At 41.4% G+C, this 72089-nt stretch overlaps 1 long non-coding RNA gene across 2 annotated transcripts; it reads right to left on the bottom strand.

The window, feature by feature from the left end:
- Positions 1 to 20099: 20099 nt before the first annotated feature.
- LOC121354895 lies at positions 20100 to 29585 on the bottom strand. 2 transcript variants are annotated; one of them, XR_005955355.1, is made up of 3 exons: positions 29464 to 29585; positions 25350 to 25592; positions 20100 to 23723 (listed from the first exon to the last, which is right to left on the bottom strand). It is a non-coding gene; the product is annotated as an uncharacterized LOC121354895 (long non-coding RNA). The 2 variants fall into 2 exon arrangements; XR_005955356.1 differs by having other exon boundaries at positions 25350 to 25589; positions 29464 to 29576.
- Between the last annotated feature and the right edge of the window lie 42504 nt (positions 29586 to 72089).

Genomic DNA, 72089 nt, shown 5'->3' with positions numbered 1-72089 from the left:
GCTGTGCTACATGAAAATAGCTGGGAGGAATAAAAGTAAGATTCTATCAAAAGCTGTCTCAATGGATACAAACTCACAGGACAAACAGCTTATTTCTTCCTTGAACTCATTGGGTTAAATACACTGGATTAAATAAAGCATATGTAATCAAGAATAACTTGAATTTTTTGTTTCAGTTTATCCTGGAGTACTACAACAAGTGATTTGAAGGATAAGCTTCCATAAACTGCATCTGTAGTGATTTGATCAGGATCTGGTTGTGAGTATGCTTTTTCCAGTGAAAGCGCAAAGCTTTGTCTTGGATGATGGCACATAGAAACTGACCAACATGCTCTGATATTCACTGTAACACTGGTTAACATGAAGAACAGCACTAAATGTAGTCATTAGACACAATTCAGACAGTTGAATGCCCAGTTTTGTTCAATAAAAGTGATGTATTGATAAAAGGAAATTGCTTTTTATGTATATATACCCTAACTAATTTTGTACCTGTGCTGGTTTGCTTCTAAGTCTTTTGGATGAGCATTAGAAGCAATAACATTGTAGTTATTGATGTCCTCGTGCCACCCATTAGTGCCACAGATATTACAGGGACAAGGTCTCTAGGAGTTTATATTGAGACAAATCAAAAGCATAAATAGGAAAGAAGGCGTGTGAAGGACAAGATAATGATTATAATAAAAACAATCTCCCACAGTTCTATAATGCATAATCATGCATAATTCATATGCATTTTTTCCAGGTCCTACAATAATGTCTTTGGTGGTTCTTTTTTCACACTAATGAAATTCCACTGATGAAGCAATGGATGCTTTATAGGAGGGACACTAATAAAGGAACCTAAGTCAAGCATATTTCTAGATAGCAAAGAATTTGGAGTCTGAACTATTTCTTTTAGAAATACAGAGCAAAGTTCAAGGCTTTCTTGCATATGAGGTGACTCATATAACTTAGTAGGGATTTTTACTTTTTTTTCATTAAGAAGCAATTTTAGTGAAAAATACTGAATATCTTCTGGAGTGCTGAGAACATGTGAAAAGGGGGACAGAGCAATATTTTAGTAAGCTTCCTTGCTCTGTCTAGTTAAGCTCTTCAAAGATTTCTGAGGAACAAAGAGAGGGACTAACTTTATATGAAGGAAACATTTGATACAGTTGCCAGAACACTGATTAATATAATTACAATTGACAGAATGTGTCAATTAAGGATTTTAATATGATCTGCTGTACTTCTGTCTCACAAAATTATCACCTCTATCCCTAAAGAGTCCACAGGATTTTACTCACTGAGGCTGATTATTTGTCATGCTGATTATTTTAGAGTGCTGCTGCACATCCATGACTCACTACTTTGGAATGAAAAATTCATTTTACACAAGAGAGCCACTGTGCAAAGTGATCTGCCAAAAAGGTAATGTGATGTTCCTGTGTAACAGATTGGTGCAAGACCTAATTAATGGAGTGCCTTTATATCTTTTATCACATGAAGTGCTGAATCATAAGGACAAGAAGATGTACAAGTGAGGCCTGAAGAACAGACAGATTCAGTGATGAGCTACAAAACACCTTCCAGTTCTTCCTACCAGAACAGAAAGATCAGTCATATCAAGGCGTAGGAGATTAAATTTAGTGAATATTATTGTGGTGTGGTGACTCGACCTTGTCTGGATGCCAGACACCTATCCCTGCACAATTTGTTTTCTCACTTCCTCTTCAGAAGTCAGGGAGAGAAAATAAGATGGGCAAGCTCATGGGTTGGCATAAAGGCAGTTTAATGAGAAAATAAAGGGCTGCAGATAGAAGCAAAGCAAAATGAGGAGATGAATTCTCTATTCCCACCAGCAGGCAATGTCCAGCCACTTCCAGCAAAGCAGGACCTCAGCACATGCAGTGGTTGCTTTGGAAGGCAAATGCTTTAACTCCCGCCACCTGCCAAGCTCAATACCCTTTCTCTCAACTTCTGTTGCCAAGCATGGCACCACATGGTATGGAATACCCCTTTGGTCATTTGGGGTCAGCTGTCCTGACTATTTCCCCTTCCAACCTTTTGCCCACCTCCAGCCTACCAGCATTTGGTGGGAAAGGCTGGAGTGACAGCCTTGATGCTCTGCAGGTGCTGCCGAGCAGCAGCCAAAACACCAGGGTGCTGTCAACACCACTCTAACCAGAGACGCAAGGCACTGCTCTGCACAAGGAAAGCTAACTCCATCCTGGCCAGATCCTGTACAATCACAAAAATAAATAAATGCACACCTATTTTACACCAGTGGGCTTATACCCAATGATGTACCATGGTTATTTGGAAATCTAGATATGAATTCAGATCAGACTGGTTTCAACAGTTACAATCTCTGTTCCCAATCACAAAAAGAAAAACCCAAACCCAAAAAAAAAACCCCAAAAAACCAAAAGAACATATATATATATATATATATATATATATATAAATATATATAAAATTGGCAGTCAAATTTCTTTGAAAACTAGTTTGCTAAATGAATTCCACCCTGGCTTTGAGGCCCTGGGGCCAATGGACAATATCATGTGCTATATTCAACTGGGTATTGTTTCAAGATGGTTTGTTAGTGTCCCCCTTGGTACAGAAAAAGTGATGAAGCAACCACTCAATACTGGGAATGTGCCTGCAAGGCCTGAAAGAGAAGGTAGGTTTTCTAAGCACTGTTTACACTTAACCTGACTTGGACAGCATGAACTCTCCACCTCCTTCAGTGTATCTGACAGCTTCTTCTAATTAATTCATTCTGCTTAGGCTTATAAACAGGTTCAACTCTGCATGTGTTCCATTAGGGATATTGCACAACACTTTCTCAAGCTTTAGAAGGGCTGCTAAGCTTTAAGCAAAATAAGCTGGTTAATTAATATTGAACTATCACGGATTACTACAGTTATGATCTGTGTTATTGCAAAGGGTTTTATAATGAGAAAACATTCTTTAACCTGATATTGGTTTAATCATGTATTCCCAAGAAATACATTTCTCAGCACTAGTTTTATATGTTGATTTAATTTAAATATTGAAAGCATACTCTTCTCTATAAGTTAATTCTGATCATGTGGGCAGCAATCTGCTGATAGGACATACTGTTAAGAATATCAATGAGAAATGTATTTGATGTTTGGCTTTTCCCACATCAAAAGAACTAAAAAGCTCATGAAAAGGATATACTTATGAAAAATAAAATGCATTTAGCAAAACAAATCATACTAGAAAATACAGAGCACCAACTGTAGAGCATGGAAAACCATGACAGAGATAAACAAAGAGCTACTTATGAGCTGTCATTAGTGCTGGAGAGTGGGAGAGAAGTGCAGCCAAATTCTCCTGGTTTTTACACTCATTTTTACTTCAGTAGCTTTATATTTTGGTGACAAATTTCCCCAACTGCATTAATTATTCTGATGTGACTCAGCTAAGGCATGCATTTTAAAGAAGATTTGATAATATAAACTCTTGTCAGCTGTGGTACAGATATACATGGGTGCAGTGTAGCTCTTGTCTTGCTGTAATTCCTCCCACAGTGGATGATCTCAGCTGCAGCTTGACTTCTGTCATGAAATGATCCATATATGCCTACAAAGGATGGCAGCTTACCCTTAGCAAGCTGCTGGTTTGATCAGATGACTGCTATGTTGTTACACATTACACACAGACAACAGCATTTTTTAAAATCCTACAACCAATCATTTAGGGAAAGGGCATTTGGGTATATCACAGTTGTGTTTAGGCCCCTTCTTTTTCCCTACAGCCCTGGTAAGACAGTTAATATGTAGATGCTTTAACTTCATAGATATGGAAAAAATCCAAACCTGGTGAATAAACGGACTAAAGGGAAGAGCAGACTGAGCCTACTCAGTGCATCAATAAGCTGCAATTGCTTTTTTGGTGGGAAATAGAGGAGCTTCTCTCTGACTTCACTGCACTCCACTATGGGCAGCAGCCTCTGAGTCACTGCTTTGAAGAGATAGTGACTTATTTTAATTACCCTTAATGAACCTTACATTTGCAGGAATGAGTCATAGCCTAATGCAATTTCATAATAATTATATAAGAAGTATTTTGAAGTGATGCCTTGTAGCTTTGCCTATTTTATTCATTCTCCAGGGTGACTGGAGAACATGATTCATTTTAGATGAGCTAGTATATATTATTTACTAGTAATAATTACTTCTGTTATTTATAGACAGAGAGTGTGCATGGCTTTATACAGATTGACATTATGATAAGGTTCATGAGCCCAAGGGCATGCAGCACACGGGTGCAGACATCAGAGTGATTAAAAATATGTTGGGTGAGATTGGTGCTAAGATAAGCAGACAGAGCAGCTCTCTGAAGAGTGTGTTGCTTACCTTTTAATGAATAATGTGGGGTCAGGTTAAGTGCTTCCAGTCCTGCACAGGGGTAATGGCCAGGGAAGTGCATGGAGCAGAAAGGGAAACAGTGCTGTTTGAAATAAAGCATGTAAGAATGGGGGGGGGTTAAGAATTTGAACCACCTTTCCTTCTCTTTTACCATTGGCAAAGACATTTTCTTACAGTTGCACCATTTTGTGGAGCACCATCAGGTTGGGCAAAGTGTATTTGCTGGAAAGGATTCCAAGAACTTGCTAATTGGAGAGCATGCTTGTTTTCCACTTGGTACTGGGAAGGACATCTTTTATTAAGCAACTGATTAGTCAGTTCTCTGGTAACAATGTGCCATTAGAAGGAGGAGGCATAACAAGGTTTATTCTTTAACATGCTCACTAGGGATTTTTGCCTTATACTTTTGAAGGAAAGTGAGGGAATTATCACACAGCACAGCAGCATAAATGCTTGGATAAGAGCATGCGATTCCTGTAAAGGACCCTGTTGCCAGGTAGAAAATTCTGGAAGGTCGGGATGGGGCTTTTTTGAAGTGCAGAGAGCTAGTTTAGGCGTGTTTGTGTGCTGCTGGGGAGGAGCTCATTTATGAAAAAGGAATTTTCTTTGTTTTCTATCCAGTTGCCCATGGCCTTGGGCTACTTTCCTTGGGTGGTGCCTATCTACTTACCATAACAAGGCTTGGTCTTGCTCAGCTGGTGTTTGCTTCCCCAACAGCCTTAGATACAGACTTTAGGGAAAGTTTGGTTAAGAAAGTTGCTGTAGATTACTCATATCTGCAACTAAACATGATTAATGTCCTTTTCATTATCAGAATGAAGTAAATACTGACATTGTCCCAGGGTGGTTCCAAAGCCCTGGTGTCATAATGGTCTCTTTAGGAGGAGGAGAATTGAGGCAAAAGCTAAGGTAAATAGTACAAGCTCACACAGAAATCATAGCTCTGCATAAAGATGAGAATCCATATGTCTTCAGTCACAGGAAAAGTATCGTAACCACAAGACCATTCTTGGTCCTGTGCAAACAAACAGCTTGTTTTCATTTCTTTCTTGTCAGTAGTTACGATGGACAGCTCATGCACAGTTGTTAGTGGCAGAGGATTTCTTGTAAGAAACGTTGGGAGCAGAGATTGAAAGATGAGCTAGTCACTGGGTTCACAGCAAAGAAAAGTTTTTCCACTTTATGAAGTCTATTATTGCCCAGTATGTCAGTTTTATTTCTGAATGGATTAGCTGGAGACAGGAAGTTTAAACTGTGAATCAAAATGCATGCAGGTATTGTGAGAAACAGGAATGAACAGACTACATTTTAAATAATTCTGTCCATCTGCATATCATTACTATCAAGTAGTTAATCTTCCTTGGATTTAATCAGGAGTATTTCTGAATCCTTTATTGCTGTGGTGCCTGTGCAATACACATGGCAGAAGAAAACACTGGCAAGTTTCCAGAAGGGTTTGGTCTAACTGTCAGCAACTGGTTATGGTTGTGGTTCCAGATTTTTCATTTTGTTGTGAATCCTTGAAGAACATGTTGATGAGGAGTGCCACTTCCTATGCTGAGATCAGTGAGCACAGTAATATTTACAGTTTTGTGGCATGATATATGCTATATCTCTGGCAGAAGGATTTCCACTGAGCATTCACTGAGTGGGATGGTGTGTCATACTGTTTAATTCACATCTGACCTGACTCGTTTGGCCATAAATTTCTTGTCTGCAAAGAGATTTCTATTCTCTCCTTGGAAGTGACATTCAAGGATATAGAGAAGTGGCAAAGACTAGATTGCCATTGACAAACACTATTGTTTTTAAATCCCATCTGAAGTTCAGGGAGGATCAATATTACAGCATGCAAAAATATTTTCTTGCTAAGTTTGCATGTGGGCCCTGAAAACTGCAGTTTCTGTCAGAGCAAGTTAGAGCTGCTGCCCAAATTGTCCTCTGCCCCTCCCCATGTCCTGGCTAGATTTGATACATGTTCTTTTCTTAGTGTTAACAGCAAACATTGCAGGAATACTTGTAATAAAGATGCTTGACACATCAAATTAAACTGCATAAACCCAGCCCTGCTTTTGAACTGCTTGCTCCCATAAGGGGGGCTGTGGCCACTGGCGCCTGTGGCCGGATGACAGCTCAGTTATACAACAGCAGAACAACAAAGCTGACTCCTGAGGAGCCTGGTGCTTTGTTCTACAAAGACTGGGGGGAAAGAAGCAGCTGCTCTGCTGCTTCCGTGCAATAGCTCCATTGTTAGATAGACAATACTTGGACACAAAGCACACATAACATTTGAAGCCTAGGGGTTCAACAGCACTCCCTTACTTTCACTGTAGGAAGCATGTGACATGCTTGTAAAAAGAGGCACACGCATGTGGCAAAAGCTAATTGTGCAGAAAAGTTGGGCTGATGTGTAAATAGTTTCTTTGACAATGTCTTTGGCTCTGTTCTTAGAACTTTCTACAGACTCTGAGTACTAAGTCTATGCATGTGAGTGTGGCTAAACCACAATGCTGAGTAGATGCAGTCATTGCTAAAAGAATTACCTTTTCTTTTTCCTTACTATACACTGGGGAAAAAACATCTGCAAAGGTGGAGATGAACTAGAAGAGTTAATGGAGGGAAGAAATGTCATTGAGTGTTCTAAGGATATTCTGGAATTATATCTAATGTTTTACTGCAATGATCCAAAAGGAAGCACCTGCCAGAAACAGAGGGTACAAATGTTTTCAGAAAAGTGAAGCACAGCTAATTTTAAGTGCAATGCATAAAGTGCTTGAAAACTGAAGCCTGAATATGTTTGTCCATTTGCTTGCCTTGGCTGAAGACAAAAGGTTGGTTGGAATACTTAGGAACAAATTATGAATGAATATTTTTGTTAGCATATGCCATTTCACCACTGCCAAAACAGCATTGCAAAGCAATATTGGCACTGTCAAAGTCAGAGAAAGATGCAAAGAGTTCGAGATGTAAAGTAACAGAAAGAAACTTTGCTTCTCCTAATCTAAAGCGACCCAAAAGTAAAGCTTTTCTTTTAATCAGAGCCAGTGTTTGTAACAAGCTTACCCACATGTTTCAAATTTCAAACTGAAAATAGGCTTTCTGAAGCAAATGTGATTGTGAAAATGGATGAAGAGGATTGTTTAAATCTGTGCTTTCATGGAATTGGAGGATTGTTTTGGATTAATGTGCTGATTTCAGTAGTATGGATATTTGAACTGGACCAGACCTCTAAAATGATGAAATTCTGATATCTCTGAGAGCATCAAACATGCTGGTGAGGCCAAAGTATAACATGTCAAGATGGGGAGAAGCTGTGAGAACAGAGAATACATCCTCCAGGGTGACTTGATCCCATGATTCCATTGCATCTTGCACTGCAGCTTGTCACATGCACTTGGACATCTCTGTCACAGCTCAGGCTCACACTTCCCCCAAAGACCCGAGCCTGGCACCACAGGTGCTGCTGCAGGGGACACTGGTGCTGTGTGGTGAGTAGGAGCAACGCCAAGCTGGATCGTCAAAATGGGATGTAAAGAAGATGCTGTTGTGTTCAGTCAGTGGGACCTGACTGGTTTGAATCTAGGGTTTGCTCCTAAACACTTAGTTTTCAAAACTTTGGAGTCTGACAGGCTGTTCTGAGTTGGTTCAGCTTTGCTCTGGCATCCCTTGTTCAAGGTTTGCAATGGCATGTCCTCCCTCGTTGTTTGCCCAGGTGGAACATTTACATTGACCTTGGGCAAGTTACAGAGTGACTTAAACACTTCCAGTTTCCCTAGTAAACTATTTCTGGCACAGAGGTTGCCCCTGAGGTTATTATAAACAGGGCTGGGCTGTGCAAGTGCCTGGACAATTAGAGTATCTTTTTATGAGAACTCAGAGTACTCCTTCAGAAGAATGTTTGTCTTGTCTGATGACTACCTCAAAAACAGGCAGGTAGAAGGAAAAGAAAAAGTCACAATGCTTCAAAACATGAGAAATTACATCACTGTAAACATCAAACATCCAAAGAGAACATAGCACTGTAATGTCATGAATCATTTGAATGAGATCAAAACCTCTCCCTGAACCCAGGGAGATGACTCCTCAACATGGTTCCTTACACAAACAGTTGCAGGAGGAAACCCTCCTGGTCAAGTCTCTCCATCTAATGACAGGTTCCTTGTGTTAATACAGGGAGCTAAGTCTCTCTAGATATTTTCAGCAGCTGTCATTTAAAAACCTACCTATTCATTAAAGGGAAAAAAAAAAAAACCCACAAACACAAAGACATTACTTTTGAGCAGTTTTTAAGGGTTTTAAATTTTTCTCTGCTTTTTTCTGCTCCCTTGCCCCCTTTAACTTCACTTAGGACATGAGCTGTGTGTTAGATTCGTGCCATACGCAAGGAGGACAGTGAAACTGTTTTGCTGTAAGGTCTGTTAAGGTGAGAATCAAGCAGCTTGGTTTCTTGTGTTTGACAGAAATGCTTAACTAGTAGGCTGTGGCAAACTTCAGTCAATTTTTTCAGATGGATCACCTGGTTTGGTCACTTCCTGCTGTTTAAGAAAAATGATGAGGCCTGTTGTCTCAGCCATTATGGTGGGTTTTGTTCACTGACTTGTTATAAGGAACATGTATATCAATAGAAAATAGAAACTCAGGCCTTATGTTGCTTCAGACAATACTCAGGATGTGAACACAAAGTTCTTGGAGTGAAAGGAAAATGCTTTATCCTGCCTCTTCAGCCATCCCTCCATGGACTGACAGGAAATCAAAGTACACAACACTCTCCTGCAAAGGGGCCCTTATGTTTGGAAGGAACAAAGAAATAGAAAATATTATCTGTAACATACACTATTGGTTAAGCACACACTAGATTTTCCAGGGGGATGTTCAGTAAAACCTTAAAACACATTGCAAAGTTGAAAGTGGATTTGCCCCATCCCAGCACTTTTCTAATGATGCTTCTCAGAAAAGAAGCCATTCAATTGCACCTTTTTTTCTGCAAAAGCATTGGAAAGTATTAACTGATTTAAAATCTTTCAGAACCAGCCCAACAAGCAGTTAATTTTGAAAGCTCACCTTCCTGACATTTCAAAACAGCTAAAAAAATTGTGCCTCAAATATGACTAATCCTGAAATACATGGAATGATTGGAATATTCCATCATAGGAGTAAATCTTGTGAGATTATCTCCTTCATGTGAGAGGCAAGTCCTAACAGCTACAAAATAAATCCCTCCTGTTCCCTGGGTTGCTCTGTTAATTTGTGTTCTAGTGGCAAGGGAAAGGATGCACAGTCTGGTTCTTGCACAATAATTTTGGTGTAGTTGCTGGGGAAACATTTTGCTGATGGTGCTTCCTCTGGGCAAAAAGACTAGTCTGAGCTGTAGTTACAATATGGCTGCTAGAAAAGAGCCTGGGACAGAAATCACACGTTTTAAAGTCAAAGTGCAACTGTGGCAAGTTTTTAAGTTTTCATGAAATTGTAAATTAAGTGGGTTGTAAGAAGATTTTTTTTTTTGTGATAGCTGCTTAACATTTTTGCAGTTGCTTGTACATCTTGTCACAGGGTCTTGCCGAACACCAGCTGTGCTCGTCCCGGGGCTGCCTGTCACCCTGCATATGATCTGTACATAGACAGCCTGGACCTCTGGGCCAAGGGCCACGTTTGCTGTGCGCCATACAGTTTGAATGGCAAGTTGAAGTTGTGTGTGGGGGACCTGAGGGAAATATATCCTCGCATGTCCTCACTACTCAAACTCACCACTCCTTTGGTCAGCACTCACTGCAGCCCTTGCTGGGTCTGCCAAGACCACAGGTGACATCTTTGAATTTCTCTGTCACCTTATTACCTTTCTGGTTGGAAACTGAAAATAGTTATAACTACCAGCTTTACACACATTGCTCATTTGGAAGTGACTGGAACACATCCAACTTTTGTCTTCCTTGATGTTCGCCAGATAACAACCTTGCTGTGGCTGTGTCTGGAATATTTTTGTCTCAGAGGCCTGGAGATGAATGGCTCTGTATGTTATTACAGTTTTACTGGGCCATTAAACATTACTCCCAGTAAAAATATCAAAATTCTGCATTGCAGCCTTCACCCCCATAATTATATTTGCATTTTGTTTAGCCCAAATTGAACAGGGATTACTTTCTGTAGTAATGTGGGGTTCTTTTCTTGGGAAAACTCAAGGGAAACCTCTCCTACATGCATGCTGTATTTACCCTGCTCTATTTGCACTCTCTTTTTTTAACCAATGTTGAGACTAATTTAATTTTATAAGTATTCTGGTCATCAAATTAATGCTGCCTGTCAGCTGATAAATTGTACCTTTTATTGAACATACTGCTAATTGGTAAAGAGTGATACTTAAACAGCATCTCTAAGCAGGTCTGACACCACAGATCCATGAATCAATGTGAGTCTCACAACCTGCAAAATATTTTATACGAGGAAGGGTTTAATTTCCATACTATTTATATTTGTGTTGAAAGTCGTTCTCCTAGTGACCTCTAAATTTAGGGGCAGACATGACAGATCAAGAATCACTTCTGTGAGAATACTTTGGACCAGATATACACTGCATCAAACCCCATTGGTTAGTGCCAGCATGCCGCATTAAATCACATAAACCCGTGGAAAATTCATGTCTGGCTTACAAAATCTGTCTCAGGGAGAGGAGTCTGTTTTGGTTTTATATAAGCAGCCATTCCCACTGGATTAGTTCTTTGCTTAATGGGTTCCAAATGGAAGCAAGGATTTAGCTCCAGAAAGTTTGTCTGAGGAACACTTTCGTACCTTAGAGGTTACAAAATTTCATTAATAGTAAATAATCTTTTTACAGATTGCCCTTAGGTGTCCTGCTTGCATTGCCAGCTGCCTGTGGAGGGGTAGCTGATTAGTGAAGAGGGACTACACTTTATTCCCTCATTCCTTGTGGTAGACCAGGATCCTGAACTGGTACTCTTGATCGATTTGTTCTGACAGTGCATGGAAATTACAGCACAGACTTTTCTAGGGCATTCTCCTGTTTCAAAAAAAAAAACCATTTTAATAGCTTGATAGGTCTCCATGAATGTGGATATGTCCTGGTAATTGGCTGCTGTGCTCCCAATATTGCATTCTAATGTTCCACTGTATGCAATTGACTGAGAAGTACTGAATAAATTGGAAGGGTAATTGGATTAACTGCAAAATGACAGTGATTAAGATCCTAACCTGGGTTCTGGAGCCTCTCTTTTAGCAACAGCTTCCTCTATGACTCAAAGGAAATCAATAATGGTTAGGTGACTGCATACCCTTGAAGACCTGGCCTTCAGTTTCTCAGTGCACCCTGCAAAGTAGGGGCCACAGCATGATTTCACTGCACCAACTCTCTAAAAACGTGTTTGGGAGGACTGTGTCCACATCCCGAAGTGACAGAGAGTATCTCCATCAATCAGTGTGTGAAATTGGGCTAAATGGAGCACAAATCCTGACTTTTCCTGTCTGTTTCATATGGTTTGGGAGAAGCAGGGAGAAGCAAGGGAGGCTGAGCTGGAACAGTTCCTGCTGGTGTGGAGTGAAGTAGTTTCTGAGGAATGTCCTCACAGGCAGAAGATTTGGTTATACAAGGGCACAGGTAGGGACAAGAGGACACAGTCCTAAGCTGTGCTAGCAGGGGTTTAGGCTAGACATTAGGAAAAGTTCTTCACAGAAAAAGTGATTGCACTGCATTGGCCTGCTCAGGTGGAGCCCCTGTCCCTGGAGGTGTCTAAGGAAAGACTGGATGTGGCACTCAGTGCCGTGGTCTAGTTGACAAGGTGGTATTAGGTCATAGGTTGGGCTCAATGATCTCAAAGGTCTTTTCCAGCCTAGTTGATTCTGTGTGATTCTGTGGCTCTGTGATTGCCCTTTGACTGCTGCAACCTCTACCAAAGCCAGCTCTAGAGCAGTCTCTGCCTGTGAGCACCCCTGTGTCTAAAAGTCTCTCTCCTCTCTGCACCTGCTCGAAGTGCTGCTTTGCAGACAGCAAAGACCTGAAGCTGTCATGGTAATAGCCAAACATACAAACTCTGAACAAGTGCTGGGGCAACTAATTCCTAATCCACCTCTTATGCAAGATGTATCTATTTTGTGTGATCTGGTACATTAAAAAAAAAAAAATGAAGTCACCACCTACCATTCAACAGAATCTGTTGTCCTAGAATTGGCTGCTTCTGACTACACAGCTGCCACCCATGGCCAAAAAGTGATTAACTATTTGTTTGTCTCCTTTCTGAGACATTTAAGACTCAATGCATTTTCTTTTGTACTGCTGTGTGTCTGCGCTGTGTCAAGTGGCTAGACAGGAAAGGGCTTACATAAGGTTATTACAGGATTGGGTAACACTAAGCTACAATTTCTCTTAGGAAGACACAGCAAGGTCCAGCAAGGGTGCTGTCTATCTTGGTGGCTTCTTCCCTAGGCCATGGCCTGGTGTGGCAAGTTAAAAGAATCAGGAATACACTGAGAAAGTGGTTTGGGGTTCTTTTTGTGTATGTGGGAGGGGCTTGTATTTGTTTGGAAGATTTTTTTCAGTTTGTTTGTTTGCTTGTTTGTGTTGGTTTTTTGTTTGTTTGCTTTTTGTTTGTTTCTACTGAATAGTGGGGGAAATCAGTGTAATTGCATGAGGAAGTATAATGATGAGAACCTAGCACTGAGTCTGTGAAATTTGCCTGGTCTGACAATGTCTCTGTGAAATGACACCAGTGCTCACAGGAATATGGCCTATGCTGTTTTTGTTTTCTTTCTGCAATCCATCCAGAAAGAGCTGCCAATCATGTCTTACAGTGTTGTGCTTTACAATGTACTGCATAGGTAATTTTTTCAAAGAAATTGCCAGTAAATTAGCTTGATTTTAGTAAATCACTATTACTTTACCATATCCTGATAATTGATACCATGTAAAGATGAACATTTGCAAATTCAAGACATTTAATTGCTGATTTGTGTTCCTGCCTTGTGTCAATGGATTTATGAGTTAACAGTCAGTGAGAGCTGAGTGCTGCTTTCATTTCCAATCAAGGAGGTTATGCTTGGCAGGCATCATATTTTTGTTATGTTCAGCCAATGAATACTTTTGTATAAACCTGTACAAAGTAGAGTAGAATATGGAAATAATGTTTTGAAGTAAAAAGTTCTGTCTAGAATTGCCTGACATATGAGGGCAGGTAAAAAAATAGTTGGTCAAATTACTTTTTCAATCACAGATGTCTGGGTACCTCAGTTTAATATGCTAGCACTTAATGACTAACACAAAGAACAAATAACTTCCCTCAATTCATCCACTCTGCTTGGATTTCTAAACTTCTATGGAAATGACCACACACACACATGGGCTCCTATAACAGCAAGCTTTGACGTTTATTAAAAAGCAGAATTCATCAGTCCTGTGCCAAACCCTTGGTAAGGACCATGAAAAAGGTTTTTTAGATACTTCAGTTAGCTTTTCCAGTAATGTATGTCTAGGGAAACTTCTGCTGTGTCTTGCTTTTCCTCATACTTTTGTTGACCTTCACTTATCTAAGAGGCTTGATTTTCTGAAAGTATATTTGAATATCTGCTTCCACTGTTTTTTATCCCATAGGGATTACAGAGATTGGATGTTCTGTGATATCAACAGAGGATTTGCAGTGTCAGGCTTTTGGAAACTAAATTATGTGATCATTCAAGGTGTTTTACTGAACAGATACCACCAGGAAGATGTATAAAGTGCAATCATGTACATGTAGGTACTATAGGGTATGTATTGCTACTTGGGTCTAAGTCATTTGAATTTTGAAATCTCTTGGTTCTCACAAGTTGATTTGTTGCTGTTGTTGTTTAAGGAGATGCATTCTCAGAATATTCTGAGTTGGGGGGGATCCATAAAGATCACCTGTTTCAAGCTGAAACCTGAAACAACTAATTTCTACTCCCTGTTGATTTCTTTTGTACTTCTTGGCATGTTTTAGCTACTCTGCATCACAATTTCTTCATTGATAAAATAAGATAAAGATGAAAGAATGTGACAGAAAGTTGACACTGTAATTGTTATTATTGCTGCTTAATTGGTCAGATCTGAGGATTTCTATGTTACTGAGATGGTTGATATGAATAATCATAATCATTTATTTTCAAACTTAACACACTGCAGAACACCTTGAAAGTTCCAGATTCACAATTTCCTTCATGCCCACAACAAGCCCCAAAAAACCAATCAAACAAAAAAACCCAACAAAACAAACAAAAAAGCCCCCTCAACTAACAATTAAATCGGATTAAATAAAAATCCAGATGAGATAAAATGTTTGGCTCACCACTGGGGAAAAGCCTGGCAGAAATCTGCCCTGGCTTTCACAGCACACCTGAGAATGAGTCACTATGTTTTAATAATCTTGTGTTTCCAAGATATTTTCTTTTTAATTGCAACAACAACAAAATCTATTTAAAAGGAAGCTACATCTGCTAGGTCTTCTTTTCCTTGGCAGAATTTAGTAACAAGTGTGCTACATAGCTGGCTCCAGATCAAATAGCTGATGCATGGGTGCTCCATTCTAGTCCCTCCAAAGCCAACAGGGTCCCAGCGTAGGACAAATCTCAGGGAAGAAAGACCAGAACTGGTCTGGCTTCTTCCTTTCCTGATGATGACCCTCACCTGGTGCTTTTTCCTCACCCAATTTGCTTCACATGGGGCAATGAGGGAGATTCCCAAGAAAGGCCACCAATTGAATGTCTGCTCTTTTCATAAGCTTGCTGTAGTCTTAACAAAGTATGCCTAAAAATAGTAAAAATAACAATAACAGTCATATTTTGTATGTGTGCCATCAGCCCTAAGGACATGAAAGCCAGGCACCCATTGTGCTGACTTAATGACTGTTATAATGATTGGCATGAGAAAGGAACATCACAGTTCCCTTTGATACTTCAGGGAACAAAGGCACACTTTTCATCCCCAAGTCTAAGGGATGAGACTGAACAGTGCAAAGAGTTGGCAGTGTCAGTGTGGGGGCAGGGTGAAAGGGAGAAACCCACAGCTTTTATTTCCACACATAAATAAGGCTTGTTTTTATTAGTTCTCCTCTATGAGTTGAACCACGTGCTTCAGCACTCTATCGCTTCAGAGTGATGTTGTTTCAACAGAAAAAAAGGTATTTTCCACCCTTAATCCACTCATAAAAATATTACCACAAAAGCTGCTTCTAATATGCATGCCTCAGGAAACAAACATTTATGATCCCTGATGGTAGAAATGTGCTACTAGTACTGACATGTTCTGCTTTCCCCTGTCTTTGTTTGAATATTTTCCATTTTTTGTTTTGTCCTCCTTGTGGTTACGGGTGTAACCTTATTCTTACACTGGTCTGCTTCACCATGCCCCTTTGGATGAACTTACAAGAGAGTTTCAAATCTCAGTATGCTTCAGCTCCTGGATTATGCCAGCATCCATTTGAATTGAGGCAGACAGGCATGGCCCCAGGGCTTTGGACAGAGTCTAGAACTGAGACACAGTGATAAACTAGGACAGGGAGGATGTCACAGGCTATGAAACTCCAAAATGGTATGAGATGTAAATGGAAATAGATGAGGAGTAGGCTGCAGGTCAGCTGTTGCAAAATATGTAACCAGATTGACTGCTCAGCTTATTTCAAAACACAGGGTTCCCCTTTTAGACTTGAAAAATAATTAAGCGCAGAAATCTGTTCTGTTTTCTAGAAATAGAAAGGAACTGGAATATCAGCAAGTTTAGTGTCCTTAACAAAAACAGAATTGCCATTATTTTGAGTGGAAAATATTAGCTATGATATTTGACTTGTTTCTCAAAAGACTAAGAAACAAAAATATCTTTTAATGGCTACAGTTATTTCCATATTTTATTGCGTTTTCTTTTTCAGTTGCCTCAACGTTTTGTTCTTTGACAGTAGTTGTAGAGCATGGGTAAATGGATTTAGTCAGCAGATTACAGATCTATTGCTGATTTAGCACCTAAGAAAAAAATATTACAGAATGAAGATGAAGTATATTGTTTAATTGCAGCAACATCAAATTGTTTCAGTTAATCACCGAGTGAATATGCTCTAAAGCTTTTAAATCAAAGGTATACAGTAATTTTCAATGACCCCAGCATGGAAAGAGCTTCCAAATCATCATGACCTTAGAGCACACAGCCTGGCTATAACAGACTAGTATCACCTGCAGATTGTGTTTACCCTCATTCAGCTGCCTATTTGGAGTCCCAGTGCATCTCACCAATGTTTAGCCATTAGGCCATGAAGGCAACAGCTCTTCAATGCGGGTATTGAGACCAAGCTTCTTTCATATAATGACTTGATAAATAGGAAGCCCTAGCCTAGTCTTCCCAACAACACCCAGGGTCAGCAGGGTGGGACAGAGACATTCCACACTGGGCACATGTCCTCTCCACCACTACAAGCAGCAGCATAAGTACACTAGCATTGAGAATTTGTTTCCAAATTAACTCACAGAACTTGAATACTAGCTTTCAAATTGCTTAGAACATTCCAAAAAAAAAAAAAATAAATAAAAGAGCCCTCACTTAGATGCTATTTATTCATAATGTTTTAATGGTGAGTTTTAGCAAGGAGAGATTAAGGTATTACCTCTGGTATTTATTGCCATTTATGGTGATTTTTAGGAGAGACCTATCTTTTGGACAGAAAATAGCATGAAAGAATGCTTTACCAAGATATTTTTCCCACCTTATCTCTTTTTCTAAAATTCCATTTGACCATTTGCTATTCCAGTCTGAATATGCTTATTGCTGATTAAAATAATTAATATTTAATATGAACATTTAAATTACAATCCCTTTAAGCACCTCAAAAGAAGGGAATGTAGAATTGCAAAAGTCTGCTCTTAGGTGTTTATGATTGTCTTCCTGTTTAGTGTCTGCATTTCACTATCTCAGAAGGAGAACACTGGAGAATAACATTACGGAATACCCAGCCTAAAGACTGAACTTCTTGCTAGGATTGCTTTAGGGCATTTTGAAAAAGAATACAATGTCATACTGTGCCAGAGAGTTTCCTGGTCCTGACCACTGAGAACTGCTGATATCACTGTGTTACTGGAATAGAAATTGTGGCAAAAGGCATTGAGGAATCTCTCTGGTAGCAGTGCCTGTTCTGCAACAGTGCTGGACATGGATTCTTCTGGCTTCATGTGCTGTATCCACCTGACCTCAACTTCCCTTTCTTTAAGGCACAAACAAGGTAAATTGCCCCATTATATACTGAATTGTATTTTTAACTTTACAGGTAGTCTTTGATTTTCATTCTGGATATGTCAGATAATTTCCACCTTCTTCTCTCCTTCCTTTCCTTGCATTTTTATTTGGAACAGAAAAGAGTCAATACTCTTTTCTATTTCATGCATCCTGGATCTCCAATATTGGAAGGACACTGACTTGTTGGATTGAGTCCAGAGAAGGGCCACTAATTTAACTGGAGGGATGGAGCAGCTCTCCTGTGAGGAAAGGCTGAGAGGATTTGGTTTGCTCAGCCTGGAAAAGAGAAATCTTTGAGATGACCAATTGTGGCCTTCCAGTACCTGAAGAGAGCCTAAAAGAAAGATGGAGAAGGGCTTTTTACAAGGGCATGTAGTGACAGGACAAAACGTAATGGTTTCAAACTGAAAGAGATAAGGTTTAGATCAGATATTAGAAAAAACTTTTTTCCTATGAGGGTGGTGAGCCACTGAAATAGTGTCCAGAGAATTTGTGGATGGGGATGTGGAACCCTGGAAGTGTCTAAGGGTGAGTTTGAGGGAGCACTGAGAAACCAGCACCTAGTGGTCTAGTAGAAGGTGGTGGTCTACTGGTCTAGTGAAAAGGGTCCCTGCCCACGGCAGAGGGCTGGAACCAGGTGATCTTTCAGGTCCCTTCCAACCCACGCCATTCCATGATCCTATCATTCTACAATAATAAATAATAACATCACAAGATTGGAATAAATAAAAACATCACAAGAATGCTTGCGCTGCAGCCTTGAAAAATCATGCGTCTACTCGTCAGCAGGAGGAGGAGCGGGTAGGTTCAGGAGCTGGAGCCCTTCCCGGCGACCAGCGCGTCCCGGCGATGCCCCAGAGCCGGGCGGATCCCGGGGCGGACCCCGGGGCGGGGCGGGCGCAGTCCCGGCAGCCGCCGGCAGGGGGCGGGAGCAAAGCGCCGCATCCCGCGGGAGCGGCGGCAGCGCCGGTGGCGGCCCGAGGCGCGGCGGCTCCCGCGGGATCCCGGCCACAAAAGCAGCCCCGAACCAGGCGTCGGGGACGATGCAGCACTGCAGAGCAGCCTGACTGAGCACCAGGAGGTGTGATTGCTAAAAGGTGTCCCTGTTTTTGCTAAACGGCCTCGTTTCTGTGACCTTCGGGAAAGCGTATTGTGAGAATAAAAACTAGAAAATGTCGGTTTTCCAATCTTCCTTGCAGAAACTGGCGTCTCCTTTTCAATCCCCACCTTCATCTTCTGCTTGTCAACCCCTTTGTGCAAAGATTTATCGTGATGGCATGATGTGATGCAAAACGGGGAGTAAGTGGAATCTCCCAAATGAGGTTTGGCTCTTTATTTTCTCAGTGTGTCATCATGTGCCCACTTCCTAAAAAGCAGCCCACAGCAGTGATGTGGATTGCTGTCACTGTGATGAGTAAGACCAGGAGAGAAAGCCAGGGCTGAAAATAATTTGCAGAACTGTAAAAATCCAGGCTTACAGTACTAACTGAGCCAAAATCATGCAGAGTAATAAAAAAACATACCAGATGCTGTAAACAGCCTCCTTTTAACATTTGCAACGAATAATATTTTAAAAAAACCCAACTGATACTCATCAAATGCTACTAAGCTTTTGCAAAGGCTGTGGAGCAGAAAGCTCGCTCCGAGTGACCTTTTGCACTTCGCATTTTGGGGGTTTGCCTTGTGCCAACACTCAGAGCAGCCAGCATCAACTATCTGTAGGGCATGGTGCCAGGCTCCCAAAGATGTCCCCGAGGGTACAGGCAGACTGCCCACTTGTGTGTGGCGCTGCCAGCAGTCCCTCCAGGGTCAGCCAGGACAGTCTCCGGGCAGCTTGGCACCCGAGCAGAGCTGTTCCAGCGGAGAATCAGCTTCACTGGCTCTGGATGTACATGGCCTGGGTGACCTCCTAAACCCACAGTGTCCAGGGGGTTGAAGGGCTGGGGGTTGCTGCAATGTCATGTTTACAGTATTGTGGTAGCCCCCAAGATTTACCCAGTCAGGCAATAATTGTGGCAGAAACACTCAGGGCAGGTCATTACTTTGCAAGGCCCTCAATTCAGCTTTTTTTGGGGAAAATAAAAATAGAGAGCTGCTGCCTTGAGTACTACTGAGCAAGACAAAAACCAGTGTCTGGCTAGAGATTGCCCATGAGCTTTATTTTTAAGAGGGTTAGCAACACTGTGATGTTGTTCCCATGCTGTGCTGATATTTAGTCCTGTCTGATACAAGAAGGGACAGTTTCAGCAGCTCGGGGTGGTGTAGCCTGACCCTCTCTGTTTATGCAACCCCACTTTCCTTGTGGAGGACTTTGCCTGTGCTTTGCTACTCTGGAATGCTTCCTCTCAACTGGTCATTGGGATTGGAAATGCCTTATTGCTTTATGTACTGAAATATAGCCTCTTATTCTCTGTCTTTTCCTCATATTCTCTTCACCGAATGGAGGTGAGAGCTACCGATCTGTTTATAGCCACTCACTTCTCAGATTCCCATATTTCCTATTTATTTACTTTAAGAAAGTCTGTGTACAGAAAATGCTGAGAAAGTGCATGGCAAGTGACAAGAGCCATAACTTGGAGTGGCATTGCCTGGGTCTGCACCAGTTTATTGGCAGGCCCCTGGCAGGTGAGATTTGAGAACACCCTTAACTTGGAGCCTGCCAGGTGGTCTCTGGGATCTCTGCATTGCCATCCGGTTGCTCCAGAGGAAATAAAGTCACAGGTCAGATCCTACCCACCTGCTGTCTACTGGAGTATGCGTTGTCCACTCGCAAAAATTCTGAGAGAAAGAAAGTCAGAGGAGCCAGGACTGAAGATTTTGCTGCTGCTGGTACGCAGAGGCATAGCGAAAAGTTTGGCTGCAGCTTTTGCAGCAGAGAGCTGAGTGGAGGAGCCTTCTGAAATGGAAACTGTCTGGTAGCCTGGGAATTGTCTTTGGCGCACCTCTCCGTAAACTACACCCAGGCGTTCCGGTGTCGCTGGGAGGAAACTGGAGATGGGTCCGTGCTCTCCGTGGCTGAGAGCAGCTGGGAAGCACGGCGGGAGGAAGCGGCCTGGGGCTGGTGCCTGCTGGCTGCTGGAGCGTGTTTGTGCTGGGGCCGGGGGTGCTGCATGGGCGGCTCTGCTCGCAAGCTGCAAAAACAACCAGCCGGCCCATCATCGTGGCTGTTGTTATTGGAGAGGTTGGGAAAATGGGATGCGGACGTTTCGGCACTTAAAAGCATCAGCAATCTCCATAATTCATCTCACTGTTCTTGCTGATATGGTTAATTTTCAAAGGTTTGGGCATGATTGTATTAGATTCTGTAAATATCGGAAATAATTTCCCAGAAATATTTTTTTTCAAGCTTGTTGGTTAAAGGTGGCATAAATTACACTTTTATTGCTTTAATGAACAGGCTATTAACAGACACTGTGATAGAAGAGCAACACTTTACACAGACATTCAACTTATGATTATGCCATACTGTTTTATAATGACCTGAAATTCTATATTGGAGAAGAACACACATTGTTTTAATTATCTTGATGATACAACAGCTTTATAGAACTTGCTACAGTTCAGATGCAGGTATGATTCATACGAGGCATAAGAAAATTACTCAGGAATATAATGTCACTGGTGATAATAATCATTGTTCATATGCTCTTTAAACAGAGTAAAAAGAGCATGTATTGTTTAAGGTTGCCAACACCAGGGGATTTCCACTTTTCCCAAGTGGATAGAACAGTTTTTTACAGTTTCCCCACGCTTGGCTCAACACCAGCAAGCCTACCTCTGCAGGTGACAGCTCAGCTGCCCAACCTGTCGGGTGTCATTGCACAACCTTCCTTGTTCGCCTGTACAGAGTTGTGGTATATGGCTAAGTCCTGGCACAGTGCAGCTAGGTTAGCTCACAGCCAAGAAAGGAAAGACTGCTGACCCTCCGTCTCTGGAAGCTCCATGAACAACTGGCACCTCAGGAGTGGTGCCGGTTGATCTCTGGATAAAAGTGATTTTTTGCAGTCCTTCCCTTCTTTATGTTCCATGATATTATAATAGTTTTGATTGTACTTGAACACCTGCTTGATCAGTAGACATGGCCTGTCATGATTCTTATTGTAGAATATGGCTTTTTTTCTGTATTATGATCTTGGTTTAATTAGAAACTGACTGTAATATTCTCTTAATTTTCACCCCTGGTTTCTCTCATCTGAAGCTGTGTCTGTAGAGTGCTTTCCAAGACCACATCTTCAGACCCTGATTTTTGCAGTCATCCTCTTACTCTGTTGTAGAATCTTTACATGCAGAGGCTGTATGCAAACACAGAGTACTGGCTGTAATGTAGTTGCAGTATTGGATACAAATAAATCAGTTCCAGCTGCCCTGCACTGTAGCCAAGAGTTTCCAAAGCATATCTGGAACACAATAATAATATAATTTCGGTAGAATTTAATGAGGCTGTAACTCCAGAGACAGGTAGTGGGCATAACTGTAATTCAAGAGTTTAGTTTCCTGAATCCTAAAACAGATTCATGGCTTCAGTGGATGTTCTCCTGAATGTATCTCAAATAAAAGACATGCTTGTTTTTACATTGTTTTCTCTGCTGCACTCATCATATCGCTTTCTCATCCTCATCTGTTCTTTGGCTTTTGCCCTGCTTTTATGAGTTCCTCTCATGCTCCCATATTATACTGGTTCACAAAAGTTCACTCATAAAAATTTCAGTATTTATTTACCTTGTGCTACTTTCTTATTATAGCATCTCTGAATGTACTGTACATTCCTGATTCCAGAGTAGTACATGGTGCTGGGAACGCCTGGGTGACAAACTCCATGCATGTATCTGGGATTACATCCACACACACACACCATTTTACATTATTCTTTTCACTTGTACATCAACTACCAAAGTGTTTTAGCTTTTTCTTCTCTTTGTCATAATTCTTTTAAAACTAAATGAATATGATTGCAAATAATGACAGATTATTTCTTGTGTTCATTAGAATAAAAATTCCTTGTGAAATCCTACTTCACATTATTACAATTGCTCAATTAAAGGATCACCTGGAGTTTTACTTCATATTTCTCACCCTGATCTAAAACTTAAGGTGCATCACCCTGTGGTTGGTACTGCAGGAGGACTTGAACTTTAAATGATATTTGACTTTTACTTTACATTATACCTTTTATGACTTTTACCTTTTACTGCTTTCTGTAGGAAGAGGTCTGTGTCAAAATGGGCATAGCATATCATTCTTTTTTTTAGTGTTAGATTCTTCACTTTTAATTTTTCATCCATTATTAATTTTTTGCCTTCAGTTAGATCCACTCTTTCTTGCCCCCTTAAAATTCAAGTGGTTTGAAAAGGTCTCTGATTCACCACTGGCACCACTTCAGCATAATGCCAGAGTCATTTGACTTGTATATGAATAGTCACAGCTTTCATTGGAAAAAGGAGTGCAAGAGCCAGGAAAGAAATGTACTATCACCTCTCCCAGGCCACCTGCCTGCACTGGAGGAGGTAAGGAATTCCAGGACAAGCTGATTTTTAAACCTAGCACAGCAAATACATTCAGAAGACATTACTTTATAAGTCATTCCAAATGTTGGATCAGTTCGTCCTCTGAAGTCATAATATGATGCAGCTACTTTCAAAATCCATCTGCCAGCCAGACTGAGTAATTAAACTCCTCTCTCCTGCTCCCTCATATAGCCTCCCTGAAATGCTCCAAGGTCTGTCCCTCCTTCCCTTCTGCTGCAAGGTCTGAGAGGTCACCTGGCCCTGGGGCAGGTGGCTGCAGGTGTCCCTGCAGTTGGAGACCAAAGGGTCTGAGCTGGCCAGGCTGCTGGCCTGAAATAAACCCACGGGATCCAGAAGCTGCCTCTTCAGATAGGTGCATTCATCCACGTGCATCAGCACTGGTGCTGTGGTAGCCAGCAGTTATTTTGCAGTTAATGCAGTTAATTCCCTGCCAGCCTCCTGAATCCTGTCTCTTCCATATATCTTGGTGAGTCGATGGGGATTTAAACAATATTTGATTTGGAGGTACTACAAGGCAAACGCGCAAGCCATCAAAGGCATGTTTTATAATCGTGGCTTAACATGATTCTTTTCTTTGGCATTTGACTGAAAGAAAAAAGATAAAAAAGTGATTTTAAAAGCCTTATGATTTCAAGCATTCAGAATGTCCCAGCCTTCTATCACTGTGAATCCATTTTCCCATGTTGAAGGGGGAAAGTTTACTCGGGAGTAATAAACAGGTCCCGTGGGGCCGCAGCGTGCTACTGCAGTCATGCACAGAGTCGGCCAGGAAAGGGATGTCAGCCAAAAAGCTTCAGTCCCACACTTCAAAGGACAACACTCATGGGCAACAACTTTATTTTCCTTTTCAAAATGCTCTGATGAGCACTTTGCTGCATTGCTAGTGATACTGTTGAGAGACAATGTCCTGTGCACATGGAAATATAAAAGGATGATTTTTGACATCTGCTGTGGTATCCCAGAAAGGTGGACTGCATCATGGAACAAATTTAGAATAACCATACACCCAACTTCATTACCAGGCCTAATAGGCAGTGGATGAGAATCAAGTTAGTGGGATACTATTTCCTGAAAAGAGGTCATTGCTTCTCCGTGTCTCATTGTTTTGACCTATTTATAGGTTTTTTAAACACTCAAGCACTTAAGGAAAAGCCTTCCTGGAGAAATCTATTGGGAGTGGTTTACCTCCAGATGAGGTAGGTCTTATTTAGCTGGGCAAACATCAAGAGCAGCCCTGGAGATTAATAGTGGGTGGGAGACATGACAAATATGGCCAGCCCTGTTGCCACCCCCAAACCAAGGTAGCAGTGCACTTTCTGATCTGTTTCAGGGCATTGTCTCTGCCTGGATAACCCCTCTGAAATGCTGCTCTGCCTCTTGAGGCTTTTGCTACCATCCCAGGACAACATGTGAAAGAGTATTTTCCCACTGCGTGTGTAGCAATATGCAAGTAGATTCGAGAGCCTGAGAGACAAAGTCAGCCCTCCCCTAGCGTGGTGCTCAAACTGGGGTGAATTTACTGAGGCTGGGAAGTAGAGTAGGATTCTAACACAAAGCCTACATTTCCTAGTGCAAAGCATTTGGTAAAGTCCTCCTGCAGTGGACAGGGCTGGAATGGATTGGATCTTCATTTATAAAGTGTCAGCCTCATGGGTGACAGAACCTGGAATTAGCACTCACTGGGTTGTGCAGCCTCATGGATAATCTCAGTATATGTTGTTGTAGGTGCCTACTGAAAAAACTTGAGTCCTGGAAAATTCTTCATCAAACAGAGTAAATGGAAAGGTTTTGTTCTGTAAAGTCAGTGGCCTTTGCAAATGTGAATTTTAGCAGGAAAGTTCACAGAGAGTGATCTAAAGTTTTACAAATCCAATTGAAGGAGGCTAACAAAAAGCTTGGGCTAAACTATTATTCTGGAGGGTTGTTCCTCTGAGACTTCCTAGAGGTCATTACTAATGCTGTGTGTCACAAACACTTTGATCTGGCAGCAGAAGTCCTTGGAGATGGCAACAACTGCCTCTCATCTTGCCCCAACACTTCTCCTGACTTTGGCCATGGAGAGCTTCCTTCTCAGAATCCAGAAAGGAAATAAAATCAACAGGGCAGCATAGTTAAGCAGCTAATTTAAACCCATCTCCAAACTGTTGCTATGTCCTCACTGTTTAATACCAAGGAAACCTTCCTAGGAACAAATACACACTGATGTCTCACCTTTTCAGCTGGTCTCTTTGTATCATCCAGGAAGGTTGCTGTATTCCCTGGGAGAAGACTGGCTCTTCCTGGCAAGAGGACAAGTGACTCAGGAATGACTCACTGGTGCAGGAGAACCTGCTGGCAGGAAGACTGTGTCCTCAGTAGAGGCAAAAGTCCTCTGTGCAGCTCAGTCATGGGGAAGTGCAGGAAGGCAGCCTGTACCCAGGTGCTGCAGTGTGACAGTCTGATGGCACAGACCTGCTGAAGGGAAGGAAGCCTCAGGGACGTGCAGCATGGCAACAAATCCTCTCAGAGCTGGCCAGACCGGGTGCCCCCCCTGTTCTTGTTCCAGCTCAGAGGGGCCAACACCTCTGCAAATCTACTGGCTTTATCCTTTAGGTAGTTTTTCTAATTCTGCTTTGTTTGCCACAGCATACAGTGCCACAGCCCTCACATCCATCACAACCAGTGGGAGACAGCTCCTGCCCGGCTTCCCTGTGCAGCCCCAGGGTTGGACCATGGAGATGAGGAATGCTGTTCCCTGCCACAGCAGTCAGGGTGCCAATTCACCACCCTTGCCTCTGCCACAAGAGGTACCCAGCAGAGTCCCTTCATGAAATGGATCAAGTGGTCCTGGGCTCGTTATCTTATGACCCAACCAAATATGCTTACAATGGCTGGTATTTATTTCAACAAGTAACCCAGGGAGCGACTGTGTACAGTTTAAAGAGTGAAACATTATTCCTCAAAAGACTTTCAGACTTTGGTTGCTCCTAACATGGACTGTTCTGGGCAGGTCCTTTTCCTTCGAGGTCAAAGTCTTCCATCTTAGCATTCTTCATGGATTTGATACTCCTCTGCTCTCTTTTTTGCCATGTGTAAAATATTCAGTGACAATGATTAGATTAGAAACTGACAATAATTTGAGGAGAGCTGAAGCTAAATTCTGCACAAGAATGTAAGATGAGGAGTGATGAATATTCTCACTGCAGATGGGATAACTAGCAATGTTATTTTCCAATTAAAATTATTTTCCAATGTCATGTGAGGAAAGGAATATCTGAGAAACTGCTGGAAAAATAAGTAGTTAGGCAAGTGACAACTGCAGACGTGCTTTTCTGCTTGGGATGCTGAGGATCACACTCACATGGCTAATATATGATCCTAAAGGAGGAAAGATCAAAGATAGCTGCTCTGTTGATCAGAGATGCCATCAGCTGATCTGAGGCCACAGTAGTCCATGTGAGACCCTGTGTTCTGGCTTTGTGATTCCAGCACATCCCTCTGTGCGCTGCGAGTTGTCCCTTTGTCGTGTCATGTGTCTCTGTGTTGACTGCTCCCCAGGGCTGGTGTGACACATGGGCCGTGCTGTAGCACTGCCTGGGGCAGCCAGGGAGACATCTCTGCTGCTGCTGTGGAGTGGCAGAGTGACTCTTTACAGAACCTCTTTGTTTTGCCTCTTAGCACTCTAAGTACTCTGCTTTCTGTCTAGGTTGGGTGTGGGGGAAAAAAAATGTTCTCTCCTGGCAGAGAAAATTCTAATTGCAGGTGTGAAAAAGTAAAATTATTGTGAAAAATTCCTCCTCAGAGGGATGTCACCAGCCTCGGTGGTATTTCATAAGATATGGCCAGCTCACCTTAGAGATCAAGGGGCGTGGATCCTGGATTTGAGTCTCTGCCAAACAAGTTTAATGTCTTTTTCAGTGAAAGATGTGGAGGACTTGGGAAATCCAGCATACACAATTTATCTTTATTTGAGGTTAAATGGATGATGGACATAGAAGGACAGCCAGATGCTGAAAAAACACTGTTTGTCAATAGTGTCAAAAAGTGGATGACAAAACTGGCTGATGAGAGTGATACAGCAGGCAGTCAGCAGTGGTGCTAAATCAGAATAGAACTTGCACCAAGCATGGTTACCTTGGGATTAACACATGCTGCAATGACCAAGATCATTCTGCCTGGTTATTAGCAAGCTGGGAAAATAATATCATAGAGTCATAGAATCATTTAGGTTGGAAAAGACCTTCAAAATCATTGAGTCCTATCAAACTTAACACTACCAAGTGCACCAAATTGGAGCTGGGTACAAGACACATCAGGTGCAGAAGCATACAAATAAGTTATTACTGGATCACAGTTTTAAAGTAAGAACAAATATGAAATTATATGTTTAGGTCAGAAGTGGACAAGAAATCTAAATAGCTGCACTAGAGTCTTCCACCTCTGATACGGCTCAGGCAGTAATCTGTGAAAAGCTTCAGGTTAGACCTGCAAGAAAACTTAGACAAAAGACAGGCACTGCTGACTGTTAAATCTGAAATAACCTGCAGAATCTGTCTGTTGGCTGCTCCTAGTCTTGGAAATAAAGGCATGAAGGCCTTAAACATTTACACTTCTATCACTAATACCACCTGTGTCTCCATGCATACTCTACATGCAACACAGTGGTGGGTTAAAAGGTCTCCAACCTGCCTTCAGATGGGTTTGCACCTGTAGCTGCCACACCACAGTGCTGTGCAGAAATACCAGCCCAGAAACCTGAAGCTGTGAGTGCTTGCTGGGCTGATGCTGCCAGCAGGCAGAGTAGTCAGGGCAAATGTCTGCACCGCGATGGCTCTCAGGCTCGCTTAGCTGCAGTGTGCTCTGAGAACAGCCACAGGCTGCTCTGAGTGTCTGCTGGGGGGCTGGAAAGAGCTGATGAAGGGCTGGTTTCTGCAGGGCTGTGCAGCTGGGTGCCCGTCTCAGGCCATGCTGAAGGGCTGTCACAAGCAGGATAAATCTTTCTTGCCCCTTCTTGCCTATGAGATCTGAGCTGATAAGAATTCTCTGGAAATGACTGTCAGATTAGGCTGAAAGCTAAACAGGGAAGATGGTGACTAATTCCACCTGTTGATAAATTGCTTAATGCTGAAAGCATTCACTTATTAGGATGAGCAATATTTGAGTCCTGGCTTGGTGAAAAGGATCCTTGACCTTATCCAGCCTCCCAACAATTTCTTCAAGCAGAGACTGACCAAATGTTCTGTGGCGAGGCTCACTGGGTCTCTTGTGCAAAGCACCTCAGCCTCCCTGTTATAATTAAACACGTATTGGTCCTGAGAGAGAACTAAAAAATTAATGTTTGTAATATAAAGAGAATCCAAAGAAGTTCTGGGTCTGCTCCAGTACCTCTTACAAAATCTTCATACTGCATGTGCTTATAAAAACTATCCAATTCAATGCTTAAGTCTACCAGCTGATGTAGGCACTCTTGCCCTACATGGAAAGCAGAGAAAACTTCCTTTATCAGACTTCTGTTCCCATGTAGCTCTGAATACTCTGGGCTGGGAGATGGCATGAAGGTTATTTTCAAACCCTTAATTATGGATTTGCCTAACTTAATTCTTTTGCAATTTATCAAATGAAGGGAAGGAAAAATGATCTTGTGACCGAGGCAGAGGGCTGGCATTCCTGAGCTTGGGATTTTATTCATCTGTTCCCTGGGTTTCCTGCTTGGCCCTGGGCAAACTGCAATCTGCCCATGCCAACATTTCCTCCTCTGTAATGTACCGATAAGGGTGCCTACTTCACAGGGTTTGTTTTAAGCTAAATTCATTATAATACTCTCTCATGTTTTCAGGATTTTTTCCCTGAGATTTGCACTTGTATTGGAAGTACAAAGAATTATTGTAATCACTATTGCTAACAATAATGATGAATGCACTTCAGTTTGGAATGTATGCCTCTCACATGTTTGTTTATAGCTTCATAGCATAATAAATAATTCTGTAGATACAATCTCTTAATCTTGTTCCCCAGCCCTCTGCTCACCCTGCATGAACCTGCAGTTACACTGACAGTCCTAGACCAGAGCTTCAGGGTTTGCTTGGCCTACCACATTCCCTCATGGAGTTTACAATCAGTAGGATCATCCCTAAGTGTAGCCTCCCCCATCACATTATTACCCTGCTATGGTTCCCCAGGCAACAGGATTTGAGGGGAAAGACAGGATCCTATCTCTCCTACAGGTCAGCAGTGGTCTGCATAGTTCCACAGGCAATGTCTTTGCTCCAGGGCTCATGAAGGTCCTACATGAATTGTGGCAATTACAATTTCATGCTCCTGTGAGTGTGAATAGTATTGGCCTTACCATGTCCTTGTGTCTGCATGTACTGATGGTCCCTTCTTCTCCCATTATATCTCTTCCATAATTTTAGGCTTCTCAGCTGTTACTCTGGGATCCTTTTTAAACAGTGATGACACTCACACTGGTTCATGCCCTCAGTGATATGATGGTGGATCTGACGATACTTGTTGAAAGCTTAGCACTGAGACCACAAGTGTGTCTTGATGTCATCCCAGAGATGACATCCATGAATCAGATCAGCATGTTCTGGCCAGCTCAACACACCAGCTCACCTTTCAAGTTGCCTTATAGAGGGATTAGATTTTCTTCTTCTCTTATGTAGTAATAAGAGAGCAAAGAAGACTCCCTTTCAATAGCTAGTTTCAGAAGATCTGTCCTGCATCAAAGCAGCTGAGTTATCTTGACTGAGTTACCTTGGCCCAGAGCAATGATTTGAGGTGACAGTTTCTTGGAGGAGCTGTACCATACTTTTCTGTCCCTTAGTTCCGTGTATGCAAAATTTTCTGCTAAGAACAAACACCTTCCCATCTGGGATTCGTGGGGCTCCTTTAGACTCCTGTGAATATTTAGCAGTTCTTTTCTGCTTTTCTCTTAATGGTTGTCTGCCTGAGGACACTTAGAGGTGGAATTTTCTAAATAACTGCAAATTCAAGGAAACAATCCCCTTCTCAAAAAATCTCTCAGGGGTAAAAATAATTACAGAAGTAAAAATGTGGGGGGAAATGAAATATCTAGTCAAAGAAATGAAACTTTATTTGTTTATTTAACATCAAGAAATATCTTGCCTGTTAGCAAGTGGAAATGTCATACTGCCTATGCCATAGGTTATACCTATACCTAGGTGTGTTTAATTATTTTTTCTCTGCATGAGGACAAATATAGGCATTAGTAGATGTATAGTGCAATGTAAGCAACTTACAGGTAAATTTGCTTGCTGGCATATCTCTGAAAAAAATTCAACTGTTGCAAATAGAAGGAAGGCATCAATGCCATTTATTTTTAACTTTAAAAGAAAGACCACAGAATCACTAGGGTTGGAAAGGATCTCTGGAGACCATCTAGTCCTATTCCTGTCAAGGCAGAATCACCTAGAACAGGTGACACAGGAATGTGTCCAGGTGGGTTCTGAGTGTCTCCAGAGAGGGAGACTCCATGACCTGCCTGGGCAGCCTGTTCTGCTGCTCTGCCACCCCCAGTGTAAAGAAGTTCTTCTCATGTTGAGATGAAACTTCTTGTGTTTTAGTTTATGGCCATTGCACCTTGTCCTGTTGCTGGGCACCACTGAAAAGAGTCTGGCACCATTCCCTAGGCACAGGGCTTTGAGATGTTGTATGTATTGATATCTCCTCTCAGTCATCTCTTCTCCAGACTAAACAGGGCCAGTTCCAGCAGTGTTTCCTCATAAGAGGAATTCCTCCACATTCCTCATAATCTTCCTGGCTCCCCACTGGACCTTCTCCAGTCACATCTTTTCTTTCTTGTACTGAAGAGCCTAGAATTGGACAGAGCTTTCCAGAAGTGCCCTCACTAGGGCTGAGTAGAGGGGCACCTCTATTCAGGCAGATTTTCACCTCCCTCAAGCTGCTGATCGCACTCTTCTTGAGTCACCCCAGGATAACACTGGCCTTCCTGGCCACAAAGCACTGCTGGCTCATGGTCAACTGGCTATCCACCAAGACTGCCAGGTCCTTCTCCATAGAGCTGCTCTCTTGGAGGTCAGCTCCCAACCTCTGTAGGTACTTGGCGTTATTCTCTCCAAGGTGCAGGATCCTACACTTGCCCTTGTTGAACCTCATTAACTTTCTCTCCACCCAGTTTTCCAGCCTGTCAAGGTCCAGCTGAATGGCAGCACAGTCCTCAGGTGTATTGGCCACTGCCCCAATATCATCACCAAACTTGCTGAGGGTAAATTCCATCCCTTTGTCCAGGTCATTGTTGAATAGGACAGGTTGAACAGGACAAGTTGAATAAGACTGGACCTGCTGTTGGTCCCTGGGGAGCGCTACAGACTACAGGCCTCCATCTGGATTCTGCTGCACTGATCACAGCCTTTGAGCTGTGCCATTCAGCCAGTGCTTGTTATAGCCTTAGTGTTCATAAACAGACAATGCTATAATGAACACAAATATGAAATACATGTCTAGAAAATTGTCTGGAAAAGGATATCTCTGTATATGCACTGCAGTGAGGTTAGCTCAGTCTTAAGGTTTGAGAGTAATACTGGTATGATACCAGATTTTCTAGTAGTCTTATGTACCTACTCAGTACTTTATCATGATAGGCAAAATGCTGTAGCTGGAGGCAAAATTAGGCATTGAATATACAAACAAAATAAAATTAAACATTTTATGCAAGAAGATAATCTTTGTGATGCCTTCATAATAAAAGGTTTTCCTTGGAACATCTCTGAACAAAACAGGATCTGAAAACTCTCATCTTGATTTTTGCTCTGATCTTTTATGTATTTCATCTGCAGTAGTGAAGACTTGAAACATGTTTCCCAATCTTTCTACTCTCCCATTCAGAGGGAAAAACAATATCACATCAACATTTTATTCTACTTTTTCTCCAGATTTCTCTTTTTGTATCAGATCTTCAGAAGAAAAATACCTCAAAACAACAAGTTGTCTACTGTGTTTCACATCTTAGCTGCTATTACTGTATAAATGATTTTGTTTAGAGACAGCTTGGCAGCATGTGACACTGCATCATCAAAACCCAGCAAGCCTCAGTGATATGTTTAGTGCCATCTCGGCATCTTTGTCTATGGCAATTTGTCACGTCCTTCAAAAAAGCAGAACTCAGATTTTATGAACTTGCACCTATTAAATGCAGAGCTCTGCAGAGGGGATGAGATTTTATCTTTTTGACCAAAAAAAACACTGTAGAAGAAGATTTTGCGAATGAGAAATGCAAGGAAAGCTGGACAAAATAGCAAAGTTCCAAATTTGGTAAGAGGCGCAATAACAATACAACGAACTTCTATTTGCATTTGCATAAATTAATTTCTTAATTTAATTATGCTATTATGCCCACAAATTTATATCAAATCCAACAACATAAACCCAGACTCAGCTTAATGAAGACACAATAACACAGCAAGATCTCACTGTGTAATTGCACTAAGGCCTTGATGGGTAGCCAAATGAACTTGCTGTCCTTTCCCTTGTCCTTGGTTGACTGTTTGTTGTTCTGCTCGAACTGAAGCAATTTTTTTTCCGCACTGTGAATGCTTACATTAATATTTCTTGGTGTCTCCCCTGTAGTGTGGGTAGTTTTTACCTAAAACAGGTCATAGTGTATGACCTAAGCACTAGGGAAGTCAGGCCTGAACTCTGCAGGAACTTAATGTACATTGCCAGGAGACAGTTTCCTCTGCTGCTGTCATGGAAAGTTTATGGACACTCAGGGTCTAAGGTGGCACTTTGATGTGCTGTTTTTGCAACATATGTTCAACCACCAGCTGATTTTAAAAAATATATAAAGTTCAAGTGGGCTTTGAGCTCATAGTAAGCAAAGGTCATTGACCTGTGCTTTGATGGATATGGTTACTCTCTGGTTTGTTGTGGTATCAGGCCCCTCTGGCAGTCACATGGTTGTTCAGACCTCTTTTCATCATTTGAGATTCAGGATACACATGGGCTAAGCTGCATTGGTAACCCTACTACTTTTTTTTCTGATGGCAGCCCTGATAAAAAATGTTGAAGTTGTGTGTTGCTTGCATGTTTAACACATTGGACTTTTCAGAGGACAATATTGTCCTAAAGAAGAGCTGCAGAGATAATGCAATCTGTGGTGTGGTGCTGTACATCAGGAGCAGAGCTCTCTGCAGCTTTACATTTAGCTGTGGGACCATGGGAGGAAGGCCAACACTCAACAATGCTTCCTCACTCAGGTCTGCAATCCCTGAGACTGAAATAAAACTGTAGGCTCAGGCTTTCATTGGGTTTTCATAGGATATAGGATAGTCGATAGGATATAGGATAGTTTGGGTTGGAAGGGACCTTTAGAGATCATCTAGAACAACCCCCCTTTTGTGTGTAACCTCCCGCTTCTGTTTGTTTCTCTTGCCTCATCAGGCTGTTAGCTCTTGCAGGTGGAGGGTGCCTGTGCTCAGTGTTTGTACAGCTCATCAGGATCCCAGTCCCACTGATCCCTTCAGGTGCTGCTAAAACAGTAATGAATAGATCCGCTGCACGTGCTTTGCATGTGAGCTGTGTTCTTTAGTCCTGCTTAGCTAGGTAAGACATGGTGCTTTTCCTGCTCCCTAAGTGGATAAACACTCTCAGGTAGCCAGAGTAAATTAATTTCAGATGCAAGTAATATTCAAGGGTCTCCGTTGGCCTGTATGTGCTTTTTGTTTTATTCATCTCTGTCCTCTTCAGTTTGGTTAAATAGAGATCACGAAGCAAGATGTGAGAAAAGGTGTAGCTGAGCTGGTAAAACAGGCTTTCCTATGGCAAGCAGGCTCTTCTTATCTCGTAAGCAGGACTTAAGGACTTGATTCTCTGATATCTTGTGACACTGGTAACACTAAAGCAAATACCTTCCTATAAGCTGGCAATTTTTTATATCCACTTTGCATTCAGGCAAATACTGATTCAAAGAGCCAAGCCAAAATCATCATAAATGAATATTCATAAGAGAAAATCATTAGTGAAATGACAAGATAAAGGGGAAAAATATATTCACCTACATGGCTCTTTCCTATCCCAGCTGAAAGAGTAGCTTTTGTAATAATGTTATTTAATGATTCCAGACAATGTTTAGCATTTCTAGCCCATGTTTAAGTAGCTGGTCTCCACATATTTTTAACCATGATGCAAAAGCCCTGCATAAAGTCAGCACTGTGTGTAGCATAAGTACACTCTTCTATTGAAATCATGTCATCAAAAGTGTTGTTTTCATAGAAGGAAAGAATCATTTATGTTGGAAAGATCTTTAAGATCATCAAGTCCAACTGTAATTTTGCTGGTAACTGATAAAAGGTTTTTTACCTTCTTCAAGACTGTGGATGGACACCTTCAAAAAGCCTGAAAATTAGTTATATAAAAAGGTTATGGTAGAAAGGCAGCCAACAATTTCATGGTTTGCCTTGTTTTTCTTTTCTGGCAAGAAAAAAGAGCCTGGGAAAACTCTCCTGAGCTGAAATTGCAGCTGTGTCACAGAAATGACACGAGCACAGGAAATAGTTGCCTTATAGCTGCTTGCTGGGATCCCAGATGACTTCAGTGACGTTCACTCCAGCTCATGCGTGTGCATGAGGAGCAGCAGGATACCATTCCCAAAACCAGTGCTCCTTGAGCCAGCAATGGGCTTCTCTGCCCCATTCAGGCTTTCTGTGATGAGGGTAATTGGAGAACTGTATGGTTTTCCAGGGGATCCTATACCACTGCTCTACTTACTCCACAGAAATGTATCTAACATGAGGGACACTTCTATTGTTTTTGTCAAAGAGAAATATGAAATACTTACATCTCTTTCCAGTTAATGAGGTAATTATGTAATTTGGTATCAAAACAGCTTCAAGTGATTAAGATGTTGAAAGTGGTAACTTCGATTATAGGAAGCCTCCAGGGACAACATTGAAGCTACAGTGCTAATAAATAATTGCCATCATAATAACATAGAAGCATGCTACTTCTTAGTTGTCCTGATGACTGCATAACTTGACAAGAAGAATACCATTGCTGACAGATAAAAAACCACTTGATATTTTACTAGGTCAAATTCAAATTACTCTTTTAGAAAAGGTTTTGTAAACAAAGCAATTCTTTTCTCAGGTATGACAAGTTTGTGTGGTTCCTGCTAGGAAAATAAATTACTTGGGAATCAAGATGTATAAAGTCATACAAGACAAAGTAGCAACAGCATTTTAAACAAAAAATTGCAGGTGATCCACGTGCTGAAAACTGTCAGAGCTGGTAGCAGCAAACAAATCAGTGATATGCAGGTTTCGTAACTTTAAAGTTAATTGTTAAGACTAAGAGGAAAATAAGCACACAAAAGGCTGTAATAAAATAGGACTAATATCTGTAAAGATCAGAATATATGCATATCTTCATCTATTTTGCTTTCCTTTGTAATTTAAGATGCTAAGTTAGCATCTAGTTATCATTTCTATAAAATTATTATCTCAAATGAAATGCTGGGCTTTTTTTTTCTGTTATCCCTTCTATTTCTGTGTTTTACTGCTGTTGCATTTAAATCCAAATGTCTCCATTTAAACATTTTGCAAATACGTGGCATAAAATAACCCAGGAATCCTAATGGACAGCTTTATGAGGCACTTTGGATAAATGTAAAGCAGACATCACTAGTATTTATTTTGCAAAAGACTTTGATGAAATTTTTGTTCAAGGGTTGTGTAAGTACCAAGCTAACTATTGAAATTTTTGTATAATAATCCTTTCATTTCTAAATTTTGTAGGTTTTGGTCCTTTTTTCTCACAGCTTCAATTTCTGTTTGGTAGTAAGAATTCATCCTCCTGCCAGCATCCTATCACAGAATCACAAGGTTGGAAGAGCCCTTTAAGATCATCGACTCCAGCCCATGCCCTAACACCTCAACTAACCCATGGCACCAAGTGCCACATCCAGTCTTTTTTCAAACACATCCAGGGATGGTGACTCCACCACCTCCCTGGGCAGACCATTCCAGTACTTTATCACTCTTTCCATAAAAAACTTTTTCCTAACATCCAACCTAAATTTCTTTTGGGACAGCTTAAGACTGTGTCCTTAGAGAGTTAGGAACGGAATGAAGAGTGGAGAAAACTGCAGGGTTCTCCTATCACTCTGAAATTCAGTTACTCCTGACTCTTTTTCTATAGTGATATATAGGAATTTTAATTAAAATTTCTGTCACTGTTTGACAGCAAAATAGGAAACATTTGTAAAATTCTTTCCTGGTTCTAAACCCTTTTTCACATCATTACTTTTTATTTCAAGGTATCCTAGACTTACAGATGAGAAAGATGACAGAGTAACAAATGGTGTGTTGTCAGACACCTCTCCTAGTGTTTGTGAAGGTACTTCACAAGCAGCTTTATATTTGCTTTTTACTTTCAAAAAATTATCTTAATGGAGCTGTTTGTCTGGTAGAAGGGAGGCAGCTAATGATGTGTGGACAGAAAGGAAAATGTAGGTGATATAGCAGGAAATGGAGAAGATGGCAGATCCCTCACTTCTTCAAACACAGTGAGAAATGCTGCACTTCATAAACACTACATAATTATGGAGGGAGTTTAACACAAAAATAAACCCTTTAGTTGTGTGTACTGCTGGCTGCAGCAAATGATGGGTGTTTGGTTGGAAATGGATTAAAGAGGTGTGTAAACATTTTTTTTTCATTCAGGCACTGGTGTTTTTTCCTTGACAACCCATTAGGATAATGTAGGAGGAACACATGGAATGAGGACACCCTTTGCATTCATCTTCAGAGTTGGGCAGAGAGAAGCTCTGTGTTGTCCTCCTTCCCTCGCCTCGGAGTGTGAGTGCCACCTGGTTTGTGGCTCCTCAAGGAAAACCTTGTCCATGCAGGCTCAGAGCAGCACATCACTACACACAAGATAAATGCTGGCTGTGGCTGAGGCCTTGCTCCTGGTCCAGTGTCTCTGCTGGAGATAAAAGATGTGAAAAGGAAAAAAACCCTGTGCTGGCAGCAGTCGGGAAAGCTGCTGTTGTCTGTCCATAAATGCAGTGGGTAATTGGTTCTGCTGAGCTTGCAGGACAGCTTGTGCAGCAGAGAATGTCATACATACATTTTTTCAGGACCCAGTTCAAGTCAGGACTGATTCTCCCTCTCCTGTTTTTAAAACAGAATCACACAGTTAATTTCAATGTGCAGGCACAGGTTTACTCGTGGGTTTGGTAACCCAACTCCTTCAGATATTCCCTTCACCTGAACATATGCTTACAACTGTGGCGTGCAGAGGAAAGAAGAGCAGCCTTTTCCCACCATGCATGATGCCAGAGGCAGATTGCACACTGGACAGCACAATTCAGATACGACACACAAAATACTGTGAGGTGGACTAAGGCCAGATCCATAGTGCTCACTTAGTGGCTTATAAAATAATAAAACAGTTATAAACCTGAAGAGATCCCCTGATGCCTGCTTCCACTGCATGCCAAGCAAGATCATATTCTTTCTTGCTCCAAGCAGGCGGCAGTGTGGTGGGAACTTGATCACTTTGCTCTGTGGAAGCCTCCTTCTCAAGTATCAGCCTCTTCCCATGTCTTCCTGGAATTCACTCTACACACATTAGCTAAAAAGAGCCACAAGAAAGCTGTAGAGGGACTCTTAACAAAGACATGTAGTGATAGGAAAAGGAAGAATAGCCTCAAACTGAAAGATGGTAGGTTTAGGTTAGATATTTGGAATACGTTCTTTACTGTGAGAGTAGTGAGGCATTGGAACAGGTTGTCCAGAGAAGTTCTGGATGTCTCAATCCTGAAAGCTTTAGGCAACCTGGTCTAGGGGAAGATGTCAATGACCGTGGCAGGGGGGTTGGAATGAGATCTTTAAGGTCCCTTCCAACCCAAACCATTCTGTCATTCTATGATTCAGGTGCAGCCAGCAGAGCTGCTCCTCAGCTGGGAAGAGCGGGGAGTCAGCAAATGGCCCAGCCCTGTAGTAAAGGGCACCTGGAAAGCAAGGCTGAGAACATTTGGAATCTGAGATTACATTTTGAGAATGTGGGAAAGGAGTGTCAGAAGCGCCAGAACAGTCTAGAGAAGAGGCCACCACTGCCTCCCATGCTGGCACTGGCACCAGCAGCATCATCCCTTCCTGCAGCCCCCAGCTGTAGTGCTGCATGGCTTCTCTTCCCCCCTTTCCTGAGGCAGGACCCTCACAGCCCAAGGCTCTGTGTTTCAGCTGCCATCATCTTCCTCCTGCCACAAAGATCTCTTGAGCAGGCCGTGCCCAGGTGTGACACTCTGCCCCTGTAGGGGTTTGTCTGGGCAGGTACAGTCCAGCCCAGAGCGTGTCTGCAAGGGTCATGCAATGCATGTGCAATACTCAACAAATCTTACAAAGGTCTACTTTGAGACAGCAATGATGAAATTAGTTATGACTGGTCAGCCTTTACTAAGTAATGGTGTAACTGAATTAAATTCACTGCAATTGGATCATCAGTTTTGACTATTTTTTCTGCCAAAGGAGTGATCTAGAGACAGTCAACAGTCACCAGAAAGAGGGCAGCCAGATTAAATGTTCAGGTTGGAATCAACATGCAAGGATAAGCCTGACTTTGGACATGTATTGAAAAGTATGGTCAGAAACAGTTTATACCCTCAGCTGCTGTGAGCAAGCCTAGCTTTAATGAAGGTGAGACAGGCATTTCCGTCCATGTATAGTGATCAATTCAGAAAATCTAACTGCTGCCTGGTGAATTTAAAATAATAAAGCAATCTCTGCACTTGCGTAGGTTAGAAATACAGTATTATTTTATACTGCTTTGCCTAATTCCATATGGAAACTGAAAGGAATGTTGGATGGCCATTAATACAGTCATATTTATATGCCTGTACAGTGGCCTCTACCTGAGGGCTTTTACTCCCACGAAAATTCCAGTTAAAAAGAAATTCCATCTCTAATCTAAATAGTCAGACCATTAAAATATTCAAAGCACAAAGCAGGCCTGGGTGGGTGTGCCTGTCCCTGTAGTCAATGCCAGTAAGATAGGAAGGGTTGGTGCTATTTTAAACACAACCATTGCACTTTTCCTGCAACACCCCTGCATGTACATCTAGCATGGTGTGCACTTAGCTCCAAAATGGGCAGTGAGGAAGCTGACAAATTTTGTGTGTGTTTGAACTTTCATAACCCCCTCATCTGATGTGCTACAATCTCTGCAACAGCAAAAGACTCCTTTCTTCCTGTGCCCTAAATAAATAAGTTCTCATTGCATTTTCTAGAGTAAAAAATTAGAAAACACTTTTTTACTTTTCACTTTTTCTGGCTAATCCAGTGGACATCAGCAACTAGATCAATTATAATCCTTTTATAATTCTTTCTCATTATTTTTCCTTAGTTTTCTCATACAGTCCTCCAGTCCATATTTTCACCCAGACTTGTCAATCTCCCACTTCAGAGCCTAGTCTTGTTTCAGATCTTCCATTAGTTTTGAGCTTTTTCAGACATGTCCATTCCTGGGGACCAGGATGGAGATTTTTGTCTCTTACTTGTCCCTCACTCTGGGGAAATACATGTGACAGAACACAGGAGTCATGATTTTTGTATGCTTTCACCCTCTGGGACTGCTTAATCTGTTTTCTCCCCCCAGCACCCACTTTTCCCCTTTTCACACTGTTTTTATGGAATGAGTCTAACTGCTTCTGCAGGAAAAGCCAGACTGGCACTCACTCTCTTGACACCCCTCTGGGAAGCCAGCTTCTACAAACCCTGCCTGACCCAGGTGCCACATGACTTCAGCCCATGCTTCTTGACAACAGCAATAAGGAGTAGGTAAGCTATCCTTTCCATCCAGGTACCTTCATCTGCTGTCCATACACAAACAAAGCTCTGAAGCATTTCTGTGGCATGTTAGTATACAGAAAGTGTCCAAGATCATGCAGTGAATAGCTAGGAAGAAAAGGTGAAGAATTTACACCACTGGTTACACTTTTTTTCCCTCTTCTGGACTCCTTCCTCTGTGACCACATACAAATCACAATACTTCTGTGACTCAATTGCCACTTTAACAATGAAGTAATAATGCCTGCTTTCTAGGAATGCTGTGAGGATAATGCTTTGGGATCATCACTCAAAAAAGTCACAACAAATGACAGCAAGAGTCCATGCCTCTGTCCTCAACTGTTTTAGTTCACAGCATGAACAACCTCCTGTAGAGGGTTTGCTGGCCTCAGCTCTGGTGGCACACTTGCACTACCCTCATCTCACAAGCAGAAAAAACAGTTTTCTCTGTGAGTGTCTGTGCAAAGCTTGTATGTTCTAACACCTCCCATGCACAATATATGTTGTGCCATTACTTAATGACAAGAGCTTGAAGAAACATGAAAGTTAAAGAAGTGGCTACCAGACAGTAAAACAGGAATTTCTCAGTCTATATTTGTGCAGGGGAACAAGTGTCCTACCACAGAGAAATGGTGAGCAATTACCAGTTCCAATTTGTGGTAGGAATTTTATTTGAATGAGGATTTAATCTGTGGTTTATATATTTGACTTCAGAAGAATTGCTATTATGTCTTGTCCTGAGGTGGCTAATGAGCCTTTTCTCCACTGATGGGTCTATGTAGCTCTTGTCATCAAGAACTGTAATAATATTTTGGTACCAACAGGGAAATAATCCTAATGCTCAGCAGTATTTCTGAAGTGAAATCAAAAGCAGAAAGCCATTCTGTTTTATTCCTCTTCTCCTTTTGGGAGGGAAGTCACAGCAGCTCACTGTGGCTTAGTCAGTAAATCCCCAGCTGGGATTTGAAACTCATGACATCAGAGAACAAAGCATCTTTGCTCTGCTAATGTAGGCAGCAGTGATGTGTCATCGGCTACCACGCACATGTTAGTGTATCATGAGGGTTCAGTTCTGTTTTATCCACAAGGAGCAACCTTATACTTTGGTACTATGTAAACACTATGTCTATTCACAGTCTCTCTCCTTGGGTAATGGTTCTCACATACAAAGTAGCAGCATGCAAAAATCGTTCTGCTGATGAATGAATGACTTTGATCAGAGCATTTTGTTAGTGTTCTTTATTTTTAGGTCGTGATAAAAGAAGCTTCTTTTGTACAAGAGTCACCGGCCAAGGGAGAAAAAACATGATTTGTATAAAGTGTCAAGGGGAACTCATCCAAGCGTTGAGGTTCCTGGAAAGCAGAAGGTAAAGAGAAGCATCGAGAATACTCTTTTATGCTATAGTTGTTTTTTGAATGCCAAAAAATAGAGCAGGCGCACAGAAATTGCTGCCTAAAATCATGTCACTAGTAAGCTTAGCTCTATCTTCCTTTCTTAAGAAGCATCCAGCTGCTACAAACCCAAAAACAACAGCCTTCAGTTAGTAGTATCAAGAAGTGCAGCTATTGCTCAATACCTCCACATGCTAAATACTACAATGTGTATAAGGATTTTATGTGCGACTACCTGGCTCCAGCTATTCCATGGGACCTGTGTGTTTGCACAGACCTGTCCCATGCAGTTTCCTGTGACAAGGTGAGGTCTCATCCTCTCTGGCAGTGGGGGGAAACATCTGTGCACACTTCCCAGGCGGTGGCGGATGCTGCACAGGAAAGTCCCAGTGCACCGCAGAGCGCTGGCATCCACCAGAGCTGCTGAGTTCCACACGAGTGGAAAACACCATACTGTGCCATGGCTTCAACTAGGCATGGACAGCCTGCCTGGAGGTCACCTGCCAGGCTCTCCTGGCACAGCCACCCTCAGACACCTGGGTCCAGTTTCCACCTTACCCAGCAGCGTGGGGTAGTGCCATGTCTTGGGCTCAGCCATGCATGGGGAAAGCCACATGTGCTGGGCCCCAAGTGACCAACTGCTGCTTACAGGTATTGCTGCTCCTGTGGAAATGTGCTTACAAGCTCTTTGAAGGTGAATATGTTGGTGTGTTTTCATAGTCTAGCGTACATATGGTTTGTATTTCCTGTGCTATTTCTTCACGTGAGTTATCTCATTTCTGCTCCCCTTCTCTCTCTCTCTCTTGCCTTTGATAATTCAAAACAGACTGTATCTTAAAAGTGAATTATGCCCTTCTAAAAATCTTCTTACATTTTTATTACAACTCGGAGTATTCCTGTTATTACTCTAGCTCTCCAGGAATGTAATTAACTACTTGAGGGATTTTTAAAAGTTGTGTCATAGTCATTATTCCAAGACTCTTCACCTCTACAACAGCAATTTTGAGCATAAAGATATAAGTAACTGGCAAGATTTCTAAAAACTAGGTATTGAATCATGGCAGACAGGAATCATCCTCTTCAAAGGTATAAATGAGACCTAGGAAGAGAAGATAAACACAAAAAAATATTGGAATATTGCCAATTAACCCATTTGGGAAATAGCAACACAGATGCTCCCTCACAGCACAGGTGAGGAAGTAAATCTGTTCATTCATTTCAGAAATATTATTAAAGCATATAATAACATATGAGGGCAAACTGCAATTTAAGTTCATCTTCTGTGCATTCCAAATTATTGCCATTACCACCTCTTTCCTTAAGTACTTTATAGATCTCACTGAAATGTCTCATTTTCTTTCACAATTCTAAAACATTGTTTGACAATGCTTTTGTACTATAGTATTTGAATATGTACATTCACTGTTTCCATTAAGAATCAATGCCAGACATTGCTATATGAAACCCTAGAACTCTGCTGTTAACAATTGTAATGCTCTGAGCCATTACTGTAGAGGTTGTAGAGAAGCTTGTATTAAGTCCCATGGAGGGCAGCTGAGGACTTGACTGTCTCCGGAAAGCAGCAACAAGTAAACTTTAAGAATGCAGACACTCAGTATTGACAAAGAATACCACACTTAGCAGAAAGGGCTTGGGTATTGTGCTATGGCACTAAATGCTGTACATGAAAAATCATCTTTGGGAAAGAAAAGCCTTTTCTAGCTGAATTTTTGTGAAAAATCTGAAAAAGGGACTTTAAAAGCTGTATGTCATAGAAGTACAATCCTATTGACTTAATATCAGTGAAAGTTATCAGAGAAAGGGTAAGAGGGCTTTGTACAGATGCCGTATGTCAGTCTCTGCAGCCTTTTGTGCTTAAGTTTCTACCTGTCGTTTTGAATCTGTGCTAACACGACAAAGCAATGGTTTGCGACCAAAACACTTTATTTTAAATAGCCTCAAGTAGTACAAAAATCTATTCACAGAAGCTGAAAAGCTTATAGCTTTGTGGTCTATGTATACTACACAGGTTTCACATTTAACAGTAACTCAGGATTTTCAAAGTGACACAATTATCAGAGAGGGGTTTTGTGGTATCTTGCCTAATGATAGCATGATAATCTATTCAAGAGCTAGAAATGGCCCCAAAGAAACTATTACAGTGCAATAATGTACAGGAAAAGACATAATCAGAGCCCATAGAACTGGGAAGAAGACTTCAAACAGAAGTGTTCTAACAGTGATTGTTCCCAGCAGAACTATGAAGCCTGTCTGGCTATACTCCGTTGAAGAGGAGTCTGAGAGGCACAAATGTTCATGAACTTGGTTGGCAGCTGAGAAGATTTCTGAGCTCCTGAGGGAACTTGAGAAGCACAAACTGCAAAAAATCACCCAGAGAGAAATTAAAGGGTGAGTTACAAGCACTAATAGCCTAGGGGTTGAAAGGATATATATCCAAGTAAATGCCCTCACCCCCAAACCCAGACACAGTGGGGTGCCCTGCTGTGGTTTAGACTTGCTTAATTCAGCAAGCAGTAGGGACAATCAATACCATGTTCATTTGGGAAAAAAATAATAATAAAAAAACATATATCAGGAAAAAACATTTTTCATAACTAAATGCAGAGTTTTTGTCTGACCTGGTCTCCATCAGTTGTTGCATGTTAAAGCACTGAGTTGTCCTAAATTTTGAGCAAGCCACAGACTGAGTAGCACAGTTGTTTTATTAGCAGTGACACCAGAGATGATGTCACGAGACCACAATCATCACTGAACTTCCTGAGAAGCCAGCATCAGGCAGAGATCCCACTGTAGGTATGGCAATAAACTGTTTCCATTTAACATTTCTCCAAAGCACAGGGTGCGAGCAAATTTGCCTTCCTGAAATCCACCATTTTTTTCTTGTTCTTCTTAGTAAACTACACCTGCCTAGAGAAATTCTCAGTCAATCAGTCAATGCTTCTAAAGCTGCAGACTGGACTATATGGTACCAAATTTGCAAAGAGCTAAATTTGCTGTGTCCAATTAATGCCAACAAATAACAGGCAGTGGTCTTTAAGAAGTTGTTTAGTGTTGCCCAGGATCAGCTGTGGCTGAATGAAAAGGATTTGGGAGAATTCTGAAAAATCTGACAAGCTGCTCAAAATGAATATTTTTCTACAGAACTTCTGAATTCTGAAGGGTGTAGAATTTTATTTGGCAGGTCTCAAAATGAACCAATGCAATGATACCTTGATGGCTTCTTAGGATGAAATATTTCCTTCCACAGGGTTTCTACTAGGTAGATGAAAAAGAGCAAGGGTGTGTAAGGAAATAAATATTTTATAAGGGAACAATATCTAGTAACTTATATGGCCTCATTTCTCACTGTCTCAGAGGACCATGACACACAGGAATTCCTAGAAAAGCAAGTTGGAAAAAATATGTCAGATTTGAATGTGATTTACAACCTCCACAGAACTCAGTGCAGATAAGTATTTTGGTTGAAAACCTTAAAAAATTGTTGATATAAGAAACACATTAGGCAGTGTTGATGCAAAGCAAATGAAAGCTCTGAAAAGCCAAGTTCAGGTCAGCGCCAAGTGCTGAACCCCTCCACAACCACGAGAGGCAGGAGTGAGTGTTCCAAGCTAAAAAAACCAAACCCAAACCAAAAACCAATAACAACAACAAAAAAAACCCCAAACCAAACATGCTTATATACATAAAAGAGCACAGGAATTTTCCATGGGGGTGGGGAGCAACAATAGAGAAGTGATGACCTTGGGATGGCGCCTGGAGCCTGAACAGCTTGGCTATTGTATGGAAACAGCTGACTTTTGCACAGGAAGCAATCATTGCTGATTAGGGACTCCAAACCCCTATCTCTATTTTTTTCTGTCCCTTTTTTTTTTTTTTTTTTTTTTTTTTTTTTTTGTACGTAAGGCAAAGCTCCCCAGGGCTGCTCAGAGACTCACTCACCAAACCCCCCTGGCCTGCTACAACCGGGTGCGTGCGTCACGGGCGGCAGGGAGGCAGCAGCCAGGGACCCTGAGGGGCCCTGCTGTTCCTGAGCTCTGGCTGCCAGGGAACACGCGATTCAAGGGCACAAGGTCAACCTAGAAGGCACTTTTGGGGACACAGTCACTGGTATTCTGTGGTGAACCTGGGATGTGGCCTTCTGTTTCTTGTTGGCTCTGTGGGCTTGTTCACAGGTATCCCAGTTTAAAGAAGAAATTTTCATTATTAGTGCTTTAAGTGTGTATTCCCTCTGCAGCCTTTTTTGTAACAGGTTTTATCAATGAGTTAAATGTTAAATTAATGCTAGATGAAACGTTGTCAATTTGAGGATGAGCTCTCTAAAAGCGCACTGTGTTGAAAATCTTCAGCCTTCACTGGCTCAGGAATAGGGATGCAGAGAACCAAATGAAGCACGAAAACAGCCTCCTGGAGAGCTGAAGAAAAATTGTAAGTTTAACTGAACACCATGAGTTTTGTTAAACCTATGTATGCTGAATGCAGAGAGGAAAAGAAATAACCACAAACACAGCAGCCAGCTGGGAGGAGGTCACTAGGGAGGTGCTTGCAATTCTTCTTGACTCAGCTAGGAAAGCCAGCTCCAAAGATATGGGGAGCACGGAGTGGGCATGTAGATGGAAGGACAGAAAGGGGGGGACACCCATTAAGGTTCTTCCCCTCATCTTCTTCCAGTGTAGCAACCAGGAACAAAAAGAGGGGACAGAAAAGCAGCAGAGCTTAATTAATTGGCTGGAACAGCCACAGAGGAAAGCGAGCCTTGCTCCATAAGCTGCCTCAGTCTCTGCCTCTTCCCAGGAGCTCATCCTGCTGCCACTGTGCTACACACCCCCACACCCCCTCTTATCCCCTCCCCTGGTGTTTCAGCTGATGCCCCATGAGGAATGCAAATATCATGAAGAATTTAAGTAACTCCAGACTTAACCAACAGCAGAGCTAGGTTTTTTCAGATTTTAATGATGGATTTGTGTGTCTGTGGAGGCAGTTAGGAACTTAAGCTGCTTTAGGCTTATAATATTTAGACTGTAGTTATATTGACATACTTCATTTAATGACACCAACATTTGGTATTATGCTGCTCATTCACTGCCTGACCAGTCCCAGGCAACCAAGAGATGCTGTGACTAACCTGTCACACTGCATTGCTTTACAGACCTCCTGCTAGCTGGTAGTTTCAGATGCTTTGGCAAATTGCTAAAGATGCAACACTGTGAAAAAGCAGTTGAGATCCATGTTTATGAAGTATGTTACTTAGTCAATGAATTTTACGTGAAGTGATTCAGACAGGCTTTCAGCTAAAGGAAAGGAGAGGCCAAGGGATGATAGTCCCTGTGTGATAGGATGACTTTAAGGTATCATTTAGCTAAATCTGTAGGAAATACCAGTGGAACCAGAGGTCACAATATCATGCTTACTTTTTTACTACTCTGAAATTCCAGACTTTTGGTTAATAAACTGGTCTTATTTGTGATCATTGTATCACAAATGTACCATTGTATCATGGTTTAATTTCCACCATGCTTGAATATCACATTCAGTGAAAGGAAGTAGAAGCAGCTGTTTAGTCTGGCAAATTTGTGGGAAGATGGCTAAAGCTGGAAATGCATAAAGAACAATGCTAAAACTGATATAAGATTTTATATTCCTCCATCATCTCCTTTTAAATCATTGCCAGGAAATCTCACTTTGTTCTGCTGACGTTCTCTGTTTCAGGTTACGCTCCTGTCAGTGCAAGTCTTTAAGGTAGTCACTTCTAGAAGAATGGATTTGGGATTTAGACAGGTGTCTTTTCAGAGATGCATTAAGAATAATGAAAAATACAATGAGTATTAATAAGTTAATTAATCAAAATAATTATAATATTAAGTATGTCTGAGATCTTCACCCTTCCAACACAGAGCACTTTCTTTCAACACAGAGCATCCGAGAAACCCCAGAAAATGGTTAGGCATGTTCGGGGGTGACATGGCTGCTTTCTGAACAGTGCTAATCTTGAAGATACATTTTACTTTGAATACACAGTCACATTTAGACAGTCTTTACCATATGGTATTCTTTACCAGTCTGCTCCCTTGATTTCTGAAGTGTGGGAACAATATATTTCAGCAGCGCTTGATTTCTAAAATAATGTCTTAATCTCATAAATTTGGCAAATTAAAGGTTGGGTTCTACTATGTTCTATTCGTCACAACACTAACACCATTTCTGGCATGTCTGCCTTTCAGGTGAAAGATTTCAGGGCTGGAATTTATTTCATCTAGTTTTAATTGCATGTAGTTATGGGAATAGCCTCAACCTAAGCCAGGAACCCTCTTCAGTCAACTCAGACCAAAAAGAAAATTCATCCTTTCCCAGTTCAGGGCTACCAATTGACCCCGAACCTCCCTGTGTGAGGCATTAAAGTTCCTAATGGTACCCAAATGTCAGCCATGTAGAATCACTTTGAATAGAAGCCACTGTGGGGATAACCATTTACATGTATCTGTGGGTAGTGGCCATTGTACTTGTTTGTTGATCAGACACTCAGCTCTTAGAATACTTTTTATGTGGTGCTGTTGGACAGGCATTATATACTTACATGCCATTACTCACAGCAAAGGTCTAACATGACTCAAATCTTTCAGCATCATTGTAATCCCTGGTATTGTTATCAAAATTCTTACTGGCCATAGTTTTTCCTAACATTGAAGCAAAAATTTCCTTTGGTCACTGAGCTGAATTGCTTTCCCCTTACTACAGTAATAATTCAATAAATCTTTTGATTTCTCTAATGTGTATCCTGATGCCCTTTGTTTAGCATACCCTGAACTGTCTTGGTAAAAAATTACAAATCTTTATAAAGCACTTACTTTCCCCCTTTTCTCATTTTCTTTCTTGCTATTTTCACCTGTGTGATTTTCCTTTCACTCTGCCCTTGCCTTAAGTTCTGATCCAGTGACTCTTCTCCAGCAGTACTGTGGAGCAGGCAGGCTGCCCTCCTGCCTGCTTGCCCTGCCTGGTGTGTCCCTGCCCCAGCCTGGCCTCACCCCATGGCTCTGAGCCCACCCTGGGAGCCTCACACTGTCAAGATTGAGACAGACAATGGATCAACAGTAAAAAGAGACATCCTTCTCCCTTTCAGACTGGATGGCATGTGGTCATTAGAGGCAGATGGAAGTAAGGAGGCTTTTTTTAGAGTGCTTGAATAATCAGCACAGAGGGGATCTGCCAGTAGTATTTCTAGACATGAAAATTTTGAAATATATTTTGCAACCAAAGTGGACTGTGAGAGGCTGATACTACTCTTTTTTTGTAATAATTTCCTCCTGCCACACAACATACCATCCATTCCTACATGCCCTCAATGACTTCTTAGTTGGATGTTTTCCTCTCTTTATGAGCCTTCCAAGATGATTAAGTAGTGGAGCTATCTCCAGCTTTCAAAACCTGCAGTTCATGATCCATGCCCTGGGCTCAGGCCTAAGACTCAGTAGCTGATTTGTGAGAGAGCAACTATTTCTATTTCCTTCTTACCAGCTTCATCCCCCTGCTATTTGAGACTTCTTGAAATACTTCTGGTAGGGAGATGCCAATTAAGTACAGCACATTTCTATCTCTTTCCATTAAATCTTATAACAGAAAAGGGGACTTATTCCACAGGATTTGATGAGAACATTTATTCCTCAGAAATAGCTACATTTTGTCCTTATGCTCCCATGTTTAGTTATGCACTTGTCCACATGGCAGGCTCACAAGGTATTCATTGCACTTCCAGCCAGATTAGGCTTAATTACAAGACCCCATGGACAACCAGCAATCCTGCAAAGCCACAGCCCGGAGACTGGTCAGTAGCCGTACAACAAGAAAAATACTGTTGGGTTGGGTTGCTTTCACAGTGCCTTAGCTGATGGCTGAAGTGACCCTCTCTTAGTGGCAGTGTCCTTCTCAACTGCATTTCTTGCACCACCCAATCTGCCAGCCACGGTGGAATGCCACTCGGTGTTCTAGCCCTTGCAGTTCACTCCCAGTTACAGTATTGCTCTTCAGGGCTGTTTAGCACCATAAGTGTAGGTGGACTTTCCTTTCCAAGAGAAGCTCTGAACAACAGAGCACTTCACATCACCACAGATATGAAATGCTTTTAAACCCTTCTATAATGAGAGTGCTATTATTCTGGAGAGGGAAGGAGAGAGAGGAGGTAATTCCACATGTCATCCACTTCCACCAGAGGCTCCAAAGGATACTGTTATTACTAATGTCTACTGTTTTCCGCAGCCCAGAATAATGCCCACCCTCCAGTACAATTTGTGCCTGCTTTAAGGTGCTGCCATCCGTCCCTCTGGAACAAACACAGGAAATGCATCAGGAGGCCTCGGCTGCAGATGGAAAGCACATCACCGAGCAGCACTTACACTGCGAGATCCCCTAGATGAAAGTCTATTTCAATGAGCATTGTGTTTCAAGGTCCACTTCCTCCAAATCTGGAAAGCTTAAGAAGGAACATCCCACTTGTGTCTGCTGACACAAAGGGCTGCTGTGGCTTGGGAGATGTTATCGGCCTTCCCGTGCCACGGCAGCAGCCTTCCAGTGGCGTCTCCCAAGAATTACTCATTGTTCCTGGGGAGGCTTGACTCCTCTGGGTGGGATCTCATGGCATCCAGTTCAGATGGAAGTAGGTGTTGCTGGGAGGCTAGCCAGGCTCATGACAAAGATCTCTGGCTATGGGGGAGTTACACTGGGGGACCGAGCTAACAAAGTCCATAGCGATCACAGAAGTGGGTACTGATTCATGAAATGCATCCCTTTTTGTTGCTTATAGTTGGCAAGTACCATTTAGAGCAATCAGACGTGAGCCTTGGCTCCTGGGCTGAGCTTTAGAAACTGAGATGTCTTTGTCCTTTTTTTTTCCCCCATGCACTCAGGCAGTATTGATTTAGTAGTCATTTGTCAACTTGGAGCTCAGTTATGCCATGACCCCCTTAAATGAGGAAATAAGGAGCGATCCGTGCTTTTAAAGATTATCACTTGAAATCCAGGGCTTCTGTGAGACACACGACCCTTGAAAGGCTCTAATTGGGTTCAATTTGCAGAAGTCTCTTGCAAGGTGGATGCATGCTCACATTATCTTAATGTCTTGTCTCTAAAATTAGAGTAAAGGTATAAAAAACAAATTCCCTGGAAGACTTCCTAGAACTGGTGCTTCTGGTGCCAACCAAAGATACTGGGAACAACCACTTTTCTTACAATGATTTGGCTTTGTCTTCCAGACTGCACCTCAAAGCACAAAAGAGGAAAAGGAAAAATGACCTCAACATTTCCAGAATTTAGAAAATTTTTGATTTGAAGTCTGGCAGGCTCACATTTGAACTGAGGAATTTACTCTTTTTATTTTCTCATCTCTCTCCTGTCATACCAGTAAATCCATCTCTGGTTTCTCCTCCTTATCTCTTTTATTTTTTTAGAAGGTCAGTAGAAGATAAACTGCAAAGAAAAAATATCTGTTGGCAGTGATTTCTTACATATAAATGAAAAAGATTGAAAACATATGTTTTGGAGAGGTACAGGAGAGGCAGCAGAGAGAAAGAGATACAGCCTTTCCAGAAAGAAAACTTTTAGTCTGCCTTGCAAGCAATGGAAATTCCAATTTTAGAAATTGTGCTACAGGCTAATAATGTACAACATTGTTGGCTATGGCACATGGAAAAAAATAAAAAAAAGATCTTTTGTAATTCTGTCTCTCTTGCCAGAGGAATGACATGAAGCCAGTCAAGCACATCAGGGGGAAATGTTAATTTTCCACAGATACAGTCTAAGAACATTCAGCTAATACTGGTCATGCATAACTATGCCTTTTACCCATGCAATAGAGGTGTATCATATTGTTTGGTAAAACATGAACTTTTGAGTTTTCCATCAATGGCAAACCTGCAAGCTCCAGTTAGCATCCCAGTAATCAGCATGTAGGGAGCCTGGTGGACTAAGGACAGGAGTTCATTGCATAGTTTTCCTAAAATAACGTTGTTATTTTGTGTAGCATATGCTACAACTCCATGGCAACGGAGCCAGAGAAAATGGTGACTGAATGGTGACAATGATGTTGAATTACCTTCTGATAACCTCACTCACCCCATTTCTGGACCAAGTGTCATGCTAGTCAGCTGCTGATGGCATATTGCCACCAGTTTCCTCCAGACTGAAGCTGAGAGGTTTTGAAAGAGCTGCTGACAAATAAGGCCAAATGTATGCCTGGAATAACTTTTTAGTTTAGTGGTTACCACAGGAGTGGATTTGGCATGTGGCTGTGTTTAAACCACTTTCTCAAGGATGCTGTGCTGTTTCTCTGGAGGCAGGAGAGAGCCCATGAGCACAGTAATCAGTGCAGGTACAACCTCTGTGGCTCCTGGAGTACGCTACAGAGCTCATGGAGAGAGAGAATGATAACTCTCAACAGCTGACATGATGGCAGAAGGATGAACAAAAAAGAAATTACATTGGTTGTAGTTAGTAAGTACCATTACATTACACATGCATGGAACTGTGAAATTCAAGGTATCCCTGCATGAAATCCCCAGTTCACTTACAGCCTGAGCTGTAAATATTTGGCACAGTTTAACAAAAGATAAAAGACTAAATCCATAACTGTTTTTCCATGTTACAGATCAATTTGTGGTGGGTAATTCCTAATGCGTGTCAGAGCAGCCTGTAGAATGTCAATGAGCACTGTTTCCTTGGGCCATGATGGGTCAATTCAGTAGTTAAGGTTCTACAGGGCTCGAGGCAAGTCTGTGTGTACCCAGTAGTAGTTGGATACACTGTGAAATAGACATAAAAGTCTAATAACATACTCTGCTCAGCTGTGCAGCTATAGAGCTGTTTCTGAGCACCTCCGAAGACAGAGACTCCCATTTTACAAGGAGTTATGCAGAAAAGACAAGAAGTATTTAGTACAAATTACTTCTGGGGAGATTCCAACTGGACATAAGATAAAATTTTTCACAACAAGAGCAAACAATCAGCCACTGGAATAATCTCCCTAGGGAAGCTGTGAATTCCCCAGCATTGGTCACTTTTAGGATTTGGCTGGACAGGGTGCTGGACCATTTTGTATAGATTGTGGTTTTTCTTGTGCTTGTGCCAAGAAAACTTGGACCAGATGATCCTTGAGGTCCCTTCCAACCTAGTATTCTGGATGTCTCTCAGGGATGGGAATTGCTGCTCACTACTACAGGTGGTAGCTGGCCGGAGACTTACAGAATTGTATTTAAGTGCCCCCAAAATAGAAGTTGGATAAAAATCAAATATCTAAACTTTGCATGCCTGGCACTGCCTAACTCCCACCAATTTGTGAACTGCAGAGTGATGTGCTTTGGAGACTCTCGATCAGTGCCTCTCTGTGTGTTCAGGCATTGACACCTTTAGCTGGCAATGGAAAAAAGCTTTATCCCTGGTGCCAAAGATGAGACTAAAGCAAAGGGAGTTAAAAATAAAACAAACATGCTTGGAAGGAGTGTCAGGAAGGGGTCTCCCCAGTTTACCAGAATAGAAAGCCCTTCATCTTCTGGAAAAACATGATCTTTATTGTGTAGCACACAGGCCTCCTGGAAGCACTGCCAGAGGATATTAACTGGTCACTTTAGACTTACTGATATTGAGGGAGCGGCAGCTCTTCTGCACAAAAGCAAAGAGCTCCTCTGGAAGCAGAACAACTCTTCGGTGAGATGGTGATAAATACAGATAGCTTCTGGATGGACTGGGCTAGAGGGCTGCCAGCGAAAGTGACTTGCTGAGAAAATTTATATTCTTTTGTCACTTTCCTAATCTGCAAGTTGAAAGTGACTTCAAGGCAATTCCAGACTGAGCAGATCTGACAATAGAAACAGACAGACATGGCACAAGTCATTAGCAGAATTGGAAAACAAATACTAAAACCAGGTAGCATGATATATACTCTTTTCTTGGCTGTGTAGTCCTTTTCCTCCCCACCCAAAACCATGTCACTGACAACATGAATATTTCTTAGACTGTTCTCATTCAGTATTCAGTATTTCTGGTGTTAAATAAAAAAATAAAAATAAAAAAAAAGAAAGAAAAGAAAAAGTGGGAACTTTTATCTGACTACCTACCTCTTTCCTGGCTGTTCCATTTTTTGGAGATGTATGTTTCAAAGAATACAGTAGCTGTGATATTGCATGGATTGCCCTTGCCTAGATGTCACTTCAGTGACCAGTTGACATCTACCACTGAGGCTGTGTAAACTTGTTGAGCATTAAAAACATTTGTAATCTTAAAGAGATGCATCAGGTCCAAGGAGCACACTAAGGTGGTCACTCCCCTTAGTTAATGCCATCCATTTCTGTCTGTAAGCTGCATCTTCACATCATTTCCAGGCAGTTTTTGCAGTCAGGAGAAAAATATTGAATAACCATTTGTCACTGACATTCCCTTAAGACAAATGCATGTTCAGGAATGCATGAGCCTGGTTTTTCTGCTCTGATAGAAAGCTATTAACACCAGAAGGAAAAGGAAAGTGCTTCTTAGCTGCTACACCTTAGCTGGCTCTGGTCTATGACCCTGGCCAATTACTCTCTTGGCCACATGCAATGGACATGTCAGGACCTGTCAGTACAGATGAGCAAGAGATCTGGCACACAATCATTCTTCTCATTTGATCAATAAATCTCCCACCAGTTCTATTTGCTCAGCTTTGCTCCCAGATGACTTGCTGCAATCATGACACCATAACTTACCTGAGAGCAAGCTTTACACTTTGTTCCAAGAGTTTGAGTGTCTGTTGTTTCCCACGTGAACGGTCAAGGTTTTCAGTGGTATTTTTAGAATGTTGTGGTGTTGGAAAGTCCAGTAGTCCCAACCACTACAATCAGCCTAAGGTTAATGTGTAAAAAACATCCCTCTTGGTGCCAGATTTTACAACAGCAAAGTACTATATATAGCTTTTCAGAGATAAGGATAATTCAGCCTGATACTTGAAGGCACAAGGTCATCAGCAGTGAGAGCTGGAAAGAAGTGCTTCGTGCCACGTGTAGCAATGTCTAATTGGGTAAGGACAGCACGCTTTGTCTGTAATTCCATTTCATCACCATGTGCTACTTGTTACTACACAGGCTGAATACCAGATAGGGTTGACTAATAACTTCAGAATTACACAGAATCACACAGAATCACACAGAATCACACAGAATTACAGAATTAACTAGGTTGGAAAGGATCTTTGAGATCATCAAGTCTATGTGGCTCTGACTATACCAGAGACTGAAAAAAGTGGCTCCTGGACACAAAGGCAGCAGAATGTCCTCCACCCACCCACTGCTCCAGCCCAGTGCTTCCAGAGCACTGGCTACATGCATATGTTGTAGCAGTTGGCCCTGTATTTGTTTAGGTTGCATGAGTTATGTCTCAGGGATTAAGACATAGTTACATTTTTAGTGGGGTAATTTTTTTGAGTTCAAAGTGATCTAAATAATGACAGGATTGCTTTGCATCCCACCCAACTGGTGTTTTTTTGTGTTTTGACATTGAGGACATGCATGCTATGGCTTGAGGCTAGAGGCCATGAACTACTGAGAGAACAAAGCCTACTGCATAACTGTGCAAACCAGGGGAGACAACTCAAGAGCATCCATTAAAACTTTTGGGAGTGGCCTCCTGAGTGACCTGTTACTCAAACTACTCTAAGAAATCTCTTTGCAGAGATCCAAACTCTACTGACGTAACACTTAAGTGATGTAGACACTTGTATGTGTAGTGCTTAGCTGGACCTCCTCCATTTAGCATAGATCTCTCACAGACACCAGTGTGCCAAGGATCTAAAGCTAAAGCAAAAGCTTACAGCAGGAGCCTCTCCAGGCTTACAGTCACAGTGAAATGGCAGGAAAAACCCTCAAAACCCCACTCACCTTTGAAGTATCTCTCTGTTTGTGCAAGAAGGTAGATTTTCTCAGAAGAATATCTAGAGAAAACCCTGGCATGTCTCCTTCCCCATTTCTCTTGATACATGCCTTGCACTGCAGAGGGGAAAACCAGAAGCCAGATGCTTGCCTGTGACACAGAGGCTGCAGTGGGGTGGTGCTGACCTGGACACTATTCTGCTGGGTTATGTACCCACTGACGCCAAGCTGCTCCTACCACAGAGTGGCATCAAAAAACTAACTTGAGAATAGTGCTCAGTACTTCTGCTGTTCCCTTCCCTTCCTCCCTCCCTGCTTATCTCACCTTTGCCTCAGACTGTTCCACAAAGAGCTGCCAGCTCTGAAGCTCAGCTAGGTAGATATGCGGTCCTTTCAGCCTGCCTATAATATGTCCTGGTTTATGCTGAGCTGCAGAAAGACTTGCCCTGCTCTCCTTGGCATTTGTTACTACTTATGCCATGGGTTGTTGGTACAAGTCTGGGGACCAGGCATATAAAAGGTTGGAGCAGAAGTTCAAAACCTGAGGTTCCTTTGTCCTTGATCCGCCTCAGACATCCAATGGAGCGATATGCTGGCTCTGATTTATGTGTAAATCTCATACCACCCCCTCGGGCCTCCTCCACTTCCCCAGTCTTCTCTGCGGAGACTCTGGGTCTATTAATTCCAGCTGGGCACATAAGTTCAGAGAGCCGCCGTGGAAGGAAAAGAGTGAAACAAAAGGAAGAGACAGACACTTTCAGTGCTGCTTTGTTTTGCTGCAGGAAGCTCAGAGACAGCCGTTCAGACAGCAGAAGCTGCAGGTCACAGAGTGGGCACTTCCTACGAGCCGGGAAGCCGCAGCTCGCTGTACAGGGCTGTGGCGGGATGCAGGCTCCATTCCCTCCTTTGGACTTTTATTGCGGCTCAGAGGCAAGGCTGCGAAGGGCCAGGCACCCTGCTGTCACAGGAGCTGCTCAAAGAGCTCTGTGCTGGGTTATGAAGAGCCACACAATACCAGGAGCACTGGGAGAACAATCACTGAGTACCAGAGGCATGTGGCTGAGCGTGCATGGATCGTGAATGGTGCTCCTATAGCACAATTATTGGGAGAAAAAAGCAGCTATCAGAAAAACTACCCAAAACCTGTCTTCTTTAATGTGTTTAATGAGCAATGCCAGACCTGAAATGTCTAGTAAAGTTACCAATGAGAAGGGTTATCTGAGGAGAGTATAACTGGTTTTTTTAATGAAATTGATTTTAAAAGAAATTTCAGTTGTGGCTTCCAGCATTAATTTGCAGGTTATATCCTGTGTTTACTACTGTTAGTGTAAAAGTTGTTTTTTTACATTTCACAAATGCAATGGAAGCTCTGCATATTTGCTGTAATTGTAGGCCATGTGGAAAGACAACAAACTTAAGGCTCCTCCAAGTATTGATGAATTACAGTCTAAAGAATCACGGAATCACAGTATATTCTGAGTTGGAAGGGACCCACAAGGATCAACAAGTCCCGGTCTTAAGTGAATGGCCCATAGAGAGACCGAACCTGTGTGTGTGACAGAGACAGAGACATACAAAGAGAGAAAGTTAGTTCACAGAGGAGGAAAATCTAGCTCCTGGCAGAAAATGCATGCAAATATAAATATGTACATATACTTACACAAGTTTATATTCTGTTTCTACTGTCTTTGTTGACATGAAAGCACAACAGGGTCATCTATGACTCTAACATCTATGACATCTATGAGTCCCTACACTCAAAAAGAATCAGTGCACCTTGAAGACTTTTCTACTCTGTGCTGGCCAGTAAGGGTCCTTTGTCATCTGCACGTTATACCAGAAGGGCCCTAACTTTTAGGGCTGGTAGAGGATGACATGATATACATACCAGCCCTCCAGAGCTCATTTTGCTGCTGGTGCAACCATCTATGAGGAATAAATGCCAGAGATTTTATTCTCACAGAATTGCCAAGATGACAATTTGACTCCATATATCACAAGTCATTTTGATTCAAGTGATATCATCAGTTGCAATATCATGATTAAAGCTGTCAATACACTGACATTCATAAATACAATTAATACCCAGAAACCTGGCCTTAATTTTCTATACCAAAATTATTATGCTGTCTTCAGCTCAGGAACCAGATGTGATATAATGCTTCTAATTTAGGTTTTTGAATAGTCTTCCCAAGACTAAATATACTAACATTTCAAATAGCTAAAAATGTGAAGCTAAAACATGAAAATTATATATGAAAATATATAAAGAGACCAAACTATGGAAAGACCCCAACCTGTCTTATCTTTATGAAAATCTAGCAAGTGTGGTGATGCAACACAAAGGGAGAGGTGAATGACCTCTGAAAGCCTCTAGGATTTCCAATTGTCCCAAAATTGTTGAGTTGTTGCACAGCAGATAGAAGTCTGCTTTGATCTTGTGGTTTGTGCTGGGAAGTGTATAACTGTCAGCAAGAAGAAATGTGGCCTAGTGCAGTGCTGAGATTCTTGCATGCTGGTAAGAACCAGCTACAAATGGAACAGGCATGATTTCCAGGGCTGTGGGAAGAAGATGAAAACAGCATGGAGAGTTGTGTAGGGAAATTGCAGGAAATTTGTTAATTACAGGAGTTATGGAGAGTGATGTTATATGAAGATTCATTTACTCATTTACCTACTGAGCTGTGTTTCCCAATGGAATACCTACCAAAAACTCTTCTGTGTTTCCAAATGGAATACCTACCAAAAACCCTTCACCTTTTTTTCAGTTAAGCTGAAGCGACTGGAGCAGCTCATATTATTTTTCATGTAAGTTCATTCAGTTCATGTTTAGCCCAAGGGGTTACTTCATTACACAGTAAAAGAACATACAGGTTGTTCAGAACAGCCTAAATTTGTTTATAGTTTGAGTAGGTTCGCTTAAAGAAATAAAAAATAGAAAAACATTTCAGAAAACAATAATTTTAGGAATTGCTTAGGAAAGGTTCCTGCTGAAAAGATCATATCTTTTAAGTTGTTAAAAGATTTCAGATTGGGAAAGATTTAAGTAATTTCTGAATTATCAGGATTTTTCAATAGCTTTTTTACTTAAAAAAAAAAAAAAAAAAAAAGGTTACCAAGCCACTCCACTAATTTATTGTATTTGGGGAGGATTACACAAGTACATCACACTGTTTTCATCTTGCCCATAAGCACTATATTTATATATCAGTTTTGCGGTATAGAGTTGCAAAGGAGCTGGGGAAATCCAAGTGAATTATTTCACCTACACAGCATGAAACAGACTGGAAAAATTCCTATGGCATATGCAAGCTGCTGTCCACTGTCCAGTCCCTTGTTCTCACTGCTGCCCAGAGCAAGGGGCTCACCTACAGAAAAGCTTTAAAGGTCATGACCCTGCCTTAAAACAACTGTGCTGGGTAGATCATGCTACCCTGCCCATTCCCCTTTGCAGCCATTTATAGCTGGGTCAAATACATTTCAAATGGTCCCTTAAATCACGACTGGTTTGTACAGCCAGACTGCCACAGACCAGCAGCAGCAGATAGATCAATTTGATTCCAGTCCGTTGGACTCCAAGGAGAGTTGGACGGAGTCCATCCACATGATGCTTGCATTTTAAGCAGGATATCTGCTTCAATAAACAATGTTCTCTGTTTGCTAAATAGGCTGGATTTCAGCTCAGGTGGCCTGACTGAAGCTTAGTCTGAATTCAGCCCCACCTGGAGTGGGAGGGCTTCAGCACAGAGACTGGCTTTTGGCTTGAATAGACAATTTCTGTGAGAGATGAGAACTCTGCTCTTCTGAAGCAGTGGCAGGTCGGATCCAAAGGTCATTGAGGCTGGTGGAAGAGCTCCAGATAAATTTAATAGCCCTAGAACAGGCTGTAATTAATACTTTGCTCTCCTTACTTTTTCTTTTTTTTTTTTTTTTTTTTTTTTTGCAAAATTTTTATATGTCCACTTTTCTGTATACAGCACTACCTTTCCTATTTCTTATTTCTTGTTTGTATTTGCCTATTTAAGAGCCCTTCATGGACTGGACAAGAGTGAGACAAAGGAGAAGTTACTAGAGTTATTAGTCAGTTTGGAGATATTTCTCAAGTCTTATGGTGAAAAAAAAAATCCAATTTGTATTTGTTCTTCCATACTTCTGATCTATTGTCATCAAGCTTAAATATTTGTCTTATATTGCTAAATAAAAAGATATTCAGAAAGCATTGCAGTTTGTTAGTCACTGTTTCATGGACCACTTGAACATGAAAAAAGCTAGCTTGGTGTTTGCTTGTATTAAAAATGCAGAACATTTTCTTCCTAGGGACTTTTACATGCTGATTAAATGGATATTCTGCATTTTCTTCAAATCATTCCAGTGGTTTCTTTATCATCTAGAATGTGTTTCCTTGGCAAACCTAGAAAATTTCCACAGCCTTTTAATTTGCAGAAGTGCTGTTTCTAGGCCTGACAAATGTTCCCTTATTGATAAAATGAATCAAAGAAAACACAAAAAGCATTAGCCATTTCACCAAAACATGATGAAGAACAGATAATATATTATTGAAAGATTAGTGGTAACATGATGTATACCAATCAATTGTAGTACAAATTTATGACATATTAAGTGAAATGTCCAAAACAGTATTTCAGTTTTGGGGAATTTTATTTTGCTGAGCAAGTGCAGAAGCAGAGGTGTGAGGCTGAAAGCATGTGCAGAGATTCTGCCCTCACCCCTTCTCAGTGGGATTGTTTGGAGTGTTGGTTGTAGGGCACAGGAGAGCAGTGGGTAGAATATTGTATGGTGTGGGAAAAATGAGATTGACAGGAATGAAAGGCTTCAAGATTCAGATGGATGTTTTTGTTCCCTGCTAGCAGCTCCTAGTTCCAACCAAACAGTTGGACTCGGCTTAGGTAAGATGGACTGTGCTCTCAGTGACTTTGATCTCTCCTATCTCCTGAGGTCTTACACAACCTTGAGATGAGGAGAAGAAGGGCCTGCTGTTATCAAGGGGAGTTACCCTCTACTAATGATGAAAAAAAGTAGAATTTGTCAGAATGAAGGGTTTTGCTTCAGTTCCTGAAACAATTCTTTCTTTGTGGTGGTTGGAGATATGTGTTGCCAAGAAATTGTTTTTCTTTATATATATATAAGAAATCTTTCAGACTCTAGGTCATCTGATACATAGCAAAAAGCCAGATGTAACTTTGATTAAAACAGACTTTCCTCTGACAACATTTAAAACTAAGGAATAATTACTTCTATTTGCACAACTCTTTGAATTTCTAAAGTAAATCAGCATGTTTTCCTAATGTAAGGAACCAATCTTGTGGCAAAAGGGCAATCCTTAAAGAGGGGGTTTTGTTTTAAGCTGATTTCTTCAAACAGGTGTAAAAGACACGAACATTGTGACTGCCTTTTGTCCTTATCTTCTAATATATATGTACTTTTTAGTTAGTTTGGAAAAAATGGTTTCAAAGGGAAGCAATTTTTAATTATATTTAAAATTTGTATCAGTTTAATGGACAGTAGGTCTCTTATTCTTGTTTAAGTGCCACTAAGTGAGTACACACGGGTACTCCTTTCAGAGCCAGAGCTGCAGTCATCCATCAACAGTTTTTCAATGAGGATGGAATAAATCTTTGAGTGTAGCTATTTAATTTTTAAACTTTTTCTTCCCAATCAAATGAAAACATATTTTGAAATCTATGTCTGTTTTCTTGTTATTCCCACTGGCAGTCTTAGCATTGAATAATTCAGCAGACTGAGTAGCCTATGCCAAGTATAACCTCAAATCCCCAGACTTACTAAACTCAATTTCAAGTTTCTCACTTTAAGCAACACATTTAATAAATTATGTATTTTCCGTTCAAATATGCATTTTCCAATGGATTGCAAGTAGCTGAGACACTTGATACTTGATACTATTCATTTTCATATTAAAGGAAGAAAAAAAGCTGAATAGCGTGTAAATATTCCCCTAACCAAAAGCCTTACTGTTGGTTTTGTTGTTTCAGTTTGGGTGTTTTTTCATTGAAATCTAACCCTGGGAAAATGTGACCATACAGAAAAATTATTCTAAGTTCCTGTAATCTGTACTAGATAATATTGCATGAAGAAAACGAGAGGTAAACATCTAATTAAGTGTATAATCATCTCCTTGTATGATTTGCTAAAGATATAATTTATTCTAAAATTACTGAGAAAAGTACAGAAGGAGGAATAATCAACACAGCCTGGTAATTAGGTATGTGTCCTCTGGCACGCAGCCTCTCATATTTTAGACCAAAAGAGGATCTGAGCTGCACATTTTCTATGCAGATCTTGACTGATTACAATCTCTCCAAAACTCAGGGTGTTTGGCTTATGGTGTTGGCAGAACCCAGCGGAAAGGGTACAGCTGTGTCCTGCATCGCGATCAGATTCCTACATCTGTAAACACTTATGGGATTTCAGATGGAATTTTAGCCTTATCATGCTCTCATGGATACATACCACAGAAAGCAATTAAGATGTTGAGAAATCGAAGTGATTGTAAAGCTTCAGGGCTTGTTAAAACGGCTTGTTATCCTCCTCAGGAGAAAGAAACGTGGGGAAAAATAAAACCATAAAGAGCTACTGTGACCTCTTCTGACCTCTCATCTTTTGCTTTGAAAGGGCAACGTAAGAAAGACATTAAGCTATTAAAGAGCATCCAAAGGAGGGCAACCAAGACAGTAAAGGGCCTTGAGGGGAAGCTGTATGAGGAGCAGCTGAGGTCACTTGGTCTATTCAGCCTGGAAAAGAGGAGACTGAGGGGGGACCTCACTGCAGTTACAACTTCCTGGTGAGGGGAATAGGAGGGGCAGGCACTGATCTCTTCTCTGGGGTGACCAGTGACAGGGCCCAAGGGAATGGCCTGAAGCTGAGTCAGGGGACATTTAAATTGAATTACAAAAAGGTTTTTCACCCAGAGGCTGGGCACTGGAACAGGCTCCCCAGGGAAGTGGTCACAGCTCCAGCCTGACAGAGCTCAAGAAGCATTTGGGCAATACTCTTGGGCTCATGGTGTGACTCTTGGGGATGTTCCTGTCCAGGGCTGCGGGTTGGGCTCAATGATCCTTGTCAGTCCCTTCTAACTTGCCCTTGTAGGTGATCAATTCATTGCCATCTGCATCACAAGTGGGAGCAGAGCAGTGGTGTAATCTGCAGATGCTTCTATCAGGCATCTTGCCTTAATCTTCACTGAGCTTTCTCTTTAGTTCCTTGCCAAATTAACTTTGAAGGTATAACATGATATTCTAGACTCTACCCAGCATCTGCAAAGGAGTTGTTTTCCATCTTGAAATGCTCTAGTGGTGGGAGTCAAGGACAACAACATTTTGACATCGTTAAGTAAATAGCACTTAACTTTGCTCTTCCTTAGAATAATCCTCAGATAAACAAAGACCTGATCCTTATGCTGGGTGCTTGGTGGTCATATCTACAGAATGAGTAGAAATGATAACAGCTGGCTTCGTGTTCTACGAGAGATGCATTCTCTCACTTATTCTGAGCACTGCTTACCTATGCGACACAGCAAGATCACTGACAAGGCAAAACACTACCTTGCATCTACCCTAAATCTCTGATGAGAAATGACCCAGTGAGATTACTAGGACCAGTTGCACAGGAGACACCTTTTGGAGGGAAAAGAGATCATTCTCCTGAGAAGTAGGAGAGGAGATTTTGGAATCTGTCTCTTGAGAGAATGTGATTGGAAAGGTGCCTTTGGCAAAGGGGATAAAAGAAGCCTAGAAACAGTAAAAACGAGAGAAACAGTCAGAAGGTCTCCGAGAGGGGAAATATTCTCTAAAAACAGAAAGACTAAAGCTGCCTTGTATCAGATTTGACAGATTGGCTGGATGTTGCATCTGGAAAATATTGTAGGAATTTTCACAAAAGCTTTAATTTTTCTTGAAAGCCATTTTTATTTTAGATGCTCACTTTCAGTTTGTTTTACAGCACTAACAATTGCAACTTTGTCCCATCTGAAGAAAAAAAGAAGAAGAAAACTGTTCATTGCCCTTTGTCTTTATTTATAACTTTCAGGTACATTTGAGAAACACGTTATGTGGTAATGGGCAATAAGTGGCCACTTATCTTTTCTGAGAAGAGTCACTTGAGGTGACTCAGCTGATTCAGTCCTGTGGTGTTTAATGAAATATGAAAGAAATTTTTCAATCCAGCACTACCATTATAATTTGCTGCTTGTTTGGAAATAGCTGCTATCTTTCTTAAGCTACTTTGTGATATCATAAGACCTTCTCTACTCTCTTGAGAAATATGTTTCTAGAATCTTATAAACTGGAAAACAAAAGACTGCATGAACCCCATTTTGGAGGAGGAAACCCTATGTCTGGAATAACAAATATTTTCATATCATCAAGACAGGCAATATTCAGAAATAGAAAAACACAATAGAAGAAGAAGTGAAAAAAGGGATCAGAAGCCACTGAGGTTTTTACTGCCTACATATAGTGACACGGTTTCATTCCACAAGTCTGCCTCTCTCTGTTTTTTTTAATCTCTTGGTTATTAAAGCTGAAACAACTACTAAAGCTTCCAGAAGAAGTGACTGGTACATAGCTCTGTGGGGGTGCTGCTCTGAACAGATCCTCCTTTAGTGGGCCCCTGATGCAAGCCACTACTTCTGCAGGGCAGTGTGCCTGGGAGACTTCTGAAATATCATTAAAAATGTTATCTGCTCCTCCTACTTTTTATCAACATGTGGTTTTTATTGCTTTCAGAACTAGCTGCCACATAAAAGAAAATACAATTTTTTTTTTCCTCCATGTTGCTCTACTCTTCAGATAGACTAATAAATACACATTTTAGTTACCATACCTGATGCATGAAACAATATATGAAAAGTGAAGTAGTATTAGAGGGTAAATAAAACCACATGCATCCTCATCCCTGGATTGTTAGTGCATTGCTCTGGCTTGGCTTTGAGATTAAATAAGCTCTTCCAGTTAAGCAAACAAACTGCAGCTAAAGAATCCACTAGAACTAAGTCAACACTAATTACTTGATCATAAAATGCTAAAAAGGAAATAGTAAAGGTGAAAAGGGAAAAAAAGGTAAACTAAGAATATGCTGATCTGCTGCATTTCTCTTTTGCTTACCTCCAGAGCAACACAAAGCCCTCAAGGAAACTGCTGGCATGTGGAGCAGGAGCCTCTGTAGTGCATCCAACCATTTGCTTGAATGGTCACCTTTCAAATTCGGAGAGCAGCCTAGCTAATCAACAGAGATAGCTATATACAATTAGCTCTCAGGACTTGGTTCCTGCTGCTGTGAAGTCTGAATGTGTAGGCACAGATGAACTACATTCACATTTAGATTTCCCCAAGGAAAGGATTTGAGGAAAGCTTTAAAACCCTCTCCATTATCTCTGCTGCAACTCAGCTGAGCACCAGAAGCCAACTTGCATCTCCCTTCCCCAGCCCAGGGCAGCACTGCACCTGCTTTTCCAGTGGCTTCAATTGCAGCAGTGGGGAGAGCCTCTGTCTTCCCCTGGCCCCAGGATGTGAGCCAGGATGCACTCCCTGATCTAGAGGGTCTGGCATGGAGGCATCATCTCACTGGGAAGACGCAGTTCCCTCCTGTCTCCCCTTTATGGGAGCTGTGCCTGTTGCTGGAGCTGCCTGAGCCCCCAGCAGTCATGCTGGGATGCCGGCACCATGTGAGGGCTGCAAGTGTCAGAGTGGGCAAGTGACAGGCTGAGCACATTGAGACTTCCCTGAGGCAACAAAAACGCACAACATGAGCAAACACCACCAGCCGCTGGGACTCCAGAGAGTCTCCCCATCCAGAGAATATCACCCTCTTCCAAACTCCGAGAATGGAAACCTGGGGTCGTGGAAGAAGCTAGAGGGTGCACAACAACCTGATTGAAGTCACCTCTGAGCTTTAGTTAATATGTAAATATATATACATAAGTTATTGGTGCAAGAAAGATGTGTAAGCAGTTTAAATCCAGTTGAAAGAGAAAGTAAGAATTATGATCTGACCTTCTTGTCTCTAGGTTGAATGAAAGTAATGAAAGATGGGGAAAGTCAGAGGACTGTGGCAGAAATGGGTGGAGAGGTCTCAACCTGCAGAAGCACCACATAGTGTGAAAACCAACCTAGAAGATAGAGGATTGTGTGATAGAAATTATAAATTTCTGGTTTTAACTCGCAAACAAAAATAAATAACTCAAAACAAAAAGAAATAAAGGCAGAGACAGGTAGGAGAAAAGGGCCAACAGGAGGATTTCAGAAGGAGTCAAGCAAAGGGAGCATGTCCCCAAGCCAGGGATAAGGAGCAGTGTACCCAGCATGTGTGGGAAGCAGCACATGCATGGGGGAGAGACACTGCAAAGGGAAAATCCACTCCTCAGGCCAAGTGCTGGAGATATGAGCAGTGCTGTTGACAGGCGATTGAAGGGGAGCCAGTGCTTATCTTCTCCACTTAGACTACTGTGACTTTGTCTGTTACACTTTGACTTCCTTGTTGAATGTTTGCATCTGTTTGTTTTCTCCTTCTGTGTGCCAAGTGTATAGCAACATTTTACACAACGCTGTTCTCCACTGGGAAAATGCCTGAGAAGCCTTGCATGGAGCCCAGTCTCGGTCCTGGCATGTCCACAGGGGCTGACACCTGAGTCATGCCTAGTCTGGGACTCTTTCAGGTCAGGACAGTCACTTTTCTCCATCAAAGCGTAATAATGTCAGGTTTCATGGTGCTATGGGAATAGTAATCTAGATATTGCAGGAGTTGCTTAAAATTTTTAGGAGTTTCATAAAACAACTGGATAAAAACCAAGCAAGAAGGCTGTTCAGTTCACTGAAAGTCTATTACTTTTACTCATTATGCTAACTGGATGACTCAAAAATTACTTCAAAATTAATGAAAATTGTAGTAATTTTTCAAAAGGACTGATTTCACTTGCAACGCATCCAGATGCGCTGAGAATACAAAATTGCATGGGAACCATTTCTGCAATGGTGATCTGTATGAAACATGAATTGTTGCCATAGTCCCTCCTCTTACACAATGAACTAGACTGAAATAATAGCTGAAAACAACTAAAAAGGAAACAGCACATCAGTGCCTTCTTTCTCATCTTGGACTGTCTTAACTTTTGACTTCACACTTTGAAGGAATTTTTATGCTACTCTAGATCTGCTATGATGCAGAAAGCTGTTTTACTGGACTGTCCTGAAACTCCCTCTGAACTCTCAGGTCAAACTTCTGAAGGTTTGGAACAGACAAAAGCTTGGAAGGGGAGAAGGGGGGGAAAGAAATGGAGAAAGAGAGTGTTTCTAATATGCAGCATTCTGCTTCAGCAGACACAAAACTATAAGATTTGGTACAATTTGGAATTGAACAATTGAACAATTCGGTAATTGTTCTTCAGTTTCTAGCTTGTGAGGAAGAAGAAGAGCTCACTCTGAGCTGTCTTTCTTGTGGTGGAATGAGCACAAGAGGAAGGTTTTTTGCATCCTCTGTGCTTTCTTCAGCCATTTCCCCCTCCGCACTCTACCACTGTTCTGCTCCAGCCCTCCTGGCTCAGCCGTGGGGTGAGATAAAAGATTTACCTTGCAGTAAGCAGAACCTGGTCTGCTTACTGCCTGTGGGCCAGGTTTTGTGTCATGAACTTGCATGTTTCTGCAATGGACAAATAAAAGCTAAGATATTCAAGAATAAGATTGAAGAAGGGACTTACGTAGCAGTCAAGTACACATTAGAAGAGGAAGTACTTGGATAAATATTTAAGTAAAGTTCAGAACTCCTGCTTACCTCCCATCAAATCCTGAAAGTACCTAAGCTCCTGGACAGGCTTGCTAGTCTGGTTTTCTATGGAAAAAGTCAATGAGGCTGAATTTTGACTATAATATCACCTCACCATAACTTCTGAACCCTTGGGAGAATTCACATCATGCTTGGAAGATGACTGGAGCCTCAAAGATAGTTTTGTTCCTATGGGTTTTGGGAAAAATTGAAGACAATGTAACACTCAATCCTAATTGGAAGCCAGGGGCAAGAGGCTTAGATATTCAAAACATCTGAGATGATTTGGTAGTTATCATCAGATCATGTGGGAATCCCAACTCTACACTGCAGTCCCTGCTCAGCTAAATCCCTCCCTTTATGTTCCACCACATCCTCTGGTGATGATCCAGCATCCAAATTTTTTCATAGTATACCTTGCACGTCAACAGATTAACAAACTCCTTTCTAGGACAGCTGTGATGTTTAGTATGGCCAAATGGGGACTGGTGCCATAGCCCACTTTTAATCAATCACACTAGCTTAGTATCACTACCTTTGCCCAGCAAGTGATGGATAAGCAGGGATGCATCTTAGGAAGTGGTCTGTCTTCCAAGACTTTCCTATTAGTTGGTTTTAAGTGGCAGTTCACTGAGCAAAGGTCAGTGAAACTAACTGCTAGGAGACTGTAGGAAACTCCTCTCTTTGCTGACTGCCGTGAAGGCCATTTGGAAGAGCCATTTGTCAGAGACCAAGAGTGATACAAAACCAGACAGCTAAATCAAATAACATAAAGCTGGAGTCACTAAAAGAGAGTGCCAGAAAGCAGCATCTTAGCTGATTATCACAGTCCCACTGTTTCTATGGCTTAATGTCAGCTGAAGAGGAGGTTCTTGGTGATGCAGAAGTGATCAATGCCCATTTTGTTTTATATTCTTGGTAGAAAGGTCAGGCAGAACTCTTGAAGCCTGGCCTTGAAATTTTTACAGTGATGTTCTGGCAAGCAGCAACCTCATTACTAACCAATATTGTTTTATTAGCTGTTGTGTTATTACACAGACACACAACATACATTATACCTTTATATAGATGTATATTTAGCATAGAAACAGACAGCTTTAAATATAAATGTTTCTGTGGGATTTTTTTATAAATGGAAACATTAATTACATATCTCCAGACTCTGTCTGTTGCTCTGACGTTAACGTCACAGACAGCTTCAAAAATGTGCAAAGTACATTAAGAATTTTCCCAGACAGATTAGGTATATGCTTAAGTTTCATAAACCTACTCTTAACCCTCTTTTTCAAATCTCCTTTTCCAGGAACTCAATTACAGCATGAACAATAGTTTGATTATAACTGCTGTAATACAATGACCTGTGTAACACCCTGGAAAGGCCCTCCTGCACACACTGGTGTTACACTTACTTATGTAAGCAGGTGCCCACCCCAGATACACTGGAAAAGGATTAAGTATTGCTTAAGACAAATAGTGTATTTGCAAAGGGTGTAATGGAGATAAACGCTGTCTCAACAGAACTGAAACCTGTGAAGCATGACTTGAAGTCAGTATTTTTTGGTGCTATTTTGCTATTCTTGTACCTCTGAATTCCCTCTGACATAGTAAGATATGTCTACATTGCTGGAGAGGGAGACACAGAAAAGCTGCAGATGCATGGCTAATCACCTTAGGAGTCTGATAAACCAGACTGAACTCTGTGCTACCGTGAGTGCTTTTCAGTTGTTTTGTAGGTTAAAGAACTTCAATGCAAAGCTCACTCCAAAATATTTTGATCGTGTCACTATTTGTGCTATCAGCACAACCCCATGTACAGTCCAGATTTTGGTCCCAAATGGAGCAGAACTGAGGCTGTGGCTAAGAGGTGAAAGCAGATATTATGTCACAGCAATACTTGAAGATTACATTAAATGTGTGCAATTAAATAAAAAACTTGCCATGGGAAAATAAAAATTTTTAAAGTTATGTTTTATGCATGCTGCCTATCCATATTTGGACTTTGCACAGTTTCCCAAGAGGCTGTCATGCATCAGTGAGGCATAGTTCTCCACACCTTCAAGATCAAATTTTCTCATCTGTATATACTATACAGAAATGTGAACACAACTGTCACACTGTCATTTGATTCAGCCGTTCTTATGAGCTGGGAAAGTACAAAGTAGGACATGTAAAATTAGTTATAGTCTCAGCACAACCTAGTTTCAATAACTCTTAATTGTTCTGGAGCCACAGTAACAATATTATATGGCCAACCTTAGAGATTGTCTGTTTGCATAATCTGGTGATCTGATGTGTTGATGTTGTAAAGTTCATGGTATTTTTGTTTCGAGCTGTTTGTCGTTGGTTGCTTGACCATATATTCTTTTTGCAGTTGACTAGGGTATCATAGAATGATGCAATGATTTGGCTTGGAAGGGACCTTAAAGACCATCTAGTTCCAAACCCCCTGCCACTAGATCATGTTGCTCAAAGCCCCATCCTTGAACACTTCCCAGTGCCTCATCAGCCTCATATTGAAGAAATCTCCCCATTTGCCACAGTAAACTCTGAAAATTTGAAACTCTCTTCACTGCCTCTCTGTCTCTGTGGATAATTTTCCAGAAGTCTCTCATGAGTATTTGGGGTGGCAGTGACTGCTAACAAACCTACTCATCTATTTATTGGTTTGCAAAGGATTATGTTTATTCTGTGAAAAAACCAAACATTTCTTATTTTATTTTTTAGCCCCACTATAGCAAAATAAGGCCCACAGAGAAGTGCCTTGCAAAATTATTCTGATATTTCATTTTGACTCCTTGTTCATACAGAAGTCCATCAGATGCTGCACAAGTATGTTTATGAAATCTTAGAGAAAGGGTCCAACAGTTATTTACATTCCTGTGAAATGTTTTGATTTCCTTAAATGACTACTTCCTAACACAGTAGTTTTCCAACAGAAAGTTTTCAACAACTTTTACTCTTGGTTCCCAAACATTCTTTATCCATGTCTGCTGAACTTTTTACTTCCATACTTCCTTGGAAATTACATTATTTTTTCTTTAGCTAGTGCTTGGTTATGATTTAGGATGTTTTTCTAGTTGACATGGCTTATCAAATCAAATCAAATCAAATCAAATCAAATCAAATCAAATATTGTAAAAAAATGTTATTCAAGCTTGCCTGTACCTTAGGATTTCTAATCCTCTTAGTTAATGAGTGCACTGCACTTTCTTTCTCTAAACCTCTCTCATCCTTTGTTTGGAAGCAAGGCAATAGTGCTGCTTTTTTTTTGAAGGATTAGAAATTCATCTCATAAGTGCCTATATTCATCAGTTAATTACCTGCTGATGCCAAAAAGAGCCAGTTCTAGCAATATTTGTTCAGAAAGTTGCATATTAGAGTGAACAGGGCAAAAGAAAGTATACTCCTGCTGTTCTGTGGTCTTTCATTTGTCCAGCCTTTGCTTTCAAGTATTTTCCAAAAACAAGACATGGTTATTATGTAAAGACCAGACTTGGCTCTTTGCTAAATAGTTTGGAGTTTGTTTTTTCGTTTCCTGCTCCTGCACTGTAATTTGTAATTGAATTGAAGGAAGGTTTGCCAAACAGAAGTCACATGAAGAAGATTTGCATGCTTCAGCTGATCTTTGGGTCTAGCAGGTTCTCAGAGATGTTGAACTGTCTGTGCAAGCGTGACTGAGAGATAAAACTTGCATTGCTGTAACCCCTCCCCCAAAAACAGGCATACAGTGTGGCTCTGGCATTCCCTGTGACGATTTTTCTCCTTACGTGTTGCTGAATTTCAGCCCTGAAGTGGCCCATTGTCCCCTGGAACAACACCACATAGATCTGGGAAGTAAGGGGTGGGTCTGGAGGGTAGCAGTCTCACCTTCCACAGGGCACTGAGTTTTCCCTGTGGCCTGCTGCGCTGGCTGCACAGAACCAGTGAGAGGCTCCTGATGCTCTGCTGGCACCAGCAAGCTTCATCAGCTGCAGCAGGACACAAGGAGACAGGAGTTAGTCTCTACGGTTGCTGTCAGAAATTAAACACATGGGAATTTCTCAATGCCAGTTACTTCTGGGCAGAATACAACTGTGGCAAGAGCAGGGAGGAAAAGCCTCTCTCAGCCCTCAAATAAATAATGTGTTGTCCCACTCATGAAGGCACATAAGAACCACCCTTCCTAAGTTTTCCAATCTGAATAAATTTATAATAAAACTAATTCAAGATTCCTTACCTACTCCACAACTTTATGCAGCTTTGTTCTTTTGTGTTTAGCTATCATTTATGTTATGTTCTCATACACTTGGCTTTTGAGAGTGATGACACTGAAATGTTTGGAGCTGACAGAGCTGCAAGGAATTGTTTTGCCAGAAAGTGCGTTCAGGGAGAATGGAAACTATTAGTGAAGTTGGATCTAATGCAAGCAGTTTGCATTTGAATCAATCAGCTGAAGTCAAAGAGTTGTGTTACATGCAAAAAAAATTGAAACATGTTTGTGGGTACTTTTTCCAAGAATTTCAGCTTCTGGGTTTGAAACAGATCTGATTTTACTGGTTAAAGTATCTCCTCAAAAAAAACCCTTAAAAATTTCATTTTCAATTGATCAGTGTTTTAACTTAGCAGAAAATTATATTAGGCAGTTATAGCATTAAAAGAAAAAAAAAAAACTCCAGTGTGAGCAGCCTGAACCACTTGGGATTTTTCAGCTTTAGCTTGGCTTCCTGGAGAAATACAAGCTTACATGAGTGCTCTGTATAACTGTGTATAACTGCCCCTCGACTAAGCACCATCAACTTTTTTTTGTGATCACTGTCTGACTTGAAGCTGTCTTGTCTGGACTGCACGTATGCTGCAAAGATACTTAACTTTTTGCAAATTTTATAAATAATGGGAGATGAGAAAAAGAGTTAGGCTCATTACAACATGGGCCAGAAAGGAGGAGTAAGCATCATGATGCCCTCAACTGAATCCCCATTTTGGGCAGCCACACAGATTTAATAAGGCAGCAAAGACGAGAGCTGTAAGACCCGCCCTTCACGAGCTACCATGGCTCCTGCTGCAACGTGGCGTCCATGCATTAA

Source organism: Pyrgilauda ruficollis, unplaced genomic scaffold, assembly GCF_017590135.1.
Source record: "Pyrgilauda ruficollis isolate IOZ18807 unplaced genomic scaffold, ASM1759013v1 scaffold24, whole genome shotgun sequence".
Lineage (NCBI taxonomy): Eukaryota > Metazoa > Chordata > Aves > Passeriformes > Passeridae > Pyrgilauda > Pyrgilauda ruficollis.
This window is presented reverse-complemented; position numbering and strand designations above follow the sequence as displayed.